Here is a 72,089-nt window from a genome sequence, read left to right on the forward strand (position 1 = left end):
CATATTTATTTCGACGACTCCCTGATGCTGCATTTAGATCCAGAGTCTCTGAGTCGCAGCACCAGGTCAGTCTTGACTACCCTTCTTCGCCCGGGCTTTATCCCTTCTCGAGAGAAATCCGAGGTTTTCCCCTCACAGGACTTTGTGTTCCTGGGAAACCGTTTCCTTACGGATCTCGGCCTCGTTGTTCCACCTCAGTCCAAGTTCATGAAAGCCAAGGAATTGGTTCTTCTGCTCAACAGTTTGGACTCTATTCAGGTCAGGTGGTTTCTGAGGCTTCTCGGATTTCTCAACTCCCTTCCGGATGTTGTCCCTCTGGGTCTGCTCCATATTCGACCTCTTCAGATGTACCTACTGTCCAAATGGAAACCGGCCTCTCATCAGTGGGGGGTTCATATTTCCTTGGACAATTCAGTGAAGGCGTCGGCTATGTGGTGGGCATTGGAGAGCATTGTCCTGGAGGGCGTCTCTCTTCGGAGATCATCCCCTACAGCTACCCTGTATACGGACGCATCTATGACGGGTTGGGGGGCCTACCTCGACGGTCATTGTCGTTCGGGTGTCTGGCAGGGAGATCAACTCCAGGAGCATATCAATGTGCTGGTGATGAGGGCAGTTCTGCTGGCTATTCAGTCTCTGCGTCTATTGCTTCAGGATCAATCCATCTGCCTGGCTACAGACAATGCCACAGTAGTAGCTTATCTGGAGAATCAGGGAGGGACAAGGTCTCACAAACTTTGTGCTCTCGCTTGTCAGGTCCTGCTCCTGTGTCGTTCCGTGGGGCTTTCCCTAACAGTGAGACATCTTCCAGGTCATCTCAATGTGTTAGCAGACACCCTCTCCAGGTCTCGGAGTCCAATTATCACAGAATGGACTTTGGACAGGTCAGTTTTCAGAGCCATCTGTATGGTGTGGGAGACTGCCCTAGTGGATCTGTTTGCCACAGCTCTGAATTTTCAAATTCAGACGTTTGTGCCGCCTGTCCCAGATCCTATGGCATGGGCAGTAGATGCTCTGTCCCTAAGCTGGGACGGTCTCATGGCCTATGCTTTTCCTCCCTTCAATCTGTTGGGCAGAGTGCTGCAGAAGGTCAGGGAGCACGACTGCTCAGTTCTTCTGATAGCACCTCTGTGGCCCAGACAGCCCTGGTTTCCTGCTCTTCTGGACTTATTGATAGACCTTTCATTGGCTATCCCTCCCAAATGGAATCTTCTCAGTCAACCCAAATCCAGACAGTTCCATCGGAACCCAGAGCGCCTCCACCTTCACGCGTGGAGGCTATCTCGGTCTCCCTCCTCCAGGCAGGCTTTTTTGAAGAGGTTACAGATTGCATCACCAGATCAATACGATCTTCCTCATCTGCCGTCTACCAATCAAGATGGTCAGCCTTCTGTGATTGGTGTCACAGCAGGAAGATTGATCCACTCTGTTCCTCTATTCAATCGATAGCTGAGTTTTTCCTTTATCTTTTTAAGGTTAAGAAATTAACTCCAGGCACTATACGTGGCTATCGTTCTGCCATTGCCGATGTTTTTTCCTACCGTGGGCGTTCAGATATCGGAATATCGGGGGCTGGCGGGGTCTAAATCCCGTCTCTGCTCAGACTATTTCCAGGTGGATTTGTGACACCATCAGGACTGCTTATGAGGGGTCTAGTGCTGACACTTCTGACAGGGTTAGAGTGAGGGCACATGAGGTTAGAGCTCTTTCAGCATCTTGGGCCCTTTTCAATGGTGCCTCATTCGAGGATATCATGGCGTCAGCCTTCTGGCGAGGCCGTAACACCTTTGCGGATTTTTACTTTCGGTCGCTTTCCTCCATTGCAGATGGGTTGTACTCTCTGGGTCCTCTTGTCACTGCTCAGACAGTCACATGTCCCCCAGTCAATTCTTAGGAAGGCTACCTTGCGGCTCAGAAGGATTTTTAGAGTTTTAATTGTTAATATCCTTTACCCTTATGGGTTTTTAATGCTGTTTTTTGCTACGATTAGTGATTGTCTGCGAAGACTCCTCTACGGTAAGACAAATTCGCTATTGTCTATATGGTGGTGAGGTATTATTGAAATAAACTTGAGGTTTTTGTAGTAAAACCAATGTTTATGATATGCTACTCACCACCATATATTGGAGGTCCCTCCCTCCTCCCCTTGTCTTCTCATCCAATTTGTTTGGGTGCGGAAGTGAGATTTTGGGTCATGCGCGGTGCGTTCGTACCAAGCATTAAGGGTCCTCTCACGGGATATTTATTTTCTTTGTTATGTAAATTATGGGCTGCCGGTGGGAATACGCTATTGTCTATATGGTGGTGAGTATTATATCATAAACATTGGTTTTACTACAAAAACCTCAAGTCGATTGATTGTGTAAGCAGAACAACCCATTCTCCTGGCAACTTCCCTCTGAGAAAGCCCTCCTACCAGCATACCCCGAGCTTCGTGTCTTTCATTGTCTGTCAGTCGAGGCATTTGTAGCAAATAATGATGACAATTTAAAAAATTGATGACGGGAAAATGTCTGCCTGTAACTACAGTGTTCACTAGTAGTGACTGAGCAAGGATATAACGCACTTTAGAGCGCCGACGTGCAAACTCATGCTTTTACGACAATGCCCTGTGGTACGACAAGGAGTTGATATTACTCGACCATTATTTCGTTAGTTTTATAGTGCATTGTGTTGTGGCTAAATACAGCAGAATAAGAACCTAATCCTTGTTGTGAAGAATATATAATGTCCAAAATTTTAGTGTTGCGTTTTCATTGGCGCCGATTATAGCTTAAATTTATTTAGTTCATTATTGAGAACAAAACCGTTACATGAAAGCGCATATTTACATATCAGGTATTAGCTTTTCATTAGCTCGATACATCTTGTTTAATCACTTTTCATCACTGTAGGAATCGTAAAATCGGCCAAAATTGCAAACGTATACGTCACCGGAATCGTGGTATTAACGGACCTCAAATCGTAAGAGGTTCGGGGTGCCATGTTACTATGTACAGAATATGATATTTCCATGAGATAGCACTATACTAATGTCCGTCAGTTGGTGAACAACCTGCACACTCCTATTGAAATGACCCGGCTTAGCGAAGACGTAATTCACAACCAATACAAAGGCATATACTGCGGTTGATATTTCCGTTTATATAATTTCAGACAACATGAAGTTGATTGCTGCAATAATACCCATCGTCTTGTGTGTGATGATATTGACTGAAGCAGGATCGGCAGATCTGGAACGTAACGACCAACTACAGAATGGCAGACCAGAATGCACTGGTGGAAAACTGTGTGGCAAAAAAGCCAGTTGGAAGATCAGAGCTGCCAAAATGATAGACATGTTCCAGTCTCCAAGATTGATCATTTCAGACCTTCGACATCACCTGTATGACAGTAAATGAATAAAACAAAAAGATAACTAAAATGCTTTGTCATTGTCAATAAATGGTATTTATCATGTGTGTAAAAAGAAATGATCTTGACCAATATTCAAGGTCACATAGGTCAATGTGTAAAAATATATCAAGGACTTCTTCTAAAATACCGGAAGGCCTATAATTATCATATATGGCTGGAAGTTTCCTTTGATGAAGCCCAACAAAGTTTGTAAAAAGAAATGACCTTGACCCATATTCAAGGTGACAGAGGTCAAATGTGTTAAAACCTTTAAACGACTTTTTCCAAAATACTGGAAGGCTTAGAATCATTATATTTGGCCGGAAGGTTCCTTTGATAAAGCCCAACAAATTTTGCGAAACGAAATGACTTGCCCCATATTCCAGGTCACAGAGGTCAAATATGGTAAAATATTTAAATGACTTCTTCCAAAATACCGAAAAGCCTAAAATCATTATGTTTGGTCAGTATGTTCCTTTTATCAAGCCCAAGAAAGTTTGCAAGAAATCACCTTGACCCATATTCAAGGTCATAGATGTCAAATGTGTTAAAACCTTTAAATTATTTTTTCTGACTAACCAAATATCTAGGATAGTGATATTATGCCAAATTAGGTTCTCAATGATGCCCGATAATATTTGAGAAAAGAAATGACCTTGACCCATATTCAAAGTCACAAAGGTCTAATGCATTAAACCTTTGAACAATTTCTGCATAACCAAAAGGCCTAAAATCATAATATTTGGCCAAACGGTTCCCTTTAGTGCCCACATAGTGTGTGAAATAATAGCTTGACCCATAAAAATATTTAAGGTCACTGGGGTTAAATTTGGTAAAATCATTGACAACTTCTGATTGACCAAAGACTATTATATTTGGCCAGTAAAGGTTTCACAAAGGCTTATATACAAATATGTAGAACCTTCCAATTACTTATCAAAGGAATATATTTGGCTGGGAATTTTGTTGGCATAATTTGGGATAAATTATAAAGACCTTTCACAGTGATGTCACACTGTTCCAAAAAATAGATTAGGCCAAGCCCCCTGGAGGTCTGAGAGGCTTGAGCTAAGTAATGTGAAAAACTACATGTTAGCCAATTACTTATGTTCTATTCACAGCATTAAAATACAAAAAACATGATCTGGAAGAGAATTGCAAGAGCTTCATTTTTATTTAAGATTCTTTATAATTATACCATAGATAAATCAAAAATTCTAAGTTGGTCCCATTTGCTATGCAGTGTTAATAGACCTACAGTAAACTGTTATCAGTATATCTCCAGTAATCGGGACTTAACTGACCATGGTGACATCACTAACGATATGCAGGAAACGTTTCATTTTTGGTTTTGAGTTAGAATTATGGATTATAATTACATGTACCTTAATTTTCCCTGTCTTCATATTTAATTGTTGCTATATATTATTGACTTGTGCAAGTCTCAAATATGTTGTATCTGTGTTTGTAAACAACGATCTAAAGGGCAAGTAAGCTTCTGCTGTCCTGGGTCATCCGTCCAGCTATAACTAAGGATTTTTCTGCTATATTGTTTGACCATCTTCTTTTCTTGATTTAAAAGAAAGCTATCAATTATATTTAACTGGAAACATCATAAGAAAGTCTCAATTCAACATTGCACAGATGAGGGGGCTGACTACTAAGGGACATAACCAATATGGAGTAATTTGTCATATTGCTTTAAGCATCTACTGTTGAACATATGCACAGATATTGTACAGTTGGTCATAAAGATTCAGGTGAGCGATACAGGCCCTCTGGGCCTTTTGTTAAAGCTATCGCGTGACGTTATCAGTGCTAAGTTTGAGAGAGGTTTCCCGAACCAAAGAACTGGAAATGTATAAAACATGCACTATCAGTAATGAAATGAATGATTTTACCGTGATGTACAATTAATACTCGGTGGGTATATTTCACTTTGCTTTTTAGTGTATTCTGTGTATCTCTCTAGATTTCCAATCATCCTATTCTCTGGTCCGCTCAGCCACAAGATATTTGAAATTTGATTTCACTCTCAGTGTTTCGTGATTTTCTTCTGACAACAGTTTCTCAAAAAACCAATGTTGACGTACATATTATATTTTTTTGGTACGAATTTACAAGGATGCAAAGAAACTCCTGGTTCTCCGTTTGATGCCTTGATAACCAATAGGTTTTAAATAACTATAGTTTGTTCAGTGTAACCGAAGCCTCTTGGTAGGGTGTAACTATTTTAACCGCTTATCTCATTACACGATTTGTAAGAATTTTTTATAATATGGTAATTTTGCTATTCTTTCTAATTGATCATTTTTCTGTTTCCATGACACCGTTCCATTTTGAAACAGTATTATAAAAAAAAATCACCACAAATTGAAAACAAAGCTGATCGAAAAATGAAACTAAATAACTGAAAGTCCATTGGTTACCTCCATAGCGGTATGAAGATTCATTGGTTACGTGGGATTCATGATATAGGAACATAACGTTAAAACAGACTTTCAACCCAAGAGTGGGTATGAATTCTTCATTCAATTCCGAATGTTTGTTAACGAATACTTTGAAGTCCTTCTAAACCCTATCAGTAATTTGTACCCTAATCTAAACTAAAACAGCGCCTTCGTTCTCTTTATAACGAGAGCTTTCGTTTTAAAGGTAAACAGCTGTACAAGTGCATTTCGTGACCAAGAGGCCCAAGGAGCCTTAACGGTCACCTGAGGAATATATGCCATTAATCTGGAAATTTTAAAATGTTGCAAAAATGTAACAACGCTTGTGCAGGACTGTGTGTAAAACATCTGTACCAAGTTTGAACATGATCCACCCAGTGGTTCTTGAGAGGAAGTCCAAAATGTCTTAGCCAAACAGAGGCCAGGGTTGCACATTTATATAAAGCAAATCATGTTTTCATTTACAAGTTGAAATAAAGCTTAGTAGATACATGTACAGCTAAAGTATACAAAAAATCAGATCAATTTCAAGTCTATCCACAATCTTTTTTCCTTGCCTAATACAATAAGATATCCAACTAAAAAAACCTCACATAAAACAATGTGAAAAAATCTTGTGGTACTTCTGAGACAGGAAAATATGTGTATCAAGGCTGCGAAATGTAGTGTTACCACAGGTATTGAACCATATTATACATGTAGCTCAGAACATAGAAGGTTCAGCGAGTAATAAGATCCGGGTTTGATGAAAGATCTGGCTACACATTTTTTCTTGCCTATATAGTTGTCATAAACACAAAACATGTCTTTATTAAAGATTAATATGTAACAAATATCAGAAGGGCTAAATTTGGACTAGTTATTTTTATTCTCACAAACTTTGCAGTCCTTTCCCTAAAGATCATCTATATGAAGTTACACTTTTGGCTCAGGACAACAAGATTTGCTAAGATTTCACAAATTCTACTCCTTTCTGCCCCTTTGTTCTCATTTGAAAATGTGACATCACTCACTGAGAATGACCAAGATTTATATGGCGGATGTCCTTGATGAAGCAGAAGACGCTTATTCTTCAAGAACTCCTAGTCTTATTCTCCTTGTACTTTTTAGGAGATACAGTAAATCTTTTGAAGGTCCATATTTTGCCCAAGTTTCATTGGATTTGAGTTTTGATTATATTTATTCACCCGTTTGTATTTTTTTTGTCTCTACACCTGATTAGCTTTAAATTTTTTTTTCTTTACACCAAAAGTAAATACAAGTTATAATTATTATTTTCTGTAGAATTATCGGAAATTGTATCTAATTGCAGGCATTAATTTGTGGCAATTTATTCCTAGATTAGATATGTCTCAGGTTTGCCTGCAGATTTTTTCCTTCCCACTGGAATCAGGTAAGGCTCTCCAATATTGGTCTTACCATATTTTTGTGAAAATATTAATGAAAATTATTGAAGTTAAATGGCCACAACTCTAGAAAAAATGTATTTACCATACTCTCATTATACATCTTCATAAAAATAATACAGTCCCCTATCTGTATAGTTAACAAGTAAATGAACTGAAACAGACCACGAAACGGTATGGGCATAATGTTCTATATTACAGGTACTTTATAGCACAGCACAAAAAGTGGAAATATTTTATCTGTTGGATCACAAAGGTTGTCATATGAGATGATTGTACTGTGAGAATAGGGTAGTTACTCATTGGATACTTAATGAAACTAGTTCCTGGTATTTCTGGGTGATTTCAATCCTTTCCTATCCATGTCAATTTGACAGTAAGGTAAAATATGGTCATAACTACTGTAGCAGTAACCATCCAAGACACATACAGCTTGAATTACATTGGTGACGGTGAGGTTTCAAAATTTACAAAAAATGATGAAAATTATATCAATATGTTTCAAATAATAGTTCACGGAATAATAAATTTGTGAAATGAGTATTTCCTAACTCAACTTCAAGCTTTATATGTATGTGTAAGTCATTCTAAATAGCACATTGTCACACATGTACATCCATTGATAAGTGAGGAGTGAAGCAAATATAATAACACGTGAAAAATTACTGCCTTGTTTCTGGAAACTGTTGGATATAAACTTTACAAAAACTCAAGCTCACTGACATGATTCGGATTTATTGTTTTCATCTTAGTTTTCAAACAATTAATGAATATATGACTGGAATTTCATGAAACCTATAACACTCGTACACGTTTAAACTTTTATGTAACAATAAAGTCCTGAAGTAGGTTTGATTTGTAGGAAAAATACATTATACATGACCAAGAACATATAATGGTTTTGGTGGTTTTGTGATAAAGAGTTATCATACATTTAATATTTTAAAGGAAACCAGGAAAATATTTAATAAAATAAACATTTCTATTTCACTGTTTTAATTTTATTTCCAAGAAAAGAACTATCAGGAAAAATGAATTGGTTTCCATATAAACTAATTTAGAACTATATTTTTGAAGTAAGATATTTTTGCACATTTTCAATTCACCATGAAAATTTTAAGTAAATACACAATATTAATTGTTCAACAAATTAAGCAAAGTTGTAAACATCTGATATCATGAACGATTGGCATAAACCAGTTATATCACATAAATCAAAATTTAACATATTATTCATAAAGTCAGAAATTCACAAATATTTCAAACTGGATATATGTAACCCATTAAAAATTCATGACATAATTCAGAAAGTATAGTAAAAATAGATGATTTGCTGAGGGAAGAACACATATTCTTCTTTTAACCATTACACTGTGATCCATGTACTCTTCAACATTGTTTTGTTGATATCTTTTAGTGATATAGTCCAGGTTAAAAATCTGGAGACTTAACAAAACATTTGATATTTTGTATTCAAGGACTGAAAATCTTGCATTTTTTCAGGTCCATTTCAGTATTTTTGTTTTGGTTTTGTGCTAAAATATGGTTGTAAAAATCATATGGTTTGTAGTATGATTAGCTCATTTTGGAAATAAACACATTTAAATGTTATTATAACAAAATTCAGGATGAACAGGAGAATTCAGAAAAATGTTTTTTTTTTATTTACATTTTTGTATATAAAAAAGTAAGAGTATAGATACTTCATACTTAATGTTTGTTTTTAATTTTGCTACATTTGCAGTAAATAATGATAGCGTGAAATCAAATACACAGCAACCTGAAGAAAATTCAAATTTAATACCTTTGAAGCAGCTTTAATCAGGAACCCCCAAAATTAGACAAGTATACTGTACAAAGGAATTGCTAATAATGTTCTTCAGTATAGTTCATTCATGGCATAATATTTACATTTATTTCCAGAGTCCCCTTAAATCCAAGTCAATTTTGGTTGTATTCAAATAACTTGGACATATTCAATATAACAATAATATGATGTCTCCACTTCATATGTAGACATAGATAATGTTTACTATCATAAAATAATTGATCTTTGTGGGGGGTTTATGTTCAATGTTTTAGTGGATACTTTTAATCAAGGATTCATATGTCTATAAAATGTTGAAATTAGTATTTATTAAGTAGCTTTAATGAGCTATATTTATTCATGAAACCAAGTGTCAAAGAAATAAATATTTTTGTGAAAAGCACAAAAAATGAGTCCCTTGAAAATATATGAGTTTACAGTATATAGATCTGAAGGAATCTGTCACCAGTACATGATTCAGACAGGTCTTGGCATAAACAAAACAGTAAATAAACAGATAAGAATCCATTTAACATATTAATCTTGATGAAATTGAGATATCTCTAAACAACAAACTCTGAAATGTAAATAAAGCAGGTGAAATTTTTATCAGATGAATTCATCATGATGTTAGAGAATTGGGTAAAATTATCATCTAGTTGATGTTGAGACGACAAATAGAATGACAATAAATACAATCTGATGAATATTTATATTGAATATGAAAACAACTTAAAAATACCAAAAATAATCCATAATTATTTCTGACATAATCATTTATTTCACAATTGTTCACCAGATCAATTAAGAACACGATTATTTATTATTCAATACATGTAAATGTACTATGATGAAACATCCCGATTCCAATTATTTTCCTAACTAGCTGAAGTGAGTGGATTCTGTTACGGTCTTTGCTACCGTATCTATATCAAATTAATGGAAGAAAGACCTACCCACCAAGTTTTCTATTACATACATAACAACATTGGATCCAAAATGAGGTCACAAGTTCTGGCATCAGTTTGTTCAAAGGCTGGTTAGAGATAATCTATTTAGTGAAAACTTTAAACAAAATACATGAAACAAAACTAGGGACATTCTTTATCATTTCAAAGCTGTAGATTTTTTTTTTGCAACAGATTTTTGTGAAAAACACAAAAATTGAGTCCCATGGAAATATTATATATTTCAAGTGTTTCTTTTGCCTTTCAAATCTGTTGCCTTTTTAATGGAAACAATATGAAGTTGTCAAAAACTGTTGGTTAACTCTAACGAAACTTTGAGCAACAGTGGCCTAGTATCGTAAAAATATGTTACCAGGAAGAATGAAATCCTGAAGCCCTGTACAAGTACAATGAAAACGTTCACAAATACACTGTACATATACGGAAAAGACCGAATGTATGTAAATGACGACCTCACCTTTATCTATAAAGATACAAAAATATTGTTGGCATATGCTGAAATAGCAGGTGACATTGACTAATATGCAGCTACAGATGAAAGCCTACAATTATGATGAATTTTGCCAGTGTGCTGGATTCAAGCATCTGCCAATCACATGACAACAAGCAACCGACTTTACACAACAAGTAGACTATCACCAAACCAATCCCTTTGTGAAAATCAGTGCTTAAGACAGAATTTTATAATTCTATTAAGACCATGGTATATTTAGAAATGTAAACCAAAAAATCTAGAGATCATCTGATCAACTTAGAATTAAGGAAGATTCCAAAATATATAGATACTTTATACAAGCATGAGAAATATTCAGTATTATTCACAGCACTCTTTTGAGGTTGTTTGTCAACAAAATCATGTCTGAAAAAGACAATGACTACAAGTCAATGATACTCCTACTCTTGATGATACTTGTAAACATAAGCAGCCAATGTACCTTTTACAAACATGTAACTGATGGATTTGATATTGAACATCAGAAAACAAAGGACAAATTTTTATCAGCCACAAAAATTGGTCCATGTAGATTTAATATTCATAACTGATAATGGAATATAATTTGATGGCCATTAATCTTAATGTTGAACCCGACTCCAATACTTTATTATAGAAAACCATCCCATGGTCACACAGAGTAACATTGCTGACCAGTTTGTTATTTCAAAGTTATATCAAAGCCAATACTAAACTCTGAAAACTTAAAGCGAAAGTTTCAAAGACGCTTGAAACTTTTGTAAACACAATTAGATAAGGGCATTTTGCAACAATCAAACTTAAGAAAGTAAGATTTGGTTATGGTCATCCCAGAGGGCACTTACTTCAGAAGTAAGATTTGGTTATGGTCATCCCAGAGGGCACTTACTTCAGAAGTAAGATTTGGTTATGGTCATCCCAGAGGGCACTTACTTCAGAAGTAAGATTTGGTTATGGTCATCCCAGAGGGCACTTACTTCAGATGTAAGATTTGGTTATGGTCATCCCAGAGGGCACTTACTTCAGAAGTAAGATTTGGTTATGGTCATCCCAGAAGGCACGTACTTCAGAAGTAAGATTTGGTTATGGTCATCCCAGAGAGCACTTACTTCAGAAGTAAGATTTATTTGTGACCAGCCTAGAGGGCACCAACTTCAGAAAATGGTCAATACTGGAATGTTTTTTAATTTCAGAAAGTAATACATTGTAAATGCTTTTTTCAGATTCTGTAAGCGTGGAAATTTAGGTGTGTGGAAACTTTAAACCTCATACGCAGAAATAATTCAACCCAATAAATGTTATATGACATTTTATATGCAAAGGCTCACTGATGTCAACAATAACCCCGTGCATACAGTTTGCCTATTGAAATTGGGAGATTAACACAGTATTGGACTGGGCATGAAGATTTTGTAAAGTCTATAGAGGGGATATAGGCTGGGGAAATGTCAGTACTGGACTGGGCCTAGACTTTTTATGAAGATTATGTTGATGGTATAAGATGGCATATTCTAAGTATTGGAGTTGAGTTCAAGATATTCTTCAATTGAAATAAGACCGTCATGTTTCATATTCACTCTCCTCACACTCTCAGCATTAACATGTACACACAAGCATTTATCTCATAAAGCACATATTCTTACACACATTTCATATGTCCTCATTGCTGTTACTTCTCCAAATATTATAACTCATCCTTAATTTTTGACCCTGTAAAGAAAAGTATAAAACAAATTTTAATAAAACATTTCATACTTAAATTTCAATAGGGGAATTAAAATGTTTTCTCAATAACTTCAACAAAGTGTCAAATTTCATAAAAAAATAGTATCTGAAAATTCTGCTGAGTGATTAGACAGGATGTAAGCAAATTATGAGTTCAGATATGACAAGATATCAGACTACTAAGGTCAAATCAAACAGGTTGTTTCAATACTCATGTCAGATTAAACAGATTTTACTGTCAAACACAGCTTGGCACATTGATAAATAATCAAATTACCAACAAGAAACAATTGATTTGTATACCAATGTTACCCAGTACATATACGTACCTATTGATGCTGTTTCTATATCTGGAGGGTCATATTCTATCTGAGATCTTGTATTAGTATTGTAAACTTTGTCCCATAATATTTTTATTTCATAGTCATAATTCTTCCATTCTGGTACAATACGGAGTGCTGCCTTTAACTTTGGTTCCTTGGTCTGGGGATTATTGCACTGAAAAAAAGAACACTTCACATGATACTGTTTTCATACACCGAAGTTATCATAAAATTGGAGATAACTCACTAAATGAATTAGAGTTCACTGACGGGGAGACAACTAATCAAAAATTAATAAGAACCCGGAAAATAGACTGACAAGGGAGATGACTCATTCAATGTTCACAGGCAGGATGGAGAACACAGAAATATAGACTGACTTGGGTGATAACTTGATAAATGTTGGCTACTAGGGAATGAATTGAGAAATTAGATATCCCATCCAGCAATGATGATTTTTCTTTGTAAAAATTTCTTATGATCTCAAACATGAGGCATGCCTGATGTTTGGCAACTTAGAATCCTCCCCAAGGCTAAAAACCTGAAAGATTGTTCTCAAAGTAAAGACGAGATCCATCAGAAAATTGTAACCCCAGGTAAAGCAGTTTCATAAACACGGTTTTCTAAAAAGAAGTAAACAAAATGTCAGATTGTATAGAAACAGACAGGGGAGACAACTCACCAAATCTATAGTTTTGGCTTTAGCCTTGGACTCGTTGCTGCACCAGGTTTCGCACCAGAGCCACTCCTGAGGCAGAGATTTTATGGCCACCTGGTGGATCATGTTGTTTGGGAGATCCTGATCAAGGTTAGATAAACTGTTAGGGTCTTGACTCAGCCCCTGGTACTGGCCGCGCAGACGGTCGCCTGCAGCAATACGCCTGAACTTTTTCAAATCTACCACGTATAAGGCACTGAAACATCAAAAGGACAGAATACTGAAAAGTTTGCCGATCACTGAAAATAATCTTGAAAGGGAATTCTGCAAATGTCAAAAGCACAGAAAATTACTTGCAAGATATTGGAAGGTATGGTCTATTGAAAAATCAAATATAATTTTCTAAGAAAAAGTCCCACACACAATGAAGCAGTTTTAATGGCAGTCTTTTATAACTTAGAAAACATTTCTTACTCTAAAACTTCTGAATTAAAGTTGGTTAATGATTAATCAGACCTCATCTCATTACAGAATCTGTTGCTATCAGATAAGGAATCATATGTTAAATTTGGCAATCAATGAAATGACAAGATACAGCACAGACGTATAAATCTATCATATTATGGTTAAAACAAAGGGACATAACTCAATGAACAAGACCAGTGAAGCTGTCATCACACTTACAAAATTGAAGCTGTCTATAACTGAAATTCTACTACAGTTTAAAGTATAAAGCTGTTGTATCTTACCTAATGTGATATTTTCTACCAGCTAAATGGCTGGCCCAATAACCAGACTTCCAAAATCTGAAAAATACAAGAGACAACAAAATGAATCTAGATTTAACCATGTGTATTTTATGGCCTGGTCCTTCACGATAGTTCCTGATAGAAAGTTGCATAACGTATAGTGATAAACAAATAAAAAATGAATATTTCACTGTTACTAATCAAGAGTGAAAATTAAACCAAATTACAAACTTTCATTGTTAAATAATTTCTAAATCTGTCTACGTCACCTTCAAGTTAATATAAGATTTTCTTCTGACTACTGTGACATGATATAAGGTAATTATAAATGTACCTAAATCCATCCATTTCAGTACGACTGCTGCAAAAAGGTGTGTAACCATACGGAGCACCTCCTAAGTCAAGGTCATTCAGCTCCTGTAGATCTGTTCGTACAATCTACAATAAAGGACAAATTTTCAGACACAGTCACACAAGGTTTGTACTTGAAACCACAACAGGTTTTTTTTTTTTTTTTTTTTAAAGAGATCCACACATTACTGTAAAGGCTATAATTTTTGAGGGTTTTAATTTTCACTATATGCAAGGATAATATAAATATATTCTTTATTATTCATGCTTTTGGTAAAACCAGAAAAATATAAACCAACAGAAATATTATTTTGTAAATATCACTTATGTGAGATTCACACATGTAAATAAAAAGGAAATCTGATTACAAAATTCCACAGAATGATTTGGATCTTTGGATTTCTGAATTTATTTTTCTTCAGTGAAATAAAAAAAATAATAATAAAATTCTGTAATACGTATAGAATATTCATCATGTGAAGATGACGTATGACAAAATGAGAACTGAAACATTAGATCACATACAGAATGGAAGAGGGAAACATTATCTACCTGGCCTTCAAATATATTGTCAATTTTACCATTTGCATCTTATGCTTTATGTTCTTGTAATAAGCAGATGATGATGATGACGATGATGTGTGCATGTGTTAATGTCCTGTGCAATGCATATGTACCTAAAGATCTTGAGAAATGGAAAGTTACCCCTCTCCCCCCAAAAAATAACCCCTCTCCCCTCAAAAAACAAACCCTCTCCCCCCAAAAAACATTTTTGTAAGTAAAATAAAAATAGAATACAAATGAATAGAAATAAGCAAAAAAATGATAAAAATATCTCGTACATACCTGGTCAGCATCAACAAAAATAATTTTCTTTACGTCCAATGGAAACAGTACATCCAAAAATAAAATTTTATACCTGAAAAAAGAAAAAAAAAAAATAATAATAAAAACAAAGATTCTAAGATTTTTCTGAAATGTATACCTCTTGTTTTAAAGCAGTAATTGATGAAATTATAGTGAAAATATTATACACATTCCTAAAACATTTCTTTAACTTCCTAAAACTTAAAACTTTCACACAAAGTTTTTCAAATGTTTAGCATAAAATCAAAGTTTTTCTTTTCAATTCCAGAATCGATGAAAAAAATGTTGTGATTTTCAGAAAATAATATTGAAATAGAATTAGTGCCTACCCCCACATAATTCTTTGCTTTTCTTTTTGTTGGTTTAACCATCGTGGCCATTTGTACTGTACTAATTCAAATTCAAAATTATACTCCTGTGCCATCTTTGGTATAAAATCCTAAAATGAAAAGAAACACATGTATGTATAACATTAGAAAATAAAACCTAAACACATACGACTTAACAAAGTCAGGTATTTGTTTTAAAATTTGAACATTTTACATTCGATCATTAATATTTTGAAAGACATTATGAAAAAAACTGAAAAACAGTTCTAATAAAACATGACCTTAACTAGAATATGACTGCAAGACATTAAAGCATGATAGGATGAGTAATATTATATACTCTATTATATGACCATGGACCCAAAACATTGAACATCTCTTATGTACACCAAATACCGACCAGATTTTAAGTAAAGTGATTGGGGCTATACCAGTAAAACACCTATCAATTAATTTCTATGGAAGATAGCCTCAAACAATATAAAGAAAACCTTGAGTCCTGAGGTGAGATAGATGTTTTACTGGAATAGACCTAAACAAAACCTCCTGGGGAGCGATGGATGTTTTACTGAATAGACCTAAACAAAACCTCCTGGGGAGTGATGGATGTTTTACTGGAATAGACCTAAACAAAACCTCCTGGGGAGCGATGGATGTTTTACTGGAATAGTCCTAAACAAAACCTCCTGGGGAGTGATGGATGTTTTACTGGAATAGTCCTAAACAAAACCTCCTGGGGAGCGATGGATGTTTTACAGGAACAGACCTAAACAAAACCTCCTGGGGAGCAATGGATTTACTGGAATAGACCTAAACAAAACCTCCTGGGGAGCAATGGATTTACTGGAATAGACCTAAACAAAACCTCCTGGGGAGCAAAGGATTTACTGGAATAGAACTAAACAAAACCTCCTGGGGAGTGATGGATGTTTTACTGGAATAGACCTAAACAAAACCTCCTGGGGAGTGATGGATGTTTTACTGGAATAGACCTAAACAAAACCTCCTGGGGAGTGATGGATGTTTTACTGGAATAGACCTAAACAAAACCTCCTGGGGAGTGACAGATGTTTTACTGGAATAGAACTAAACAAAACCTCCTGGGGAGTGATGGATGTTTTACTGGAACAGACCTAAACAAAACCTCCTGGGGAGCGACAGATGTTTTACTGGAATAGACCTAAACAAAACCTCCTGGGGAGTGATGGATGTTTTACTGGAACAGACCTAAACAAAACCTCCTGGGGAGCGACAGATGTTTTACTGGAATAGACCTAAACAAAACCTCCTGGGGAGTGATGGATGTTTTACTGGAATAGACCTAAACAAAACCTCCTGGGGAGCAAAGGATTTACTGGAAAAAACTAAACAAAACCTCATGGGGAGTGATGGATGTTTAACTGGAATAGACCTAAACAAAACCTCCTGGGGAGCAAAGAATTTACTGGAATAGAACTAAACAAAACCTCCTGGGGAGTGATGGATGTTTCACAGGAATAGACCTAAACAAAACCTCCTGGGGAGCGATGGATGTTTTACTGGAACAGACCTAAACAAAACCTCCTGGGGAGTGACAGATGTTTTACTGGAACAGACTAAACAAAACCTCCTGGGGAGCGATGGATGTTTTACTGGAACAGACCTAAACAAAACCTCCTGGGGAGTGACAGATGTTTTACTGGAACAGACCTAAACAAAACCTCCTGGGGAGTGATGGATGTTTTACTGGAATAGTCCTAAACAAAACCTCCTGGGGAGTGACAGATGTTTTACTGGAATAGACCTAAACAAAACCTCCTGGGGAGCGATGGATGTTTTACTGGAACAGACCTAAACAAAACCTCCTGGGGAGTGACAGATGTTTTACTGGAACAGACCTAAACAAAACCTCCTGGGGAGTGATGGATGTTTTACTGGAATAGACCTAAACAAAACCTCCTGGGGAGCAATGGATTTACTGGAATAGAACTAAACGAAACCTCCTGGGGAGCGATGGATGTTTTACTGGAATAGAACTAAACAAAACCTCCTAGGGAGCAATGGATTTACTGGAATAGAACTAAACAAAACCTCCTGGGGAGTGATGGATGTTTTACTGGAACAGACCTAAACAAAACCTCCTGGGGAGCGACAGATGTTTTACTGGAACAGACCTAAACAAAACCTCCTGGGGAGTGATGGATGTTTTACTGGAATAAACCAAAACAAAACCTCCTGGGGAGTGATGGATGTTTTACTGGAATAGACCTAAACAAAACCTCCTGGGGAGTGATGGATGTTTTACTGGAATAAACCAAAACAAAACCTCCTGGGGAGTGATGGATGTTTTACTGGAATAAACCTAAACAAAACCTCCTGGGGAGTGATGGATGTTTTACTGGAATAGAACTAAACAAAACCTCCTGGGGAGTGATGGATGTTTAACTGGAATAGACCTAAACAAAACCTCCTGGGGAGCAAAGAATTTACTGGAATAGAACTAAACAAAACCTCCTGGGGAGCAATGGATTTACTGGAATAGAACTAAACAAAACCTCCTGGGGAGTGATGGATGTTTTACTGGAATAGACCTTAACAAAACCTCCTGGGGAGTGATGGATGTTTTACTGGAATAGACCTAAACAAAACCTCCTGGGGAGCAAAGGATTTACTGGAATAGACCTAAACAAAACCTCCTGGGGAGCGATGGATGTTTTACTGGAATAGACCTAAACAAAACCTCCTGGGGAGCGATGGATGTTTTACTGGAATAGACCTAAACAAAACCTCCTGGGGAGTGATGGATGTTTTACTGGAATAAACCTAAACAAAACCTCCTGGGGAGTGATGGATGTTTTACTGGAATAGACCTAAACAAAACCTCCTGGGGAGCAAAGGATTTACTGGAATAGAACTAAACAAAACCTCCTGGGGAGTGATGGATGTTTTACTGGAATAGACCTAAACAAAACCTCCTGGGGAGCGATGGATGTTTTAATGGAATAGACCTAAACAAAACCTCCTGGGGAGCGATGGATGTTTTACTGGAATAGACCTAAACAAAACCTCCTGGGGAGTGATGGATGTTTTACTGGAATAGACCTAAACAAAACCTCCTGGGGAGCGATGGATGTTTTACTGGAATAGACCTAAACAAAACCTCCTGGGGAGCAAAGGATTTACTGGAATAGACCTAAACAAAACCTCGTGGGGAGCGATGGATGTTTTACTGGAATAGACCTAAACAAAACCTCCTGGGGAGCGATGGATGTTTTACTGGAATAGACCTAAACAAAACCTCCTGGGGAGTGATGGATGTTTTACTGGAATAAACCTAAACAAAACCTCCTGGGGAGCAAAGGATTTACTGGAATAGAACTAAACAAAACCTCCTGGGGAGTGATGGATGTTTTACAGGAACAGACCTAAACAAAACCTCCTAGGGAGCAATGGATTTACTGGAATAGACCTAAACAAAACCTCCTGGGGAGCAATGGATGTTTTACTGGAATAGACCTAAACAAAACCTCCTGGGGAGCGATGGATGTTTTACTGGAATAGACCTAAACAAAACCTCCTGGGGAGTGATGGATGTTTTACTGGAATAGAACTAAACAAAACCTCCTGGGGAGTGATGGATGTTTTACAGGAACAGACCTAAACAAAACCTCCTGAGGAGTGATGGATGTTTTACTGGAATAGACCTAAACAAAACCTCCTGGGGAGTGATGGATGTTATACTGGAATAAACCTAAACAAAACCTCCTGGGGAGTGATGGATGTTATACTGGAATAAATCTAAACAAAACCTCCTGGGGAGTGATGGATGTTTTACTGGAATAGACCTAAACAAAACCTCCTGGGGAGTGATGGATGTTATACTGGAATAGACCTAAACAAAACCTCCTGGGGAGCGATGGATGTTTTACTGGAATAAACTAAAACAAAACTTCCTGGGGAGTGATGGATGTTTTACTGGAATAGACCTAAACAAAACCTCCTGGGGAGTGATGGATGTTTTACTGGAATAAACCAAAACAAAACCTCCTGGGGTGTGATGGATGTTTTACTGGAATAGACCTAAACAAAACCTCCTGGGGAGCGATGGATGTTTTACTGGAATAAACTAAAACAAAACCTCCTGGGGAATGATGGATGTTTTACTGGAATAGACCTAAACAAAACCTCCTGGGGAGCGAAGGATTTACTGGAATAGAACTAAACAAAACCTCCTGGGGAGCGAAGGATTTACTGGAACAGACCTAAACAAAACCTCCTGGGGAGTGATGGATGTTTTACTGGAATAAACCTAAACAAAACCTCCTGGGGAGCAATGGATGTTTTACTGGAATAGACCTAAACAAAACCTCCTGGGGAGCGATGGATGTTTTACTGGAATAGACCTAAACAAAACCTCCTGGGGAGTGATGGATGTTTTACTGGAATAAACCAAAACAAAACCTCCTGGGGTGTGATGGATGTTTTACTGGAATAAACCAAAACAAAACCTCCTGGGGAGTGATGGATGTTTTACTGGAATAAACCAAAACAAAACCTCCTGGGGAGCGATGGATGTTTTACTGGAATAAACCAAAACAAAACCTCCTGGGGAGTGATGGATGTTTTACTGGAATAGACCTAAACAAAACCTCCTGGGGAGTGATGGATGTTTTACTGGAATAAACCAAAACAAAACCTCCTGGGGAGTGATGGATGTTTTACTGGAATAAACCTAAACAAAACCTCCTGGGGAGCGAAGGATTTACTGGAATAGAACTAAACAAAACCTCCTGGGGAGCGATGGATGTTTTACTGGAATAGACCTAAACAAAACCTCCTGGGGTGTGATGGATGTTTTACTGGAATAGACCTAAACAAAACCTCCTGGGGAGTGATGGATGTTTTACTGGAATAGACCGAAACAAAACCTCCTGGGGAGTGATGGATGTTTTACTGGAATAGACCTAAACAAAACCTCCTGGGGAGCGATGGATGTTTTACTGGAATAAACCAAAACAAAACCTCCTGGGGAGTGATGGATGTTTTACTGGAATAGACCGAAACAAAACCTCCTGGGGAGCGATGGATGTTTTACTGGAATAAACCAAAACAAAACCTCCTGGGGTGTGATGGATGTTTTACTGGAATAAACCAAAACAAAACCTCCTGGGGAGTGATGGATGTTTTACTGGAATAGACCGAAACAAAACCTCCTGGGGAGCGATGGATGTTTTACTGGAATAGACCTAAACAAAACCTCCTGGGGTGTGATGGATGTTTTACTGGAATAGACCTAAACAAAACCTCCTGGGGAGCGATGGATGTTTTACTGGAATAAACCTAAACAAAACCTCCTGGGGAGCGATGGATGTTTTACTGGAATAGACCTAAACAAAACCTCCTGGGGTGTGATGGATGTTTTACTGGAATAAACCTAAACAAAACCTCCTGGGGAGCGATGGATGTTTTACTGGAATAGACCTAAACAAAACCTCCTGGGGAGCGATGGATGTTTTACTGGAATAGACCTAAACAAAACCTCCTGGGGTGTGATGGATGTTTTACTGGAATAGAACTAAACAAAACCTCCTGGGGAGCGATGGATGTTTTACTGGAATAAACCTAAACAAAACCTCCTGGGGAGTGATGGATGTTTTACTGGAATAGACCTAAACAAAACCTCCTGGGGAGTGATGGATGTTTAACTGGAATAGACCGCAACAAAACCTCCTGGGGAGTGATGGATGTTTTACAGGAATAGACCTAAACAAAACCTCCTGGGGAGCGATGGATGTTTTACTGGAATAGAAATAAACAAAACCTCCTGGGGAGTGATGGATGTTTTACTGGAATAGACCTAAGCAAAATCTGTTGGGGAGCGATGGATTTACTGGAATAGACCAAAACAAAACCTCCTGGGGAGCGACAGTGTTATCAGTGTATACAATACATAAGCTGTAGAATGTTTACATTCTACCAGATGATATTTCACAGAAGTCAATTCCTGTTAATATGGTCTATTAATTATGATTTTGTACAAAGGAATATAAAACAATACAGTTCAGTGTGTTTACTTACCTTAAATGATGGTGATAAATAATTTTTCAAAAACCAAAATTTCACTTTCGACTTTGTATTTTTCAATACACTCATCATCATGATCCTGAAAAGTAAGTTATCATTGTCAGAACTATCAGTCATAATCATTTAAACACTTTCATTATTTCTATCTAGCTAAACTTTATAATCAGATGCTCGGGAGTATGGATATTATCTTTCATTTAAAAAATTTATGAAACTGTTTCCATTATGCAAATCTGTGGCCAAAAATGATGTATGATTTATACTCATTAAACATCAAAGATAAAATTGCAAATTGAAATAAGTATCTCATGAATATTCATATAAACACAAATGGACAATTACAAGCCTTTGTAAACGTATTACATTAAGGGAACACATACATGTAATTACAAAATTTGATTGTAACTCATTGATTGGTCTATGTATTGGTTTTGGTCTCTATACCCACCTCATCAGCCTCTCATACATATGTCCCGAGGCCAGTGAAAATATATTGAGTGTCTTGTCATCGTCTTCCTCTGCTTTGTCCCCCGTCAGTGTGCTAGAGACAGGAAAAATACATAATTGTACATGAACTGATAGAAAATAACAGTAGTAGTTCTTATACAATTATGAAATAGAGAAAATCATTATCACTTGTATGTGTGCAGGATTGATTTATTTGTCACAAACTATTAACACCTGACTGACATAAGCTTATCTTGAAGACATATCTTCACTAAAAACAAGTACATTACCTTGAAATTGACTCCCATATTCCTCGCTCCTGATCATCTACCAATAACTGTTCTTCACTTTTCTCTGGCTTTTTAGCAACCTGGAATTACAGACATAGGTATTTCAATATACCTAATTCTAAAATTCAAAGGAAAACTCGGTGTAAAAAAACTAAATGAAGAGAGGTATCTATAATGAGTAAAAATATAGACATATACACAACACTGTGATTTGCTGTATGTAATAATAATATGAAACTCTGTACATTTCTTGTAAACTTTGTACCAACGATCTCTGTATATTTCCTTCTTTCTCTTTTTGTGACCATTAATCTGAAAACTTAAAAAATTTGGAGAATTTCCAAAAAAAACATCTATATAATTTTATCTAATTAATTTTGTGTCACTTAAGTAAAGCCTGGCTATTTACTGTAGCAGATTTCATGCTAATGAATTCTGTATATATTCAAAATAACTTTGAACTCTAATTTTTAAACTAATCAAGTTTGGGGTATTTCCATAACATTATATATATGTACATCTTTTTCTCTGAATGACTTACTTTAATTCTGATAATTTTACTCTTGAAGCTGTTCATCACTACAACAACATCATCAGATCCAGCAGGTGTGTCTGTGAACTCATGGCTTTATAAAATAAAGAAAAAATAGACTGAATATAAAAACAGCATATGACTCACCATAGCAAATGTCAAGGGGCTAACACTAACATTAACACATCCCCCTCCGATCAGGAAGTGGCTTGTGTGATTTTCATGACATTTCTCATGTCATATTTTTTTTTACAAAAGCAGTCAGGTGTGACCTTCGATCAATTATACTGCCACTCAAACAGATGTACAGTAGCAATTGATGATATAATGGTTTATGTTGAAAGTGTATCTGTTGAGGAGTTCATGAGATATGCCAAGCTCTCTCTTTTCTTTAAAGACCCACAAGTCACAAGGAGGTGTCAAGTTTCATCAGGGACTGCTGAGAAAAAGTGTTCTGTGAACAAGGTAATTCTGACCTAATACTTAACATGTTTATTTCTTAAGACTTCTACAACAGGGAAACTGTTCCGTGAGCATCTGTTGGAACAAACATTTTAACATGTATATTTCTAAAATTCAGCAAATCTAATTCAAGGCCTTCAAGCTAAAATGTTGAAAAACTACAACATCATAATATCATCAGATAATGTTTGACAATACCTTGCAATATCGTAGAGTTCCAATGACCGTCCCTCTCGGAGTTTCAGGAACCAGGTACCAGGGTTAGCCTTTAGCTGGAAGTAGCCCTAGAAACAGAACAAGAAATATTAAAACCCTTTCTATAATGCCATTTAATAAACCGGATTCTCTTTACGCTTTACCAAGAAAAAGATTTGAAATTTAGCAATAATGACCGTATATGCTATATAAGTGTCCGATAATAAGTCCATTTCTGCCCCTTGAGTGAGAGGTTAGTGTTGGCCCCACAGCATTAAATCAGGATAGATCTAACATGTTAACTATTGTCATAGATGAAAGGTTTGGTCACATCAAAATATACCACATAATAGTAAATACCAGATTTGCCATGACGATGGTGTCTACAGCAGCCTCTGTCTGGTTACGGCCCAGTGTAAACTGAAGTCCTCTAGGAGGTTGTCCTGTCGTACTGTCAGAACAATGACCTGTACAGAGTATACAAGACAGAATTAAAAAGCTATACTATTGGCACCTCTCCACTCCTAAATCCTTAAATCAATGTTTGGAGGATTTTTGTGTATAAAACTAAAAAAAAACAATCTATATTTCTTGAACAAGTCATCCTCTCTTTCACATTTAGGTCAAGTGATAACAACAGCAGTAATTGAAAATTGATCTTCACAAACCAAAGGGCAGAATGATTAAAATTGTAATATATTATATAACAACGATATGAAATTGGATGTTATGTTACAGTAGCTTTTGCACTTTAAAGACATTTCCAGATTTTGCCAACTGTTGTCTACAATGTCACATGAACTTACCTTCCAACAGTATGTACTCCAAGTCAAAGTCAGCGTGTATTCCAGACTTGGTCTAAAGAAATAAGGCAGAGGGAGTACAGATTAGGATACGATAGATTAAAACATTCACTCTGACAACTCCCTGCTAAAAAAAAAATCACATGTATTTTCTTTTTCAAGGTGTTTTCTTAAATGTCTTTACTGGCATTATTCACAGTTTGCGCTTTTAAAGGGAACCAGGCAGATTTCAATATTTAAAGAACAAAAGCTTTCTGATCATGAAAAAAGTCCAGAGAATGAAAAAAATTGAAAAGGATATACATTTCCATTTGTGAAATCTTTCATTTAAGCAGCATTGGATACAGATAACAATAAGTCACTGGACAGAAAAATATTACAGCGAAATTTTTAGAATGATTTGAGCTTGGTTTGTTATGAAATTACACTTTGCAGGTGGTTGACTTGAAGTCATAGTTAGCATTGTAGTGAGTGTAATTTTATAGGCTGTCATGTGTATTGGGTGTTGTTTGTAATGAGTGTAACCTTGTATTGGCTGTCACATGCATTGACAGTTACGTTTGTAGTAAGTGTAACCTTGTATTGGCTGTCATGGGCTTTGACAGTTACGTTTGTAGTAAGTGTAACCTTGTATTGGCTGTCACGGGCTTTGACAGTTATGTTTGTAGTGAGTGTAACCTTATATTGGCTGTCACGGGCTTTGACAGTTACGTTTGTAGTAAGTGTAACCTTGTATTGGCTGTCACATGTTTTGACAGTTACATTTGTAGTGGGTGTAACCTTGTATTGGCTGTCACATGCTTTGACAGTTACATTTGTAGTGGGTGTAACCTTGTATTGGCTGTCACATGCATTGACAGTTACGTTTGTAGTAAGTGTAACCTTGTATTGGCTGTCATGGGCTTTGACAGTTACGTTTGTAGTAAGTGTAACCTTGTATTGGCTGTCACGGGCTTTGACAGTTATGTTTGTAGTGAGTGTAACCTTATATTGGCTGTCACGGGCTTTGACAGTTACGTTTGTAGTAAGTGTAATCTTGTATTGGCTGTCACATGCGACAGCAGATACCAATTTTTTTCACCTACCTCCTCTAACAAGATGTTGTCAAGATCATAAGGGGCCGTAACTGCCTCGACTAACCAGCTTTCAGAGGGGTTCATTCCCAGTGTAAGCAGGGACTTGGTAGGCATGTCCGTGAATTTGGCCATGGGGCCTTCCGAATATGACCCGTCTACTTTAAATGTTATGGATGGCTCCAACACATATCGGTAAAACCTTGATAATAAAATAAAGAACACAATTTTAAATCTGGCCTTTTTTCTTTAAACATTTTCTCTTGCTTAAATTTGTTATAAATTTGGTAAATATTTACTGGTGTAACCTCTGGACCTTATCGCTGATACAGATAATGATAACTATTGTCTTAATACTGCATAAGTATCTACCTTAGAACTCCAATTAGTACCACCAAATTCATTTTTTGATGCTCCTAACTAAGTATTAAATATAACTTTTCCCTTTTTGCCCTTTTTTCCACCCCTTCCCCCACCCCATCCTCTGGTAATAGCCCTTTGAGAATCAACATAAAAATCTTCACCCAAAGCCAAGGGATGGTTTGTTTATAGCAGGACATGGAAATTGATTCTTCTGGGCTTCAAATGATAGGGACTTATCAACAGGCATGAGTTAAATACAAGTTATTTACTGCATTATTGAAATTGCTAACTCCTATATGATTGAAGAAAATACTTGGTAAATGAATTAAGAAATATCTATAATTTCATTCTTAATGTAAAACCTAAGTTTTACTTACGTTATCACAGGTAACTCAGACAGTTTATCTTTACAATTCATATATATCCTCAGGTCCACATTCGCGACTTCTTTCAGAATCTGCAGCAAGAACATCAAAAAATGGTATCATTTCAAAATATCCTGTTTAGCAGTAAGATGAATGTCCTCCATGTGAGAAGGGAAGAGAAAGCATCATAATGACATCAGACCATTCCTTTCTTGTAAAATGGGGAGAGAGAGAGAGAGAGAGAGAGAGAGAGAGAGAGAGAGAGAGAGACAGAGACAGAGAGAGAGAGAGACAGAGAGAGACAGAGAGAGAGAGAGAGAGAGACAGAGAGAGAGAGAGAGAGAGAGAGAGAGAGAGAGAGAGAGAGAGAGAGAGAGAGAGAGAGAGACAGAGACAGAGACAGAGACAGAGAGACAGAGACAGAGACAGACAGACAGACAGACAGAGAAAGAAAGAGGGAGAGTAAGAGAGAGAAATGGGGGGGGGGAGGTGTAGAGAGAATTTTAATATTGTAAGATGTTCAGAAAAGCTGCATTAACTTTCTACAAATGACAAATTCAATTTCAAAATTTGATCAAGTCAAAACAAAACTGATATGATTGAATTTCTCAATCCATTTTTACTTGCATGAACTGCTGGTTTCTAGGTAAGAAATGTTATGTTAAGTAAGGATAGTTTGAGTAGGTTTATTATAAATATTCACCATGAGGATGGCAGACATTTTCTGGGCTTCTCTTGATGCTGGATCAATGATAACATCTAATTGGTAAGCAGGTGCACCAGGATTGCCTGGCAGTTTTATCACACTGTGGAGAGAAACAGTTCATTATTATTGACCAAAGAGAACTTCTTCACAAATTCATTTTATCATGAACTATATATATATAGTAAATTCTTCATGAGTTAATAAATAAGTGTTGTAAATTGCAACTTGAATATAAGGAGCCATTTCAGAAAATACATCACTGCAATCATGAAGTAAGTAGCAGTGAGTAAATAAGTAAAAGCTATCCACTAAGATTGCCAGTTTAAGTTTCCATCCCACATATTAAATTTGATTTTCACAAAATTCCAAAGTGGCATTGTGTGTATTTGATTCCGAACAGAACCGAATAAAATCTGCCCATGCAGTCAAGGGGAGACAACTCTTTCAATGACTTGCCTGTGTTGATCACCAGCATATTGGACCTCCTTTCTCTCTTTAGTGGACCCAGACTGACTCAGGAGGGAGGACACCTTCATCACTAAGTCACTGCCCCTGTAGCAAAGATTATATTGTATGTTTCAATTTTTTTGAAAATCAAAACCAAACTTTGACACATACATTACTTGGCAACAGTTCAAACCAGACAGCAAACTGCAAACACATTTTAGTAATATCCAGTGTTACCTAAAACACCATTAAAAACTTAGGAAATGACAATCATAGTGTTGTGAATTACATTGCCATATGATTTATATAATTGTCATAGAAATGTAAGAATATATTAAGTTCAGTCATAATTGATTTTATGGATTGAGGTCACAAGTCACAGGACCATTCTATATATAAAAGGGGATGGAAGATGGAGACACTATTCAGCCACTTAAAATCACATATAATCATTTTCTCTGTGGTCCTCACTCTGCTAACAATGAAGACATCCACTAATCATGATTTACCATTACTAGTACCTTTCTCACTGGTTCTCATACATACTTCTTCATTAGCAACAATCAGACAATATATACAAATAATTCTAATTTTTCATTTCATAAAAGAAAAATTGAAGGAAAAAACTTATTTTTTCTAAAGTATTTCAAGTCATTTATATGAAAAAATCTCAAAATAACCCCGCATCCAGTAATATGTTACATCTCATCATAATAAAGAAGATGTTATGTGTTATGTGTGTACACAGGTAGAATGATTATGAGTGGTACCTCAATTCTTCTTCAGTGAGGCTATTAAAAAGAGACACCACCACACAACAACCCTGTCTGTTTATGACACCATAACATTCCCACCTCCTCTCCAAAAAAAAATAAATAAATAAATAAAGATGTGTTTATGAAACACTTTGCCTTCAGTCAAAACAAAATTAAAATCACATGGTCACAAATTTTGGTACTACCTGGCACAAGGAACACACATACCAAATATGAAAGCCCTACCTCTCACAGTGCAATAGTTATTGGCAAGGCTAAAGTTGACAACAGACAAGCAAACAGACAACACAAAAATAATATACCCCCGATCTTTTGATCCAAGGGCATAACAAATCTGTAATATCTTGAAAAAGATTATGGGTAGATGAAGAAGCATTGAATTTTAAAATGGTGGTATAACATCATCAATTTGTACAACAAAATCTTGTTAATGTTTTATACTTGGGAGCTTTGTGGCTGATGAGCTGCCTGTTTTTGTACAAACAACACATAACGGATATCGCGACAACTGATATCCAACCTTAAACAGAGACACTGAATCCAGCAAGGTTCTTACTTATCATCCTTATGGCCTAACGTATACAGGAGACCCTTGATTTTCTTGGCAGAATTCTGGAAGATGTATTTCTGGAACAGGTCCACATCCTCCTGTAGGAATCGTTCACCCTTGTCCAGGGGCCCCAGCACCTTCAAGACAAATTTATTTTATACTTTAACAAAATTCTTCCAGTGATAAGGCAATAGTGACAGAGGCTTTGGAAAATTGACTGACATGTCTTGTTAGTCAAAACCACGAGAAGTTTTCTTATAAAGTAATTACATTAGATATTTGTCACAAATCCTTTAAATATATAGATTGTCAATATACATTTCAGTAGGCAGTTTTGAAGGTTTAAACAATAAGCTTTCTAAACGACACATTCACTGCTGAATTCATCCTCTTTTTCTCACACAAATTCATCAAATTGAAAGCTTTCTCAAGTTTATATGTGCCATAATGCACATTTCAATGGCTAATTTGTTTTCAATCAAACCATTTTTAACTTCTATTAAGTTCAAATATGTTTACCATATTTTTCCATAATACAGAATTCTCCCCATAACAAACAAAAGTACACTTCACAGTGGTCTATTTGTAAATCAAAAAAATTACAAACGCAACTTGTACATAATGTTTCAACTCACTTGACCATTAGCCAGCACTCCTCTAGCCGACTGTTCCCAGCCTAAGACTTTCTCAACAAACGCTCTATGAACCTTGAGGAAATCAGTGTTTTGTACTTCAACAGCCAACATATAGGACATTGTGTCCATACCCTGTAAATATAAAGGTATTTCACACATAACAAATACATTCTGTATAAAGAAATTTCCTGTTTATATTCTGTTTAATTTCTGAATGCCAACAAAATCAACTTGGTAATAATACAGCAAACAAGTCTTAAAGTTTAAACTCAAAAGTCAAATTTAAACATATCGTTCAATATGCGAAAGAATCCTGAATTATCCAACAACTGTAATTACCAGATATTTTTACACAAAAAATTTCCTTAAAAAAATATATATTTGTATTTTCTATCAAAGTAAAGAGTACAGGTTAATTTAATTCTCCTGACAAGTGTGAATTCCTTTAGCTTAGGTAGTAAGCTTTAGTTACTCTATCCTCCTGAAGGAAGATATATCACAAATTTGTGTTGCACTGACACATGACATTTTCATATACCTTTTATTCCAATATACTTGTATACAATCCCGATTTCTCCAGCTATGTTTTTATCTAGAACAGCAACCCCCTAGGAAATTTTTGACTTTCAGTTTTGATATCAAAATTTTCCACTAATACAACATACTTACATTGACCTCCAAATCGCTGAGCTGTTTGTTTCCAGCCAGAAGATCCTTCACATTTTCTTCCTTCATTAGTTTGGTGATGAAGGACTTTGCTAGACCTGGCTCAAGGGTGGTAAGTGCAGTGTATACAGCTTTCGAGATTGTGTAGTATTGATCCTCCTTCCACCGCGGACTGTTAAAAATCACGCCTAGTCTCAGGTCATGTGTGTGTTTCTGTTCAATCACAGAAAGAAAAACAATATGACAAAGTTATAATATAAAACAGTATTTTTGATTTATGCTTGTGGACCAACATCCAGAAGAAACTGGGTCAATCTCTATCAACAAAGAAATATTGAAGACATTTTGTCTTTGACGATACGGAAAATTGCTATAATGAATATGTTACTTATGCTGACATTTTCTACACATATCAACCTGTTATCTAATGAGTGAAAATAACAACAGCATTTTTCTACAATAAATTATTTAAAAAAACTAATGGCAATTCTTTTCTATATTGAATGAGTTTTGAACTGTAAAATGTTTCATTGACATGAATGCCCTAGCTTCCATGCCAACAAGAACTTGATCTGCTATACATCTTGATGCCATGATACTATGGGTAAATATAAAAATCTTGTTAAGCTTCTAATGATACGACATTGACAGAGAACACAATAAGATGGTCAGACATTGGAGAACTGTGTAAGCCCTTCCATAAAGAGATAAAGAATTGTTATCATACACATACAAACCCATTATAGCACTACTTTTCTATAATAAATGGTTTCTTTTTTTCAAGAAACTATCATTATAGGAGGTAGATTTTTATGAGAATAATTTATGGCAGAAGTTGAATATTTCCTTTTTCTTATTCTTTTTTCAGTCACTAAATGATATTTATAATCTAACCTACCAGTTGTTTAAGAGCAGAGTACAACAGATCACGACCTTCTGGGGTCTCAAGGTCACACACCACCCACATGGTCACTGGGCGGAGCATGTTCTCCTCTGTAAATTTAAAATCAAAACTGTTTTAAAAGTTCATAACTGATGGAGAAGGACTGATGAAATATAATGGCAGACATACAAACAGAACAGCTTGTGCTGAATTGACTTTGATAGTCACTGAGAAATCTTTAAGATGTAATGTATTAAAATAATACATCATTATATAGAATCTGAAAATTAATCTTTAGGCTGAATTCATCTTTATTGTGATCTGGATATGATTGGTTTTATTCTTACTTTGACAAGGAGGCTTAGGGATGACTGATACTGTGATGTGGACGTCTTTTATAAATGATTCCCACACAAAATCAAGATACCCAAGGATTGATGACACAATTAAATCATACACAAAAATACACATTCTTTCCTTCATCTGAAAATGTGAATTATTTCCTAAACAATTTAATTAATGCTTCTTGATAAGAGGCAAAACAGTTTCCCTGAAATCAAAATACTGAATGTTAAACAGTTTTGATTAAGCTGGTGCATGTGTTGCCAACTTACCTGATTTTGTCAGGTCAATCTGATATATTATGACTTTCTTACATTGTGAAAATTGCTAGACTAATATGATATTTCTTTACTTTTGATCAGTATCTGAAAGTTTCATATTCAATTTTACCTGATGACTCTTGAACACTCCCTGTCATCCTAGATTATGACGGCCCTGACCAGATATAATGTATTATCTAACACCAGGTTAACAACACTGATAAGTCTGAAGTTTTTCTATGGCTAAAAATCTCACCTTTCCTTGTCAGATATTTCATATTTTGGGTCATGACAGAGGTCATTGCTTTGGTGTTTAGTACCTCAAATTTATGAACATCATTGTACACATCAGCATCTGTAATAAGTAAAACATCATACATGAATATATTACAACTTAAAATTCAAGGTAAAAACTCACTAATCAAATATATACCAAAGGCACACATGAACTGATATCCTAATATATGTTGTTTTTTGGGAATTTTTTTTGTTATGGAAATTAAAGATAAGACAAATACAATCAATCTGAAACAGATTTGAGGTCAATGTTTAAATTTTCAGTAGTGAATAATTTCAACAGACATATTTTCAGCATAAAATTAAATGTGATATTGTAATTTATTAAAAAAAACCCTGTCCAAACAAAATATGAGATCTCAACAACAGTACCTACCTAGTCTGACAGTGAAGTCGAGAGATTTCTTGGCTGGGGTAAGGACTCTGGAGTTCAGGCGAGGGAGAACATTGTCACGCTCCATTAACCATTCCTGCATGTTGACAAAATCATGAAGAGTGCCCTGGTACACTGCCTTTTGTATGGCTGGAGTTTGAGCAAGGATGGTGGAGACCACGCCCTCCTCAAATGTTTCCTCTGTTAGATGTTTTTTGTCCATGGGAACACCATTCATCAACACCTGAGGGAAATCTTTCAAACCTGACTTGGACACAAAGTCATTGGAGGCCTGCACAAACAAACAAAGCACACAAACAATGATACATACCGTATTTGACCTGAAAAACTCAGTAAGTGATTACAAAATGAACTAGAACTGTCACCTAGATGGCTGACCAATACCCCCCGCACACTGCAATGAGTCAATGGATAAGTTAAAGTGTTATTCTGAGAGTAATTGACATATTCTGCATGTGCCTGCATTTCTGGAAATCAGAAGGGGTGGAATACATGTTGTTCATGATCAAGAGAATCTTGCAATACTTACATCTTTACTGAAGTAATATTTTCCACTGAAGGGCCACAGAGACAAAAAAATGTCTGCCGTTATGTTCTTGATCTACACTAAACACTCATGTTTGTCATGGCAACGAAACCTATTTTATAATGTTTGGCATCCCCTAATAACCCTATATACCAAATTTGGTCAAAATTGGACAATATCTAAATTTTGACCAATCAGAGGCCAGGATTGTGTTTCCGCGGTAACAGTTTGGGAAACGTCTAATATGTCCAATTATTGGCCTTTAATGAATTACATCTTTTTACTAAGTTTGAATACAATCAGTCAAATAACTGAGGAGTTATGGACATTTATTAGAAAACTTGTTTATAGTGACCAGTTACCATGGCAACCAAAATTTTCAAAAAAGAAAGGGGCATGCACATCTACACATGTTTGTCATGGCAACGAAACCTATTTTATAATGTTTGGCATCCTCTAATAACCCTATATACCAAATTTGGTCAAAAGTGGACAATATCTAAATTTTGACCAATCAGAGGCCAGGATTGTGTTTCCGCGGTAACAGTTTGGGAAACGTCTAATATGTCCAATTATTGGCCTCACTGAATTACATCTTTTTACTAAGTTTGAATACAATCGGTCAAATAACTGAGGAGTTATGGACATTTATTAGAAAACTTGTTTATAGTGACCAGTTACCATGGCAACAAAAAATTTCAAAAAAAGAAAGGGGCATGCATATGATCCTTAATATTCCTGTAAAGTTTCATCAAAATCGGTTCACAGGTTTAGGAGGAGTTAGCCGGACAAAATGTGTCTACAGACAGATGGACGGACAGACGCTTAGACAGACGGACAACCTGATTCCAGTATACCCCCCTAACTTCGTTGCGGGGGGTATAATAAGGATCGCCTTAATCAAATCATTTATAGGGAGGATTTTCCATTTAAAGGGAGTTATGAATTGAAAATTTAGTCATATTGCTGGCTGAGAATAAGGGAGCTGAAAGATTGTATTTTTTTGTTTTTTTTCCAGAAAAAAAATGTGATTATGAAAAGTGTGGGTTGGTGGATGGGTGGGGGTTTGGGTGATAGTAATGGTAGGAGGGACTCACATAGATATACTTCCCACTCCTTGGCCCCAGTTTCATGAATCTTCCTAAACTTAAGGACTTTTCTTAACTTAAAACCACCCAGAGGAAAGCATTACATAAGTTAAAGAAATTTCCTTAAATGTAAGTTTTTCCGTTACTAATGTAATGCTGTTCTATGGCAGTTATTTCTATAAATAAAGGAAAATTCATGAAACTGGGGCCTAATCTTCCCAATTTTAGCTTATGTCTATTCATTAATTGTCTTGCACGTAAGCGCTTTATTATAAAAGTGATCAAGGGTGATTTGGACCTTGGCTGATGACTACTGAAATCTAATCAGGTTTGGAACTTCTATTCATATGAAGATTTTGCTGGTGTAATGCTATGGTGTGAATTTTAACTAAATCTGCTGTAGGTCTCAGGAGATACCTTATACACATTCAAGTTGTTCAGGGTGACCTTTGATGATTTTAAACGCGACTAATTACTACAAAAATAACTAAGGTGCAGATCTTGTTGGTGTGATGATATGACATAAATATAAACTAAACATTTCTAGGGGTTAATTTTTGCCCACACAATGGGACACGTCGACACATTGAGTACTATATACCCACGTCTCTTTATCCCTGGTCACAAATCATCAAGGTTAAGCCAATTTCTTGTCAAAAAACAAACAAACGTTTCACTACAGCTTAATGCTGACATAATATCCGAAAAAAACATACCTTTCTAAGAATATTGTAGTCGTCGTCCTCCCCAAATACTGTTCCTTCATCTGCGTCGGAGTAAGAACGCTGGAATTCTTTGATTACCAAATCTGCCGTTAGATCCTTTGACTGGGCTTTCTCATATACCTGGATAAAGCAGAGACAAGTTATCCGAATCTTCAACCCAAAAAAGGTTAATGATTTCACTTCAGTAAGTTTTTTATCCAACTCATGTTGCCTAGGAAGTCAAAACCTAACGTGGAAATTTACATGAGGGGGAAATTAACGCTAATTACGCGAAGGTTGTCAGATCACAAAAATTTCCCACGCACATTATATGTTTTTTGGTGTGCTTAAGATGAAATAAAATGAAAATGGTTTGCAAAAATAACTTCTACGCATATACTTCACCCATAAAAATTGCAAAATTAACCAACCGCAAAAATTTCCACAATTACAGTATGTAACTGCAAAACATTTTTTGTGCTTTTCTGAGAGGGAGGGGTAACTTTTCAAACTTTCCACTGGATCAAGAAAGAAAGGAGATTTATATAACCATCTGTTAAGTAGGTGTAATATTGAACTCTTGAGCAACACAAGACACAGAAAATTAACAATGAAATGCAATACATTAGAGATAAATCAAAAGGTTACAAGATTTATTGATTGATGTATTGATTGATGTATTGAAATCAATCACAGAAATATTTTGACACTGATCCTTTAACTTAAACACCAAACCATAAAATTTGCTAAAGTAGATTAACCAGAACACTAATTGCCTGTATTTTACATCCAGAATTAAAACTTACGTCAGTGATAAAGGCGATGGCTCGATCTGCACTCTCTTCCCTTATAAGGTAATCAAACGCACGAGAGATTGCCACTCCTGGGTCGTCATACCCTGTCACCTCTCTGTCAGAGTCCACGACAAGCACCACACCAATACGTACTGGAGCACTATGTACTAAAAACGCCTCGGCCATTTTAAGCAATTCTCTACTATTCTTTTCCAAAGGATCCACTACAAAAACCTAAAATAGACAAGAATTTTGTTTTTCCAATGACCGATGAAAAATGGTTTAAATCATGCAAAACAATACAATGTGCATGGTATATTATAAACTAAGATTAAATATCACAATAAGTATTGTATTTCAAACATTTTAAGATAGTATCTCCCAATAATTGTTTATTTTGACATGAAACCTCCTTATACGTTAGAAGCTGGTGGCGACCTCAGAGAACAACATCTGGGTGGTTACTATATACCATCCAGCAGATGTTGTGGTAAAGTGCCTTGCCTAAGGACACCACCAAGACAGTACAGAACAGCCAGTTATCTCAGCTTCCTGAGAAACACAAATTGCTTCAGGTATGGAGAGTCAAACAACACAGATCTTAGAATGAGGTTGTAATGTCAGATACTCTAACAACTGAGCTATGACATCACAATCTCAAAAACAAACAGCAAACATTCTGTTGATGTTTATTGTAATTTATGATGTTTTCAGCGTAAAACAACAGTTATGAAATTTATTGGTGTCTGGAGTCCTTGTATAGAAATAAATACAAGAAAAATGTCATGAAAAAGTGTCACCAAGGCTGAAAAAGTGTCACCAAGGCTTAAGAAGAGCAGTCGCAGGAGTGTGGAACCACTTCCCCATCATCCATTTTTATTTCTTGATATTAGTTATAAACTCTAACGATCAAGAAAAAAATAGAAGAAATATTCATATCCAGGATAATTAGCTTGATTCAAATTCAACATGACCTAGCTTATTTCAAAACGTTCACTAAAATTGGCTGAAAACAGCCCATTACTCTCGGACAGTTCCAATGATTTCCCTGCATCCAATAGTTCTGACTCAAAAGAAATATATAGTGCATCGAAAACTAATCCAAAGCTTTAAAGGTGAATATAAACAGTTCTGAAGGTAAACCTATGAGGTCAAAATGTTGTCTTTGTCTAAACTTTGAGGATAAAGACGCACCATGTGGAAGAAGTTCTTGGCGACATGTCTCAGCATACCCGGAAAGGTCGGCCGCAGGATATCCTGTACGCTGCTCGGCCAATTCTTGTATTTACGATCATTTTCCAGGTCATTCAGGTACTAGGAGAATAAAAACAATATCAATGTTGTACATCATTGCATATAAAGTAAAACCTGGCTCATCTGATGACTTGTTAAATCCACCACACAGGTCTCACTTATACAGGATGTTGAGAAACTGAACAGTCAGATTGAACAGATTTTACTAAATATCATTAGGATTAAGAAAACTGCAGGTAAACATCAATCTTAAGATATTCCATGGAAGAATTATGAAGGATTTCCACTAAAAGAGATTGTTAATGGCTGTTATTTTATATATAAGATTAAGAAGCATATTCTATAGCACAAGTATTAACATAGATATGACAGATGTTTCAGTAATTTCGGTAGCACAATTGGTGTCCTTTCATCACATGAAAAAGTTTTTAAGGAATTTCCTTTCAGTAACAAAAACTAAAAACCTTCATATATGCAATAATTTGATTTTAAGGATAATTGCAATAAGATTATTTCTAAACTTTAAGTTTTTTCATTGTTTACATCTGATTGTGGAGATTTTTCGCTGTGGACAATAACTTACGGAAACAGCAACGTGTCTGATGTCCAAAGCAAAGTCTTCAGAGTCACCACTTAGGTCCAGCCTCAGTATCTGGTTAACCTCTGGACCCTGAGGTTAGATAATAGAAATAAACTGTTAAACAATTCACATACAGAATGGATATCGTGGGATGTTGAATACTTACAGAAACATGAAACATGACATTAAATGTTTACAATCCAATAAGAAAGGTTTTAAATATTCTGTGTTATTCAGTGTTTATGTCATCGTTGTAATATAACCTGGGGTATATTTATAACTGTGTCAATCAGAAATTGATTATGATGTCGTACTATAGAAAAATGACATAACATCATGAATTGAAAACGGCCCAAAGTCATTATCTCTTTTTTATTTTAAAACATGACAAAATTTTTTCTGAGTTATGTGAAAAAAAATATCTTAAATTGTCTTCTTTCCACGTGAGATTTTATGAACCATATCACCTCCATCAGACTTCAATCTATTGGGTGAATTATAAGAACTTCTATGTTAACAGATTATAACACACGTCTTACCTTGAAGCTGAGTGAGTAAAGTCCCTCCATTAGGTTTGTCTCTGACCTCATCAGCTCCAGGAGGCTGTAGATATCATATACTTCAATATCCACAGGCAAACCATTCAGAAACAGGGCTGACTCCCCCGCAGACAGACCATGATTTGTCTCAAAATACTGCAAACAAAAATGAACTCAATGAAAACGCTCAGGCACCAGCATTGTTCTTCAGAGTACTTCATAGAAACAAAAGGTCGAGATATTTACAGACAACCTTTTCTTTTCCAGAAATTTCATTGGGTACTAATGAATGTATCCAATGTAAAACATCGCTTTCATTAAACTGACCTTTCTTATCTAACATACCAAAGATTAATGACATATTTGTCAGATTAATCTGATCTGACACATATAGAATATAAAACATTGGTCAGACTGACCTGTCTAATCCGACACCATGTGGTACACAACATATTGGTCACACTAACCTGTCTAATCTGACAGCCTGTGGTACACAACATATTGGTCAGACTAACCTGTCTAATCTGACAGCCTGTGGCACACAACATATTGGTCAGACTAACCTGTCTAATCTGACAGCCTGTGGTACATAACATATTGGTCAGACTAACCTGTCTAATCTGACAGCCTGTGGTAAATAACATATTGGTCAGACTAACCTGTCTAATCTGACAGCCTGTGGTACATAACATATTGGTCACACTAACCTGTCTAATCTGACAGCCTGTGGTACATAACATATTGGTCAGACTAACCTGTCTAATCTGACAGCCTGTGGTACACAACATATTGGTCAGACTAACCTGTCTAATCTGACAGCCTGTGGTACACAACATATTGGTCAGACTAACCTGTCTAATCTGACAGCCTGTGGTACATAACATATTGGTCCAATTAACCTGTCTAATCTGACAGCCTGTGGTGACAACATATTGGTCAGACTTACCTGTTTAATCTGACAACAACATTCTTGTTTTATAGAGGACACATCTGTTTGAATATACCGTTCATTGGAACACACTAGTTTTAAATATGTGAATTATTTTCATTTCTGTTAGAAAAAGAATTACAGATCTTGAGATATTATAGCCAAATTACTTTGAGGCTTAGAGACGAAATGTTAGAAGGCTGTATGTTGTACTGATAGACCAGTGAAGTAAACATCCTTATCACAGGCTTTCATTAAAGGAACATCTACACTCTTTTCTCAAGACAAAAAGTTGGGGATGACTTTATAGGGGCAGGTGTGTTAATTATGTTGATATGATAAATAAAAAATAACTAGATGATAATGAAAATGTTCCAAGACAGTATTAATGGTACTGTGATATATTATATGTTTGGAAGTTTAGGAATCAATCGCAACAAGCCGGGGATACACTGTTTCTTCTTGTTTATCGGTCATTATGTAAACATACAGTTCATTGAATAGAGATATGTATATAGTGAAACAACAAGACAGTGAAGTCATGTGATAGTATTGTTAAAGTCACATGACAACACTGTATAATGTCGCTATCAGCGATGAAAAGGTGGCCAGAATTTTAAGTTGAACATTTCTCTACTATTCCTGCTATTTCCTACTACAGTCGAACTTCGTTAACTCGAACTCGGAAAACTCGAAGACCCCGTTTAACTCGAAGCACTTTGTCGGTCCCGGCAAAATCTTCTCTTTATTCTAGTAATCAAAACTCGGAAAACTCGAAAAACTCTGTTAATTCGAAGTAAAAATTTGGTCCCAACAACAAAACATATACTGAATATGATCGGAAAACTCGAAGTATAAATTTTGTGCCGGTCAATTACATTGCTGATGCGCTACGCCGTTTTGCAATTTTACCGACAATAGGCTTTACAAGTGAATATTAATGAACAATACTGTAATTAACAATATTCATGTTTTAGAAAAGTGTTTATTGTTATTTAATTGAATGATAAAAGGTAACCGTTAGATCTTATAATTGATAGATATCGGCGATAAAAAGTGAAGTTCTACTGCGTAATTTCCGTGTCTGTCAGCCATAACAAACACCGACCTGTGTATACACTCAGTGAAGCGGAACTAAGCTATAGAAAACAATCACAACACTGGCCCAGTACTAGGCTTAATGTTTTTACAGGAGTACGCATGAAACGGTCACCTGTGCTCAATTAAACCGACAAATGAGTGAAACAATTATTTAATTAGCGTCGAAGTACTTAGGGCAGAATTAGTGAGGAGATGTCATGAGTGTCACATAGGGATAAAAGCAGGGGTAATTAAAAAGGACTGACAGAACGAAATTGATGGTTTCTAAATAATAAGCAAACTAATTTAATTATCAATTCTGGTTTTTCAACGATCAAGAACAAAATATGTTTGCTTATTACCGGAATCTACATCAAGCTCGTATATAGCCAAAAAGTGACAAAAAGTACAAGGAACGTCAGGAACATTAAAAATCTTTGCACCAAAACTCATGAACTCGGCTATCTCGAAGACTCGGATAACTCGAAGTATTTTCGTGGTCCCATCGACTTCGAGTTAACGAGGTTTGACTGTATTTATGTTTGGGAGTTGATACATCATGCATTACACCTGTATGATATATACAATCAATTGTTCTACCTGTTGGTTCTTCTTCAGTTCTTTCTTGAATTCCTCTGTAAGGACAGTCTTCACCAGGGTTCTATAACAAACAGAACAATATCATTATACACATATCTTGTGATAAAAGTAAGAGAACTTGCCATGTATAACCTAATATTTCAAAATATAATTATCTGAGCTATCTGATAGTATTAATAGCAGAGCCCTCAAGATCACCTGAAAGTCGATTAGACGTCAGCTGGAGATCTCCTGGGGGTCTTGTAGGGTTTCCTAAATGTCTATATTGATGCATCTGGTTGCATTGTATCCTTGCTATATCATATTATATTACATACAGTTCTAATCAGTATTCTCTTATCTCGCACAGTACTTTAAAAACACTCTTCAGTACTTCATTCTTGACAAGAGGATATAGTTTACAGACAAGCTTACCTTGCTCGCTGTGGAAAGTTCTGACTGATGTCGGTGAGAACGGACAAAACCTCTGATGAATGAGTGGTCATCAAATTTTGTGCTGCTTGAAGACTCAAGTCTGTGGAGAAATGAAATAACTATTATATATTGTATATTTAAATCTGGGGAGAAATCATTGATCAAATTGTAGGACACAATACTGGGGAGAAATCATTGATCAAATTGTAGGACACAATACTGGGGAGAAATCATTGATCAAATTGTAGGACACAATACTGGGGAGAAATCACTTTTCATAATTGTAGGACACAATACTGGGGAGAAATCATTTATCACATTGTAGGACACAATACTGGGGAGAAATCATTTATCACATTGTAGGACACAATACTGGGGAGAAATCATTTATCACATTGTAGGACACAATATTGGGGAGAAATCATTTATCACATTGTAGGACACAATATTGGGGAGAAATCATTTATCACATTGTAGGACACAATACTGGGGAGAAATCATTTATCACATTGTAGGACACAATACTGGGGAGAAATCATTTTTCATAATTGTAGAAGTAAGACTGGAGTGAAAGCTGCATTATGTCAAACTCAGGAAGGGGGACTTTAAGGAATTGTCATCGCATTCAATCCATTCTAAAATCTGTATCAGTACAATTTCATATACTAAAGTCTGCACAGATTTTACTATTTACAACATAGATTCAAGTTTCTTTCAAACTATTCTGTTATATCAAAACTGCACATCACTCTATTTAAAGTAACACATTTCATAAAACGAAACATTGTTTTGGTACAATAAAATATTTGAACGATATCAGTTTGAATAAAACAGCCCAATGATGAATTCGCACATTTGCAATTGATATACATGTATTAGTGACATACCACAACTGGAATTAGCATAGTCATGTTTTCGTGCAATATTTCTTCAATGCGAAATGTGCTAAAAGAAGATTCTCATTAAAAACGAAATTTTCAGTACTATAAAAGCAAATATTTTTGTGGGGCTTAAATTTTGTAGGGTTTCAACCAAAATACATTTGACACTTGCTTTTGCTCATAAATTCTACTAATAATATCAAAAGTTCCTGTGAATTTTCAATTATTCATCATTTTGTGGACAAATAAAATTGTTGATCAGTTATACCCTTAAAATCAAAGAAAATTAAAATCACGCAAAAGTTAATGTAATACAGTAGAAACACCAACAAAATTTTATACAGAGCTCTATCAGTAAAGGATTTCTAACACTTGTGATATATATATAACTAACATATATTTGAAATCCTGAATTTTCCTTCCTTAAATAAACCTCACCTTGTAATTGCCAGACTTTAAGAGCTGCTAGCTCTGTTGATGAGGCCACCAGGTGATTTTGAAATGCTTTCAAATCATCTTTGCTATCAGGGTGCAACTCTCTGTAATTCATTTAAAAGATTCAGTTAAGGTTGTATGCTAAATTTCTGTGAAAAAACACTCATCTCTTTTTCAGAAGAGTTATCGACTGATAAACATTTAAAAAATCTAACGATAATGTCAGTTCACTGATCATGGTCTGTTCAAAAGAGTCATCAATATTTTTTTTACATAAGGTCAGAAAATCTATCGCTACAAGAATCTGATATCCCTGTTGTACCTGAGTTTTGAAAAGATGAATCCTTGCACCTCGTCCACCTCATCTTCCTCTGCATCAGCAGAACTCCCACCTGAAAATCAAATTTGACATATTAAATGTTAAATTTATTTTCAATTTGTTTATAAATCAAAATGAATAAAAAACACATATGTAGAAATAAAACCATATGTTGGTAAATACAATAGTAGAAAAAGAATGATAGAAGAATCAAGATATGAGAGTGTCAGGAATCAACAGGCCTTACAAATATGTGTGGAAGACGGCAGAAGACTGCAAAGAAATTGATAGCTACACTACACTGTATACACAACATGTTACAGGTTGATTCAAAGTTCCTTCTCACCCTATCCTTATACCAAGTACATACTTTCTACTTTTGTGTCATCCTTGGCTTTATACTCGGTGCTTTTGATGGCAAGTTCCACCCCGTAGCCAGACAATCGTGTTTTCTCCTTTGCTGGATTCTGGAAAACAATTATAGTATGGTCATTCAATGTAATAATTTTCTTTTTTAATACAAAATCTTGTCCACTTTTGTGTTTACTTGCTCTTAACTTCTTCTTAAAAAAACTCTATTTTTCAAATCATTGTGAAAGAAGTTACCATTAACTCATATACTTTTGTGGGACTCAATTTTTGTGGTTTTTAAAAACCAATGTTACTTGGTGGGCACTTCATTTGGTGGATGAATACAGCAAAATCAATCTACTTATACATGGCTCAAAACATTGTGGACACATGGTTTCATGAATTAAGAGTACAAATAAAATCAACGAAAATCACGAAAACAGATTATTTTACTGTGTAGATTTAATATATTAATCATCCTTGTTTGTCAGAATTTGAAAACGCAGGGGTTTTATTGTGGGAGGAAACAGGACTGATGGAAATGCCATGTAACTGGACAAGTGACCTTGTATCTTTTCATGTCCGATGAGAGAATACCAAACACTAGCTGGTAGACTTGGGTGATACAATCATCAACTTCTACTGAACAGTCGACTGAATACTGATATACGAATATATAATGTCTCTGTTTCTCATAAATATGACTTTGTGTTGGATAGTAATATTTATGAGGTTTTCTGTCTATATTGAACTGATTCAAACAATATATATGATAAATACTAAATTTAGCTGTAGGATGAACCATCCGAAAATATACATTATATACCATATATACCACAGTATCACAGGTTGTGCCAAAAGCATGATATCATCTTTGATGATCAATTAAAAAAAATTGCAAATGCTTCACAAATTTTTTATCTGCCCCCTTGTCACCTCGCATTTTTCCATCATTCCCAAAGTTTTAATCTTGATTGACTAATTACGGTTATAGATGACGTAAAATCAATGAAGTCCTAAGAATTTCTGGGTTTGAGAAACACTATGCTCTCAAAAGAAACCAATTCAATGAGGCTGGACATTCAACTGAAAGGCATTTTTGCAATCTATATCATAGTACCAGTGTACTGCACACAACAAATGTGGTATCAAGTGAAAGGTCACTAGGTACGTATGTGTTCAATAAGAAAGCATTTCCGAAAAGGGTATGAGATACTGATTGGTAAGAAAATCAAATCACAACTAAAGCATATACCAAAGGCTAAATAACAAAGTGAGGACTCATTGTTTTTATCCTGTTCCTTAATATTCTTTTTATTAATTATGTCCTGTAGCTCTGGCAAAATATTGGCAAATAATGACAGATCTCATTAATATAAAATAATACATCAAATCTGGTTTATATCCGAAAAATATTATAGATATTTGATGGAAATGAAGATTGTCTACTGTAATGATTTCATTTAGTCCCATAACTTTGACAAATGTTGCCAAGTTTGACCAATATCAACGATTGTACAAAAGACACACAAGTAAATAGCACCTTTATGTACAAATTCAAATAAGATACAGTAGAATCAAACAATTAATTAACCTGCATCATACAGTTGTGATCATTGTTCTAGAATTTATCAGTGGTTTTAAAGGCCTAAATTTTAAACTTTAGGGGTGACTGAGTAATATCCAAAGTGATCAAAAGAAATGATCATATCTACATGGGAAGGTGCACTAGCTTCATATTTCAGAGATTTATCAGAGGTTGCTATTCTACTGAGGCAGACACAGTAGTTTACTTACTCTGACAAAATGTCGCAGTACATATGTTATCTCCTTCTTATCTGCCAGGTCACGAAGTGTCTTATGAAATTCTGGAAATCCTTCTTTTCCCACTTCTGCGTAGAGCACCACAACCACATTATTATCCGCAGACCCAGGAAAAATGTGATCAAACTTGAAAATTGATGGCTTTGGCCTGCAAATTATAATGTCATTGATTGAGGATTTTCAAATCAGGTTCATTAGACAAAAACTGACAATGTAATATCAGTTTTTTCTGTTCATGTCTAAAGAAGTTTTTTCCAACATACTCAATGATAAGAATCATTTACCATTAATACATCTCAATCAAAAATGCACATCACTTACTGCAAAATCACCGATTTTAGAGGGGGATTTATTTTTGGTGATTTTGTGGATGTTCTCTGTCCTGGAATTAATATGTCCACAAACTACAAACTTTTGACATTAATTGAAGTAGTATATCTATTCATAAAATCAAGTTTCCACAAGATAGTTTCTCTACCCCACCCCCACAAAAAAGGAAAAACATGAAAATTAAGCCCCACAAAAATACTAATCTTACAGTATTCATAACAGAACACTAGATGTTATCCATTGTTCCTTATTTTGAAATATCTTAATAATAACCCTAAAGAATCTGTTACTCACAGTAGGAGGGAGGGTTTTAGTAAAAGTTAGTGATAAAACAAAGTATGTGTTGGCATTTCTACTGAAGAAGTGGGCTTATCTTTTGTCATGAGCTGATCATCTGTCATGAGCTTATCATTTGTCATGTGCTTATCATCTGTCATGAGCTTATCATCTGTCATGGGCTTATCACTGGATACTTTTGCTTAAAATCTGTGAGTTCTAAGTGATCAAGTTAAAGGGATGACACTTACAAATCTGCTGCTTTTTCTACCAATGACTTCACTTCTTCTGGATCACAAGTGGTCTGTCCATGAATGTTTACAAATGCCACACAGTCATCTGACCCACCCTCAGCCAGCTGGAAATAACATGTTCAAATCAACAATTACGAAGATGTTACTATCTTGATGTGTGACTCAAAAGGTCCTGAGCATGTAAAGAGATTTCAATCCAACTAGTAAGCAGAAAAGTCTATCTAAAGGACTTCAAAACAAAAATTAGCTAAGACTAAAATTTTGGGGTGGCAAAGCCCGGTCTTATCTGACACCATTTGGTCAGCAAAATATATGAATACAAAGGTTTGTTTCATGTATGGTATATGTGAGGTCACATTATGCTGAAAAAAAAATTGAGATTTATTTACTCATTGGCAGAATAAGACAATAGATTTCTCCCTCCTCTGGTAAATCATTTTTCCTTGATTTTGATTCCTTTGAGCCATACAAAATATCTTACTTTCATTTTGAAAATTCACTTATGCTATAATCATTCTCTTACTATACAAAACCAACATGACCTCAACACCTCATGTGATAATGCATGTCAGGAAAAAAAAATTTCCTTGACCCCTTATATGATTAAAATCATTCTTGACCTCTCTAACGACGTGATCCATCCATTTTTTCATTCAAATGATCCTGGATCAACACATACATGTCTTCAATGACCTTGACCTGTATATGTAGTCATATTACTGACCTTGACGCATTATCGGTGACTACTAAGTAATTGACCTGACCAACCTGTTGAAATGTTTCCACAGCTGGAGAGTAAATCCTGAGGGACAGAGAAAGTTGTAACAGCTTCAGTTGCAATGGGGAGATAACTTTTCCAGCAAACTTTAGGATCATATGGTAATTTCCTTGATCACTTTCTGAAAATTAGAGAAAATTTTATAATTTTCATGCTATTAGAATTAGAAGCTATGAAATCGAAAGGATATGAATCCTGTTGTGTATAACGGTAAAGATTTCATCACCGGCAACAGAACAGCTATCGTTAGACTAGTAATGGAACATCATGGATATTCTTAATTATCAGCTATAATCTGACAGGTCTTTGTTGTAGTAGTCCACAATATGACTGTGTGTTCTGATTTCACACCTTTGAATTCATGTATATTCTCTATTGCATTTATATCTCTTTTTTGAAATTTCAAATCATTTGCCAAAAATCTGCATCCCATAATTTTTCACATGACTAGCTTGACCTCTGATAGTGTTACAATTGTTGGCCTTATCGCCTTGTCAACACCCTGGGGATTATCCATGTAGGCGTTTTCAAACATGAAATTTACATTTGTTCCAAGCAGCAGAACAATGGAATACAGTAAAGCTTTGACAGAAAATTTACATGGGGATAGTTTCAGAATTTCATATTGATTTCAAATACTGGTGATGACAGAATATGGACAGAAAAACCATGAAATTAACCTTTGCTTCCTGTTTGAAACCTGAATGTTGAAATCTGTGTATTTTATGCAGAAAAATGCGATTAACATGAAAATAAAAGACTTCAACTATAACAATGTCTTATAGATTTTCCAGCTTATTATTAATCATGTTTGTTGGCCGGGATGGAAGTGTACGAGGGGTCATTCTGTGGGTAGGCAGGTGACCCCATATCATGTCATATCCATTCCAGGAATCAAACCCTAGACGTTTTGTTGAAAAGCGAGTGTGTGTTACTTATGCGACACCCAACCATCCAACCATGTCTTATCTCAGTTTAGCTATGATAATTTTCAATACTATGACTCAGAACAGTTTTCACTTACCCAAGGCATTTGCTTTAGGGTCCAGCTTTGCTATTTCTCCTACATATCTCCAAAAGGATTCAGGGCTCTCCTTTGCTATGAATTCACTGTAAATGAACAAGAAATCTTCTCTGTTCAAACAAAACTATTTCATCAAGATTCTTACCTATGTCATATTTATAAGTCTGAAATAACACATTGTGCTTATTGTGACCTTTCTTTCTTTTTCAACTCAACATTAAAGTCATTGGCATCAAAACTTCAAAATTTTCTTTTTCACTCACTACCAAACTTATGGATTTTAAAAGGCACCACCAGAAATGTGCTTCTTTCCTAGTTGTACAGTACCTTATTCTAGAAACTTGAATCTCAAACTTTTTCTCGTCAAATATAACAGAACATTTATAAAACAAATTAATGTATTTGTACATATGATGTTAAGATCAAAGCTAACATAGTGCTAATTTCAGCTGTTTACTCTTTTTTTCAACTTAGTTAAAACAAAGAAGCAAAATGAAACTGAGAAAATTTAAGTTGACTAATTCATATATATTTATATATTTAATAGCACTTAAATTTGCTATTATAGTCTTTTAGCCTTTCAGCAGACAAGTTGACCGATCACACTGACCAGTAATATTTAAAATTAGAATTCTTTATTTCATTACCTTGCTTCGAGCAGCAAAGGTGTTGAGTTCCATTTAGCATTGAGTGTAACAGTGATAGGCTTAGATTTGCCATCTACTACAGATAACAGGCAAAATACTACCAAACCAGTAAACAGCAACATCTGCAATAAGGAAAATATAATGTTAAAGTTACTCATATGACAAAAGAACTACATCTGAATTCAGTTTAAAAGACATTGAGACAATTTTCATTTAAGTAATTGTCATTTTACATGATGTCACAGACATGGTGTCATAGACAGGTGTAAATAGACAGGAACCATATACAGGTGTCATAGACAGGGCGTTACAGACAGATGTCATAGACAGGGTGTTGTAGACATGTGTCATAGACAGGCATCACAGACAGTATATCAGAGACAAGATTTCAGGGACAGGGTGTCATAGACAGGTGTCTGAGAAAGGATGTCATAGATAGGGTTTCATTGATAAATGTCATTTAGAGTGTGTCATAGACCAAGTTTCATAGATAAGATGTCATAAATAGGATGTCTTTTTCAGGGTGTCTTAGACTGGTGTCATAGACAGGCATCATATACAGGATAATATAGAGAGGATATCATAGACAGAGTGTCATAGACAGATGTCCTAAATATTATGTCACAAACAGGATGTCATAGACAGAGTGTCAGAGACAGATGTCCTAAACATGATGTCACAGACAGGGTGTCCTAGACAGGTATCATAGACAAACTTATTTTGTTGCATAACCATACCCTTTGTTTTTCTTTGATAAAGAAACTTAATGGAAAAATGTTCAAACTTTAATAGTTAGTGTTTTTATGGTATTGTGTGTGAATTCAAAGTGGTTGGAAAAAGAGCTTAACAAAACCCCAAAAACTGTATATGTGATCAGCCATTCAAACATTTACATAGAAAGAAAAGCAAATATACAAAAAGGTTAAAATAATCAAACCAATTTCAAAAATATCCATAAAAAATTAAAACTTGCAACCTTCCAGTGCAAACATTTGGTTTGAGCAAGTAGGTTTTAGCCAATTGGGACATTTGATTTCCTTGATACATAATTTCCAGTTTCCATCTGTGTTGGAGTTATCCAGCCTGCTATATGTTTATACCAGTTTTCTCAAAAAGTACATAACAAATGTTTCCAAAATAAAGAATAGTAGAAAACTTAATAATTTTCAACTTGGCCGTACTAGATTTTGGGAACGAAATTATTTTTATTGACTTTTGATATTTTTGGAAATATAACAAATGATGAAGCTGCTTAAAACTGAAATACCACCCCATATTATTTACCACTATCAGCCAGAAATGTGATGAAAATCAGTTTTGAAATCAATCAAAATCAGAAGCTGAGTAATTTTCTCTTGGACTCATGCAAATTTTATGATGTGCAATTTTTATCTTATATTTCTGTTACAAAAATGATATTCACTTCTCGGTGAACTACGGTAGAGAAGTGAATGGAACATAGGTAGATAAGATTTGATAACAACTGAGAGGGGGCTTTGATGACTTCAATGTTAAGTGAACAAATTCACAAAAACTATTACCAGAGAAGTCTTCACTTTACCCTGTTTCCTATCCCTCTGTATTATACAAATGTATATCTCTGTTAATACAAAGTTTGTCTTTTTGTCTAGCTAAGAGATGTATCAATATATATCTCCAGTTTGAGAAAATGTAGTACCATGATCATGGTTTTTAAATAGCCCCCTTTCCTGCTCTTTTTCACTTTTCTGATGACCAAGCCAAATTTGCATCTTGTAGTATAGAACAGTGCACTCGTTCTTAGGTACCCCTTTTACATTCAACTTCCTCATCTGAATTCCAGTGAGGATATTCTCTCCAACACGTATATTGTAGGGAAGAGTCACGCGAATTTCAAATGTCTTCAGTAACGTACAACTGTTGGATACATACTTGATATCGATTTTATCAGTAAATCTACAAGTACAACACTAATCTTGAGGGGAAAAAGATCGATATTAGAAGCAAAGCCAATTTTAGAAACATATTCCATTGAAGATTTGCTTTGTCATTGTATCAAATTTATTTTAGATTACAGCGAAGCCATAACAGCAAGCCAAGAGCAAATAAAAAAATGTGTGTTTGCTGACTAAAAGCCATAATACTAAATACTGTGATCGACGCGTGGCAAAACTGAAAATGAACAGCTGATGACGTCGGTGAAAGGTAAACATCGGTTAATATAGCATTTAAACCTTAAATACGACAAGTCCTATTGTGAATTTCCATCTTCGCTTTCGTTTTTTCCAACATGTAAAAACATTTCAACTGATCGGAAACTTAAACCTCAGTGATAATATTTGTTTGCGATAAAGAAAGTGAATAGCCGGTTTTACCTTAATGGAAGTCGCCATCTTGTAGGTCCGGGCGTGATGTGGTGACTTATGATTGGTGGAAATTAATATAATGATTTATGCTTTCTTCAAACACTTAACGATTTGTATGTTTTTGTCTTATTGAGATCTGGCAAACAATCACTGAAGTGCTTATGCTTATGAATAGAACGGCAGCAAAATTAGTGGTTTATCACAATAACTTCAAACTTGGTATGCGCGCCAAATTCAAACATCTTGATGTAGTTTCGATTTGTTGGGTTACCTGTATATATTTTTTACTGTATCCAGTTTACGCCCGTAATGAGACCCCTCGCGGGCTTACATCAAATCGAATGATAAATGTCAATTGAGATAGATAAAGTTTATATATTTATGACTTTGATTTGTGCTATGAGAAATCATATGCAGCTTATGCACGGCAACCATGTCTGAGACTGGAAGCTAGTGTAATGAAACTCATATGGATTATGCTCTGTGAATCAATATGTATTTTCTCCAATTATTCTAGGCCTATCCTTACACAAATTATGTAGGATCTCCCCTTATCACGGCCAGTTTTCAGCAACATATGTTGCAAATCATTAACGTATAATACGGAGCCTAAGTCGTTTGAAGATTTAAAGCCCCAATATACGTAACATTCACCAAAACTTTAGTGTAGAATTACACATAATTATTAAAATATTCTCTAAGATGTAGTTAAAATTAAGTTATTCAAACAATAGTTACCATGACTTTGTGCATAAAGTATTGATATATGAGCAGTTGAAACTCGCTATTTGTAAACACACCTCCATTTTAAACACACCGCCATCGAAATTACGATTGTTGTCGAACACGTCGGAAAGTTCATGACCTGATCTCGCGAGAGTTGAGGTTTCTACTTATAGAGAAAGCACATGCAGATATGTCTACGGTAAGATTTTGTTTACAAACATTGTTTGCGAAGTCTTGTCGTAGACTTGAGATATTCCTGTGATAAACATTCAGTTTTTTTTGGGAAATTATTAGAAATAATAATTAGTTTAGAAACGATACGACGCACAATTATAACGTAAGAATTCAGAATTGGCCTGATGTATGATTGGAAAGAAAGGTAGCGACTGGTGGACGTCTGTACTGTGTCTGCCATGTTTACACGCGGAATATGAGCATGCGCAATGTCATCGCTACGAGCGGTAATGTATGAATTATTGTGGGTCCCACATTGTTTATTTTCCGATTTTTTCAATTTTATTTAAATTGAAAACAGTCAGTTTTATTTTGTTTAATTAAAGGAAAGTATTTGTTTTGTTACATATATTACGGGGAAAATAAGATAAAGTTTGTTTATTATAGTGATTTTTACGTATATTGGGGCTTTAAACACATTTGACATTGAAAGTGGATAAAGTTCAATTATTTGAACAAGGTTAATAGTCCTTTATTCCATCACGCTATATAACATATATCAATAAGTTGGGCCTTTTGGTTATTGAGAAGAAGTCATGTGAAGATATTTGAACCCTGACCCTTAATAGCAGGTCAATTTCACTGTTTGGAGAAAATTGGGAGCCCTTCGGGCAGATGAGCCAAATTATACTAAAAATTGTTGTGATTCGTGATCCAGCCAACAACCGGAAATTTTGTTTTGTGCAATACAATGGTTTATATGTAACGGAAATTGGGAAATTAAGAATGAACTAAGATGATATCATTATCGTCAACAGAGCCTTCATTTGTGCCCATAAATACTTCATCTTGACTTCTCTGTTCCCACGGCTTGTTTCAGTTCATATTCATGGAAGAAGTACCATGTTCCGGGACCGAAGATTTGTCTGGCGATCTATGAATCGATTGAGATTGAATTTGCAATATTCGTATTTGCTTTTGATCTGACTGTGAAACAATCCACTACTAACAATATATGGCAATGAAAGTTGGAAATATTTCAGGGAAGGACACACTTCGAGAACAGATCCGCAATCTTCCAGTGTAAGACTCACGCCACATATATCTATTGATTCCAAATTCAACTCAGCAGTTATCTCAAGAATCGCAGAAGCGCTGATGTTATTAAATGCAGCATACAAAAAAGCTTTCTGCAATGTTTGATAGTCAAAAACACTTTGTCTGTTATATTGTAACAGTCGGACAAATATTTGTATATTGGGAGTATGGAACAAGAACTCCATACTTAATATACGACACTTATTAAGTTCTAGACAGGCAAGTTCCGTTGCTCATCCTAATCCTGTTTTGAAAATGTCATTTACAACTGGGGTAGAACATCGAACATTAGCAAATAGTATGCTGAATTTATTGAATCTAAATGCACTGAAAATGTACTGAAGATCATTCTGATCTGCATTGATAGGTGTATCAAACTCAAAATGTCTCCAGAGCACAGAATTAATTTTTATGAAATGTGTAGACGTTTGCAAGCTTGACTAACACAATGAAAAAGATGAGGAAGGTCTAAATATTTGAGAATTTCAATCAGTACAAGCGATGGCAAATACACTAGAGATGGTGAAGGTGAACTGAAATAAAACAATATATTTGTTATCCACGTTTTAAAACACTTTTGGATGTATTTGACTTAATTATTGACTTCAAGCCTATGTATGTATCAATATCGGACAAGGTTATACTGCTCTAAATGTAAACATAATGTACTCCATGAAAAAAGAAAATATTTCAGAGCCAAAATGTTCTAATTCCTAAACAAAACAGTTCTTATTTCTGTGTAAAAGCAGTGACTACCTTCTAAATTATATCGAATATTATGGACAGATATTTACCATATGGTTAAAACAAAAAATACGATTCTTAAATGAAACAAACTAGTGATATTTGGGATACAAATGCACCTACTTTCTCAGCATAGTTTCCTCTGTATCCATTGCACCATGATGTACCATGTGACTCATATGGCCAATACCGATTGGTGGATGGATTTAGAACGTTTTTACTATGAAGCGCTTGAATGGATATAGAACAAAATTGCATTTCAAATATCTTAGAAATCAACGACAGTTGGTAAACACGAATGATATAGGGAGATAGAACATAAAATTCCGAATCCAATGATACCCATAAGTCATTCTTTTCAAAAAGTGGACTTCGAAAGTTTTGATTCTAGGGCGACGATATATAACTCGATAAATCTACTTATATTTACTTAAGATATTCCTTGATATATGATTTTATGTAATAAGAGTACCCACCACAACAAACAGAAAACAAATCAATGAATAAAAGATAAACTTTCCAGAAAATGATTAATTTATCAGTACCTATTCATGTGATTCATTTATTGTTGTAAAATATTTCAAATATTTAATATTCATTTAATTTGATTTTATTGATTCAAACACATCCATTCTTATCCTAATAACAAGGGGAAAGACACAAGTGATTACAACTTAATTTTCACCTTCTCATAAACTACATTTACATGGAAAATAATATCTATGAATGAAACATGCATGAATTCACGACTGCCATTAACTACTAGTTTCTAGAATTAATGAAGGACTACACATATCTGTTTATGTTTGAATTAAGGTCTACGGTGAGATGAGGATTTCCGAATCAAATTGTTTTCAAACCGCACGCAACATTCAAAGCGATGAAAGCTTGGATCAAAATATTCCTTTCAAAGATGACACTGAAACAATATATTAAACGATCTCACATGGATTACCTCTGGTATACGAAGTATTCTTTTCCATGTTTGCACCAAACGTATCATGATTAAGTGAACTACATTAATGTCAAAGTTGTAATTGTAAAATATTCAACTTGCTATTGCTCTAAAATACACGGGCAGGAGAGAAAGTACTTCTGACTTCAAAGAGAATTGAAATAAACCTAACGAAGGTAGAGAACGAAGTGCATCAGTTACGGTATTCCCACTGTGAAGGTAGTGAACGAACTGGATCAGTTACGGTATTCCCACTGTGAAGGTAGTGAACGAACTGGATCAGTTACGGTATTCCCACTGTGAAGGTAGTTAACGAACTGCATCAGTTACGGTATTCAGTTACGGTATTCCCACTGTGAAGGTAGAGAACGAGCTGTATCATTTACAGTATTCCCACTGTGAAGGTAGTGAAGGTGAAGGTTACGGGGTGTAGATTGAGGAATCCTGATGGTGTTATTTAAAGTAAAAGTAAAGTAAAACAATTATTTTCACCAATTAAAAGCGGTTATGAAATATTTTAGAAGTCATGAGTTTTATTTGTCATGGAACTTGTTCAATAGTTGAAGGTTTCCTCGTTTTCTGTAGTTAGAAGTTATCATGATACAACTCATCAATACGGACATATGGTTAAAGATCCGTAAATATATGGATAACTTGACTTTGAGCCTTTTCAGATTCCAGTGTAAAACACCTGTCCCATAACTCACAATCACATGCGAGGACAGATAAAATGACCATTTCATAAATTCTCAAATGTGCCTGTCCTTAAAACACTTATTTTCTTATGATAGAAGTATATGCTTTGTTGATATGATTCCTAAACTTTACATTTGCATTAAATGATACTCTTAAATGTTTGTGGTGATCAGTAAAATTGACCCTACCTCTATTCAAAATGTCTTCAGTTTCTAGATAAGACGACAATGATTTACATACTGAAAAGAATACCACACGATTTTAATATAACCAATAGATCCCGATGCGAAAACTTTATCAAAAGCCTGAAAGACGTTGCGAAAAAAGAAGTTCACACTACACGTGTGTTTTTCTCTTCGAGTGCGCTGCATATATGAAGATGTTTATATATAGGTTGACGAGCTATGTCTTCCTCGTTTAAAATAATGGCATGGCATTGACTAGTTTCCATGTATTATCACGAACACCTGTTTGTAATGACATAGAGTGTGTTCTAGTTTGGATATTAAATCCTTGTTTTAAGAGGGATACCGAGTGTGGTGTATGTCTTAGTATATAAAGACTGATACCATCCCCGCGCGACGCCTTGCTGAGCTTTAGTGTAAGTAATATATTTCGCATTAATCTATTCGTAAAAACTGATTTGCTTATCGCATTTTAGCTCAACAAAAGAAAAAATGTGTGCTCAGTATGTGGCTTCCAGTCAATAGACCTGTATAGTCGCCTTCGTGAATCGTAGAATCCGAGAGATTCGGATGTTGAGCATGGTCTGGCTCAGATGTTGAGTCACCAGGACATCAACCGTGCTATGCTAAAACTGTTGGACTCAGATGTACTGAACAGTGTTCTGGCTCTGAGCAATAGGCAATGGACTGGCCTATTTGAGGCATGAGGTTATGGATCGTTATCTGGTTCTAATGTTGAACCACAAGGCTATAAAATCTTCCACCCTACCTGTTGAACTCTAAACTAATGAGCCTTGTTCTAGCCCACATGTTGCGCCCCGAGGTACTGAAATGTGTTCTATCTCAGATGTTGAAACCCGGGGCAATGAACATGCTCTAGTTCGGATATTGAATCCCTTAGCAATGAACCGTGGTCTGGGTTGGATGTGGAACACTGGGGCAATGGACCATTTACTTTTGGCTCAGACTTTGAACCCTGAGCCTATGAACCGTGATCCTCCACAGTTGCTTATCCACTGGGATTTCGCAAAAACACATTTAAGCACGTATTATTGGGTCACGTGAACTACCATTCAATCCTTATATTTCAATTCACGCTTCTTTTTTCTATAGCATGGGAACTGACGCAATTTATCTTCTACTTTCATTTTCGTTTCTTGTCATCATATCGTCTGACGTCATACAAGCAAATAGTCCGTCATTTGAAGACAGATTATTGTGAAAGGTTGAAATACATTTGAGCGTGGTTACTTAATATTCAATGAAATTTAAATAAGAACAAATTTTAATATAGCGACAACTTTAATGAAAATAAAAAAAAAAAAAAAATGCATGAAATGTATTCATACGCAATGACAATGTTAATCTGGCCAAATTCATTGGTAAATGAAAGAGATCACATTTAGTAGTTTCATTGAGTCTGATTTGGGTAGAAATTGAAATATTTTTTATTGATAATAGTGAAGAGAGGCTATACCTTGGAAAAGTACATTGGTTAAATCATATTGACCGTTCCATCTTACTTCAATATTGTTTTGTTTATATTTCTACATGCAGCTGTAGTTACTGTTTTAATAATAGCATGGCTAAGACAGTCTGAGTGAGAGTACTCTGCCCTGAATATTCCCAAACATTGTTTAAAGATTACCATGTGAAATGATAATTTTTCGCTACATTCATTTACATCATCAATTCAATTGTTAGTCCAATGACAGCAACTAAACACAGAATCCACCTCATTTTCAACCCAGGACCTGAAAGTAAATACATGTGCCGTATAAGAAAACCTCACGCGAAAATTACTATGGCAACTCAATAGAAACTAGACAAAGGCCTGAATTAAATAATAAAAAAAAAACCCATCAGAATTCCCTCGTGTAATTATTGAACCTCGTGTGGCATCAACTATGTTTCATTCATATGGAGAACTAGTTCTTCTTTTTAGTGCGTTCTGACCTATGTCCTTTTTAACGCTACATTAACAATAATATACATATTCATGTGTTACACGGTTAAATATTTTCGAGTAATTGTTTCACTGCACTTAGGAAATTACTAGTTTTAAAAATATAGATATGTTCTCATGAATTTGATTTAAATCACCATTTGCTCACTTGAATCAACTACATAATCAATAATAATTTGTTAATGATTCAGATGATGAGAAAGCTACTGTGTAAAGACGAAAATGTCTTAAGAGTAAAAGTATATATATATATATACGTACCAGCGGCTAATAACGGTTGGGTATCCGTTCTGAAGGTTCCACAGGTCGGAAATCCCTTTGGTATGTCGGGATACATCTTAGGCGATTCTAGGATAACCATCCCCATCCCGTTCGTGTTGTGGAGGTCGATGTGACAGTGGAAGAACCAGGCACCTGGGTTATCTGCCTTGAATCTGATGACGACGTAGCCATCGGTAGGAACTATAATGGTGTCTTTCTGTGCGGGTTTGTCGAGAACTAATCCCGGTACGTTTCCTCCTCTCCATGTCTCGTTAGCCCACACAGGATTGTTACAGAAGCCTTTAGATCCAATATCACAGGATATATCAGGTGTCGAACCGACCAGAACACCTGTTGAGTTATACTTTCCGAAACCAATCTTCATGACATAAAACGAATGACCGTGTAAATGTACCGGATGTGACCACCCTTTGCCGTTCCCGAGGTTGGTTAGTGTGAACTGGTATACTCTCCCATTTTGAATTTCCTGTGTGTATGTGCATGCACAAAGGTTATTATCAGCACAGTTAGGAGAACAAGCAGTAGTAAGATCATTCGGCTGCGAGTACAATGGCGCAATTGGCGGTACGAACTGACGGCCATTGACAGACGCAGGAGTATCACCCACCTCTCCTGGAAAAGCAAAGTTGAAGAAGTGTTCCTCATCGATGTTGGTAACGTCTTCTGGCTTAGAGTTAAAATCGTCGGTTCTTGCGTCGTTAAACGTCTTACAACTTTCACCACCGCTGATAGGACTTAAGTATGGACAATTGAAAATGATACATTTTGTACCCATAGAACAGCTCAGGGCCGCCGGTCGACCAGGATTCAATTCAACAGGAGCATTCCTATAGTGGATGATAGCTTCTGCGATATGGAATTGTTTGTTTTCCAAAGTCTGCGCTACAAGCATGTAATTTCCATCTGTCGAATTTGTAAATATTTTGAAATCAAATCTCTCCCCAGGATTAATGACGAAAGCATCAACAACCATCTCCTGAAGAGCAAACCCGTCCGATGCGATAAGTGTTAGCTTTGGATGACCAGTTACATAAACAAGAAACGGATAAAGGGTGGCTGCGCTGATGACTCTAAAGGTATACCACTTGTTTCTAATCACGTCAAACCTAGTCAGAGGAGCTTGGTTGTGTGTGTTGCCGTAGATGTAATATCGCCCCTTTCCATTCACAAGACCAGAATGAAATAGAAACCTACTATACATTCCACCATCTTTCGAAGCAGTTGGTTGATATCGAGATCGGCTCGATTGGTAGAACACACCATACAGCATGCGTTGATACAAACTAGCCGCGTCGTCGTCATGATTCCAGTCCTGAATAATGGCCACGTGTTCTGCTTTGGTTGTGGAAGGAAGTTCTTGTTTGGGATATACGATAAGAGCTCCATACAATCCCATGGTCCTCTGATCGCCAATATGGGCATGGTAAAAGCTGGTGCCGTGTGGCTTGGCTTTAAATTTGTAAGTGAACTCCTGGCCGTGTCCCAGCGGACACTGGGAAACGAAAGCAACACCGTCGGAGTATGTGGTCCCATTCTGGTGCATGCCATGCCAATGTATAGTAGTACTGTCGGTGAGCATTAGATTGCGAACATGGATGATCAGTGTCTGGTCCTCGTACGCAGTAATCTGTGGTCCTGGAAAGCGCCGATTTATAGCGATAACAAGTCTGGAATTGTTTCCGTCCGCCGTCAAGATGAATGGCAATTCCTGTATGTTATCTATTGGGGAACGAAGGTTATCATACTCATATAGTTGTCCTCCTGATGGAACAACCAGTTTTTGTGATTCTTCATACATCATTGTTAAACGATGTTCAATTGTGAGATAGCACTCACAAACAGTGTCATCCCGACCACATGTGGCTGTGAGGCATTCAGGGATTTTTCCGGTTCTAGTATCTTCCCAGTAGTTCGCAGCATCCGCAAACATGACCAGCATTACAAGCGCGAAAGTCCCAGCCAGATGAAAATTCTTTGAATTAATCTGAAAAATACCAGTAGCATTCAAAGAAATTATTATCTTTGAATATTATGACATCTATTCTTATATTGTAGCATAAAAATACAAACGAGGCATTTCAAAGGAAAATAAAAACAAAGGTTCAATTCAATGTTAAACGAGAAAATGCATTAAAATAGGCATCCATGTTCATGTTGCCCCATGGAAATCATTAACGTATTCATAATGTAACGTATACACTATGACAAATGCCTGAATCGATGACGTTACGATGTTTACGACGTGGTGTTCATGAACGGGTTACCGAAAGTCTCATAAGCAAATCTCAAATATTATTTTTTTGTTATTCTGGTATGAAACAACGTGTAAATTTGTACAATACCTTCGCATTAATATATCAACATTTAATGCATCTAACTTTTAGCAGCTCCAACGCCATACGTAATTAGATATCCTTGTCGGTAGCCCCGTGACTCGTCTCTTTGGATGCAGTTACTGTTGTATAACTTCGAACGATATCTAATTCTATTTCAAATTTGGGTGCCCATCGATGTAGATGCAGTTACAGTTTGATTTTGGAAGTGAATTACTGAAAACAAATTCTAACGCGTTTCAATAATTTGGAGTAACAGTAACATCAATGTCGATTTTTCAAAAGTGCAATCGTGTAGCTTTTAATGAAGGATGCAATGGTGTTATTGATACAAAGAATAAATCCAGGTTATATGAATTCCATTGTCCAGCTTAATTTCAACTAAAAATCTTCCAAATTCTTCATGTTCCACGCATATATTGTCGTAACTTCGTCTCATAGCTTGGTTTAATCGTTCTTCTCAAATCAAAGCATGACAGATATTCAGAACCTTTCTATTAACATGAATTTGGTATCATTGAGAGACAGCACTTTGTGAAATTTAATGTTGACATTAATGTTCATCTACACTCCTGTCACGTGACTTCACGAATATGAGGCCAAAGCGTCATCATTATGTCAGAGGCAATACAGATATATCACCTATATTTGTGTATAAGACATGTACTGGATAAGGAATGATGAAAATAAGCAATGAAAGGAAATATACTGGGTAGGAAATGATGAAATTAAGAAATGAAAGGAAATGTACTGAGTAAGAAATGATGAAATTAAGAAATGAAAGGAAATGTACTGGGTAAGAAATGATGAAATTAAGAAATGAAAGGAAATGTACTGGGTAAGAAATGATGAAATTCAGAAATGAAAGGAAATGTACTGAGTAAGAAATGATGAAATTAAGCAATGAAAGGAAATGTACTGAGTACGAAATGATGAAATTAAGAATTGAAAGGAAATGTACTGGGTAGGAAATGATGAAATACAGAAATGAAAGGAAATGTACAGGGTAAGAAATGATGAAATTAAGAAATGAAAGGAAATGTACAGGATAGGAAATGATGAAATTAAAAAATGAAAGGAAATGTACAGGGTAAGAAATGATGAAATTAAGAAATGAAAGGAAATGTATGGGTAAGAAATGGTAAAATTAAGAAATGAAAGGAAATGTACAGGATAGGAAATGATGAAATTAAAAAATGAAAGGAAATGTACTGGGTAAGAAATGGTGAAATTAAGAAATGAAAGGAAATGTATGGGTAAGAAATGGTAAAATTAAGAAATGTAAGGAAATGTATGGGTAAGAAATGGTAAAATTAAGAAATGTAAGGAAATGTATAGGGTAAGAAGTGATGAAATTAAGAAATGTAAGGGAATGTACAGGGTAAGAAATGATGAAATTAAGAAATGAAAGGAAATGTACTGGGTAAGAAATTATGGAATTAAGAAATGAAAGGAAGTGTACTGGGTAAGAAATGATAAAATGAAAGGAAATGTATAGGGTAAGAAGTGATTAGATTAAGAAATGAAAGGAAATATGCTGGGTACGAAATGATGAAATTAAGAAATGAAAGGAAATGTACTGAGTACGAAATGATGAAATTAAGAAATGAAAGGAATTGTACAGGGTAAGAAATGGTGAAATTAAGAAATGAAAGGAAATGTATGGGTAAGAAATGATGAAATTAAGAAATGAAAGAAAATGTATGGGTAAGAAATGGTGAAATTAAGAAATGAAAGGAAATGTATGGGTAAGAAATGATGAAATATAAAATGAAAGAAAATGTATGGGTAAGAAATGATGAAATTAAGAAATGTAAGGGAATGTACAGGGTAAGAAATGATGAAATTGAGAAATGAAAGGAAATGTACTGGGTAAGAAATGATAAAATTAAGAAATGAAAGGAAATGTACCGGGTAAGATATGATGAAATTAAGAAATGAAAGGAAATGTACAGGATAGGAAATGATGAAATTAAAAAATGAAAGGAAATGTACAGGGTAAGAAATGGTGAAATTAAGAAATGAAAGGAAATGTATGGGTAAGAAATGGTAAAATTAAGAAATGTAAGGAAATGTATAGGGTAAGAAGTGATGAAATTAAGAAATGAAAGGAAATGTAAAGGGTAAGAAATGATGAAATTAAGAAACGAAAGGAAATCTGCTGGGTAAGAAATGATGAAATTAAGAAACGAAAGGAAATATGTTGAGTAAGAAATGATGAAATTAAGAAATGAAAGGAAATGTACTGGGTACGAAATGATGAAATTAAGAAATGAAAGGAAATGTATGGGTAAGAAATGGTGAAATTAAGAAATGAAAGGAAATGTATGGGTAAGAAATGGTAAAATTAAGAAATGAAAGAAAATGAAGGGTAATAAATGATGAAATTAGGAAATGAAAGGACCAATGGCTTATTTTTAAATTGAAACTGAAATACTGAAAAGAAGCATTAAAATGCATATAAACACATGAAATATTAACACGGAAAACATTAGATATTAAATTCCCATGTTACAACCCATCAAAGGCGAAAAATGACTCTATTTATCAAAGTTCTAGCAGCAAATATCACATGAACCAGACCTGGTCAGGATTGTTTCTATTTACCTATAATCTTTATCAATTTGTATCTCCCGAAACATTGCTATCCTACTTATATGGAAAAGTTGGTACCCGGAAAAGTTCATAGCTTATCTGTTTATGTACTACATATAAATATTTACGATTCGGATGGTAGCAATAGTGCTATTATTGAAATGAGAAAATTCATACTGTAAAATCACGTGAAAGATGCTTTGTAAGTAATCACCACTGTAATTAAGTGGTAAAAACATCATGCTTTTGTCCTTAATGTTGGGGTTTGGATAAGGACAAGGTAAACGTTGTTCTCGTTATTTTAATGCTTTGAAAATATTTCTGAGAGTGCTTTTGAAGTGACTTGGTAACACCTTTTTGACAACACCTTTCCAACTGGTTCTTATCGATACATTCATCCGTAGTGTTGATCAAGGCGTCTTGATAATCCCTTTATAATGGGGAAAAAAACCAGCCTAAGTAGTTGTATGGAAGACGGTGATTAAACTATTTGTTTGTTTGTTAAAATCTCAGTATGATTTTGCACTGTAGAGACAAAGCGTATTTGTGATCGCAACAAAACCAATTGCATGTCACAATCCTAGAAAAGTAGTCCACCGGTACATCTCGGTCACACTTTAAACAAATAATTGTTTGATTTCGTTAAAAAGTTTACTGAATGTGTGTGTAGTTACAAAAACAAGTATTTTGATAAAAGCAACCAGTTAAATGTACAAAAATATATAAAAGAGCCTTCAGCGTCCACCGGCCGAAGGGATTATCGAGACACATATATTTACACTACTTTACTTTATAACTTTGTATTTGCTTTATGTTCCATTCATGTGATGTAATTTATGTAATATTGAGTTGTTAAAAACGGGCAGAATGCCTAAAAAAATCGACAACTCTCTTGAACGTACTGTCGTTATAATTTTATTGATCTTATATCTATTCCAGTAATAGGCATCCGATGAACATTTCTACTCCAGTACTAATTTTGGACCATATAGTCGATATTACTTACTAGATTCTACACACATATATATATATCTTTGATCCTGTTCCTTGAAATAGAGTATCATGCTGAACACACAAAATCCGGTCAGTCACGTTTAATGTATTTGTACTCTGTTGACAATGCACTCAACTGGTTTTTATACCAACCTTGGGTAAGTTGATACCTGATAATTAATAAGATAACTGCACAACACATATTGCTTTTGGATTAAGTGTTATATACAATGAGTGACTGATAAACATGACTACGAGATGGGAATCGTACAGAATATTCAATCAAACATGAACAAATGAGATAATGAGATTCTACATCAGTCCTTCGTAAATCATTGATAAGACATTGTAACTGACAGCCATGCTGTAGTTTGTGATCTCTGGTTTCCAGATACAGACCCAACAGTAGTAATCGGACTTAAACGGACACAAGACTCACTGTTACATGTACATATCAACGATTTATCTATGTGCAGTTGTCACACTTATTTTTTTTTATCTTATCTTATCAGCGAAAACATCTTCTATATGAACGTTTGACTTTTCAACTCAGTACACCTCTATACCCCATTCTAAACTAAAAGAAAACCTTCGTTCTAATGTTATCAGCGCTTACATCGCAATAAAACATCATAAACATGACCGAGTTTCTGAATGATAATATCTTCGCCGAGTTTGTTGATAAGATCTTACAACAGACTATTGACATACCTATGGGTAAAATCATGCCCCTCTGTTGGCTGACTTGTTTTTTTTATATGAGGCTGATTTCATCTATGAGCTTATTCTAACAGGTCAGAAACATCATGCAAAGTCGTTTAATTCCAATTTTAAATATATTAGATAATAAAAGGCTTCATGAGCACCTCCATCTTATATACCTACTAGAAAAGGAGATCAGTGACTCGACAGACTCTTTTACATCAGCCGCTTATCTCGATCTTTTCCTACAACGAGACCAAAATGGTCAGCTTGCCTCAAAGCTGTATGATAAACATGATGATTTTAATTTCCCTATTGTGAATATTCCATTTCTGGAAAACAACATCCTGAGGGACATAGCGTTTCAAAAGACGCGATATGCAGTTTGATGTGTTTGATACTTTATCTATTAGTTCTGTTTTTTGTACACATAGTTCTCGGTTGAGAACGTGGCAAAATTTGCTATGATTGAGCACGTGTTTTACACGATCGGTGACGCCTACTCTTTGTATCTTTTCAGGGGTCTCCGTGTAAATCGTGTTCTTATTGTGACTAGTTTTATTGAATTTAGTTTTAATTTGAATTATGTTGACATGTTGGTATTTGTTTGACAAGTAGGGCCTAACCGAGTCTCACTTCCAAAAGTAGGACTCTACGCAAGACCTTACACCACAAATAGGACCAACTTTCACTAGCAGGACAAGCTCGTCTGACCTACATCAATAGTGTTAACTGAAGTCTCACTTCCATAAATAGGTTCAAATCCAGTCACATCTCTGAACATAATTACCTTCTAATCTGATTTTCCATTACATCAGATAATGAGCGTTCCTTGGTAAATCATTGATAAAATAGTAATAAAATTGTAACTTACAGCCATGATGTAGTTTCTAGTCTATTGTTTCCAGAGTCCACAGCTGTACAGCAACCACAGCAGTAATCAGACTTAGACAGAATCACCGCTAGATGTCAAAGAGTTATCGGTGTAAAGTTGTCTAACTTATCTGTAAACGTTTTTGCTAACACTGTAGGGGATTTTTACATACCAAAGTCCAACATTTACAGTGATACATTGATATTTTTATTGACGTTAATCAGGAAGCTTTGATTTTGTCGTTTCATTGGTATAAGCAGGTGTACATACAAAATAAGTCAAAGAATATTGCATAATTTGGCAATGCTGGGACTGGGTTTTAACCTACTAATGGAAATGAACACATTCTTTCGCTTCTTAGGGAGTTTTCTTTTCTAAGAAATGTGAACGGTGAAAAAAAAAAAAAAAAATATGCGAACTTCGTACACCACTATACCGCACTCTAATCTGAATGTACGCCTTCGTTCCCTTCGTTCTTTCTTTGTGGCAGCTTTCTTTCCGACGAAAGTTAAACGGCGGTACAAATATGCGAGGGTATGAACTATACTGAAGACAACTTTTCTTCCTCATCAAAGTATTAACACACGAAGAACAACATGAAAAAATGACCAATAGACTATTGGCATACATATCAGTATAAACTGCCTCTTTGTCGGTTGACATGATTTTTGTTTTGTTACCGAAGAGCATGTCAAAACAGGTCAGAGACCCATTAAAAAGTCGTTTAATTCAACTTAAAGATTCTTTTCTATTTCTGACCATGCGTTCGGGTATAAACAGTCGGTACTTGAACTTGAGATCTCTAATCCGTTGAGTACGGTTTGTAAGTCTGAAACCTCATTTTACTTTCGAGGAGTAAAATTTTGAAAAAAATGAATAAGGAAATATTTTCGATGATGGACGTGAATATAAAAAATATTTCCAAACTTTATTGTGTTAAGAATTACTGAAGTAGGAACCTAATGATATGTATATAACAGAAGTGTACTCATTCACTGTTGTTGCCATGGTTACCATTTCGTTTTTCAAATACAACATGTTATCAATTTTAGAAAATGATATTTCTGTCTGCCCAAATTTCATAACATTACTCAAAATTAGACACAACAATGTTCAAAATGTGCTTATTATAGTATATTATCAAAGTTGACACATATATCTGTACATTTCTTTCAAAACATTTCATCTTTCGGAGTAATTATACTATTACTAAAATCATTATGTCTCAAAATTAGTTAAAACACATACTTTAGATTAATCATTTTAATCTTGCATAATCCTCCACACAAACTAAATGATGAGGGGAAAGAAAAGTGAAGAATTGGCTGGCTCTGATGGCACTTGGTTGACTTGGATGTTCCAGTATCATCACACATTGCCCATGCTACAGCAGTCCAGTGTTGATACCTGAGGTTAGAAATTAGAAAAAAATGAATATAAACATCCTTTTGTACACTTATGAACATTTCAATTCTTACTTCAACACAAATAGTTGACGGTTTGAATAGAATAGAAATGCAATGTTCATGTTACAAGCTGTACCACATCAGTAATACACGTACTAACAAACTTTATTGACAGAATTTATTTAGGAATATTGATATCAAAATCAATAAATGTATTATTAGTCAGTTCCTATATGGATAGCAATTCAAATCTTACATGTATACATTATACAAATCAATAGTTTACAGAAGTTCAGCAAGTAAGGGTTGAGAGTATCACTATTATTGTAATGCTACATTGATCAAACTGCTTTCCTGATGATAGAGGTTTCCAAATTATAGGGACTGGTGGATCTTAAAATCCAAAATATACTCAATGGTCAAAGAAACGCATGATGACCTTATTTACATTACATTGTTTATCTTGCGAACGCGGTCTTCAAAAACAATGAAAATCGGTCAAGCAACTTTCTAGGTTCCGGTGCACGTTGTCCTGTATCGAATGTTGCATTATTGTATTGCGTGACGATGTCTTCCGGAGAAAGTACGAAACGGGGAAAATCTCGTGCACAGTAGTGTTGTGACATTGAGTTACACTGCTCATCATACTATTAGGAAGTCAAAGAGATACATCATTTATCGATATTTTGATTAATTTCTGATAACATCAAACAATGGCACCGCTGATGGAAGTTCTGAGGGGTCAGGCTATTACGATGATTATGCAAGGTAAAAGGCAAATACAGGTTGCCAGACATTACGGTGTTCATATTTGCACAATAGAACGTGAAACTGGGCGGGTTGCTGACAGACCTAGGTCTGACGCTTGACGTCGCAACGTCAGGACAGGTTTATTCTTCTCGCGCATTTGCGCAATCGGCACCTTACTGCCACTGAATCTGCCCTACATACCAAAGGTACTCATAACCGTTCTATCCTTGCAAAAACTGTAAGAAAACGATTGCGGCCACAACACATGTTTGTGGATATGCCTATTACCGCTGCTCTTCGCTAGCCTCGTATGGCATTGGTGGCGGCACATGCCCCCAGAATATTTCCATTGAGGAAGTGGAGGCGGGTCTTATTTACGGATGAGTCTCGGTTCGCCCTGATTCGAGCAAACGTTCGACGTCGTGTATACCGACGTCATGGAGAACGGTTTGCCGACTGCTGCGTAGTAGAGGCGGAAAGGTTTGGGGTGGATTGATTATGGTGTTGGAAGGAATCTGACATAGAGTTCAATCACTACTGGTTGTGGTAACGGGTAATTTAACTGCCGCTAGGTATAGAGATGAGATCCTCCGACCCCATGTTGTCCCGTTACTGCAGCACATGTAGCAAGGATCTTCCATGACTTTCTCACTAACAACAATATCCACCCACTGGACTGGCCACCATACAGCCCCGACCTATCCCTTATTAGGCACTTGTGGGACCAGCTACATAGACAGGGTTGACGACGTCTGTCTTCCCCTGTTTCTCTGGTCCTACTGAGAGCAGCCCTCATGGAAGAATGGGCCAATATCCCAATGAGGAGAATAAACTCACTCATGAACTCCATGCCAGGGAAAACCAGGGCTGTGGAGAGTGAATTGGGAACATACCCGGTATCGACTAGCCAGCTCCCACAATCAGTCCATTTCGATTTCAGAATACATAGTTCTCCTTCAATTAACTTTGATTACTCCTTAATCACTTACCAGATACACTTGGAGTTTGTTCTGTATGGATTAATTAATCTTTATTCTTACTTAAAATATTATACATTATACTCGACGTCTTGCCTAGAATCATCTCCAAAGATACCCTGGGTTTCTTTATCCCTTGAGTATACAATGTATAAGGGTCACGGACTCAAACCTCAAACACTGACAAAAAATTACAGTATAACAATTACTTTTCAATACATGTTACTTCAAAGATATGTTTTTCTTATTGTTATTTATCTTTCCCTTCAAAATTGTTGCAAAATCTGCTTAGGATGTGCACTGTACAATGCGATATTTGTGGTCTTGTGAATATCTTTCGGCCATCTAAGGCTGATATTTAAAATCACAGCTTCATTACTTATATAGCTCCTCATAATCAAATACAACTTGACAAGAGTATTTTATCACTGACTGTTTTGACTACTTCAGCTATCATTTTCTAAATAAATCGGCAACTTAAACAAACAAGTTGTTGATTAGTTTGGCCAGGATTTACAACAAGGACCAATCATCAAGTATGGTATTACCAGGGATCTGAATAAGACAGGGCCGACTTTATTCAGGTTATATTATACATCTCTAATCACCTGGCATTATCTCTTACAATAGTTTATACATTATTTCGAATAGACTGAATAACTAATAAAAAAGTAAAACAAAATGAAAAAAAGAGGTTAAGTCATAGGAAAAAAATCCAGAACTTGTGTTTTGTTAGGGAAAATACAGTATCCTTAGACAATTGATATGTAATAATCAATAATCACAATCAGGTAGAAAACTGCAGTATATTAGAAAGTGGAAAATACAGAAGGAAACACGTACATGTATTTCGTCAGGGATGTATCATACAGATTCCCCATCCATGTAATACATGTCCAACATGTAGTGTTAGGGATCTATGATACATGTCTTTGCATTCAAACAACATAGATGCATAGAGCTACATGTACCAACACCAGGCTTGAAGCAATCTATATATCACAAACAAATAAATTTGATTAAATGGCGTAGTTTTGCATGTCATGTTGCGTTTTATTAGACATTATTTGCTGTAAGTGGAAAACTGAACTTTTAGCCTGCATTGTTGGTAAGGATGGTAAATAAATACCAAATTATATTTTACAGATTTCGAATTGTTTGAGACACTTTTATAACTAAGAATAAAGTTTAATTCATGTAGAATGAAACAAATACATATACACTATTTGGATTCATCTTTGTATTCTAAACATTGTACTGTGTCTTGCTCAAATATTTTGAAATATAGATGAAATGAAGTTATTCTGTGTAGCATATTTAATCATATAAACATTATGCCTACTAAAATTACTTACCTATGCTATGATTTGGTGGCAAGATGAACGCCATGGTAATTTCTCTGCGGCGGACAGGCTTACCTCATCATTCCATCATTTGCAAATACTGACTGGTCGACGATTTTACTTTTAGTTCGTCTCTAGACTCAACACGAATGAATTCTATCGCCTTGATTGTGACATGTCATTATTTTGCACCCATTTGGTATCTTATCTTACTCTAGTGACAAATAAGGTCTCATAAGACATGTGCTCGCTCCTCTAAATCGAAAGTAATCACTTTGGAAATACCCAAAGACTATAAATAGCCTTTGCCGTTGATGATTAGGTTTCTTTCATCTGCTTTTATTTCAGTTATTTCAAGATCTCCTTTATTACCGTTATCTATCCCATTCGAATAAAATGATGAATTTCTGATAAAACGACCGTTTACATAGCATGTTATAAAACGACTGAAAGTTGCACTATTATGATCCTAATCGTACAGGTGCTTATTCCGTCACACAACGTCAACTTACTGTGGTGTTTGTTTACGTACAATGATTGTTTTAGAAAGCTCGAGAAACCTTTCTTGTGGTATTTTCTGAATGTAAATAGATGAATTTTGATTAATTTCAAATGACAATAAAATTCAGTAGAAAATTTTATGCAATATCATTGGAATCGATCAAAGGTGTGTACAGGCTGACACGAGGCTGTTTGGATAGTATCGGATGCGTTTTATTTGTCAAATCAAAATATTTGCATCGAATTATGTGAACGTGATGGAACATACATAATATTTTGGATATCTGGTATCTATGTATTGAAATTCGAGTGAAATGTGGATTACAAACCAGACCCGCGAATAGACATTTACGTACACCGTACACACGACGTCATTACTCCCAAATGTTCGGAAATGCCTTGTATTCTCAACTCGCAAAAAAGGCAACACATCTTTTTTTCAAAACAAAATTTGTACAGCATTTTCGCAACTTTCAGGAAATATAATCAGTAGATCAATAACTCAAGAAATTAGGGAGATAGGACTGTTTTCGCATCACTGACGTCACAATGCTTAGAAATGCGTAGTTGGGAGTGAAATTTGAACCTTACACCCGATGTGATATAACATAATATCTTTCAAATCCTGCACGTCTTCCTTTTCCTTATATATTTCCTATTGTTGTCTACTTATTTACCGTAAACAAATAAGTGAAACTACATAAACGTGAATCGTTCCTCTATTTTGCGCTGTACATGGAAGACAGTCGGTAAATTAAATGTTCTTAAAACTGCTCAATCAATATTCTAACAAGATTGCTAAATGATAGATTTAAGTTGGTTTACACATAAAACCACCTAATATGCAATCCAATATGGCTTCTTCGTCCTAAAATCTGATTGGCCATGTCACTATTAGTATACATAGTATAGAAATGTAGTTCTAATTGTCTTAATCGATCATACATAATGCCTTGAAGATGACGGTTTGTAGCCAAATCTACATTTCTTGATGTTTGTCTTAAACGTTTTGCCTTTTCAATGCAAAGGCTTCGCAACGGTTTCAAAATGCATTTAGTATCATAGATAGCGCAAGATATTTGTTACGTGAACACATATAGCCATGGTTCTCCGTCCTTTACGGGATTAATGACGACGGAGCTGTCATGCTGGATCCAAAGATTGTACTTAACACTAATATATCGATAGATCAAGATCTCGTAGTCATCACTTGTGTGTAACGGGGGTGTTTCGTCATCAAATAAAAGATGACACTCGTGCGTTATTTCCCACATTTGTTACGTACGACCAACAAAATAAAACCCTGCAAAATAGATAAATAACAGACATGTAAAACAATTCAATAAACAATCGTACCTACATGCACTACGTTCATTTACATCTATAGAGATATTCCTATTTCCAAGAGAGTCAAATTGACTCTCGTCAAAGGGAGATAACCCGTAAGGTTAATTTTACTATTTATAAATCGAATATATACACGTATATCTATAATACCTACGAATACAATGATATTCGTATATTCTATAAATATACTGATTACACCTTTCATTTACGTCTTACCTGTTTAGATACATTTTACTTCCGACATAAATTAATAAATAAAATATACGAGATACTTGGGTGAATACACAGGAATCTCATGTATATTTATACCCCACAAACTACACTAAAACCTATAGTATTGCCACACCTACGAAAATAATAGTGACATTTGTAGAACACTCACCCTACATATCATGCAGGGGTTTGACCGGAGTCCTGACCAGCTTACTGGCAGTTCACACCTCACACCGGCTACAAATATAAATTCAGCGAACTATAACACATAGCTCTACTATGTCACCGGTATATAAAGGAATTGACTGCAATTTCAGTATTAATTGACCAAAGTCCAATTAACACAAATAGAACTTAACACAGCAGTATTTCACAGCTATAAAACCTTGTAACTATATGAATATAACCAATATAGAATTCCTTTATATATGTATATTTATAAAAAAACAACACAATTTCCAATAGGACACTTGAACGGCTGGCAGCTGGTGCTAGGACTGACAAAATTTGCAGCATGTGCAAATCTCACTTGGCTAAATGGAAAGCATCTGATTGGCCAAAACGGGTTGTTATGCCCAATCAGAGACTGTCCAGTAACTATAATGTCTAAACTAGTGAAAGCCAATCATGTGATAGTCCTAGCTTATCGGAGTGTAAGGTTGTGAGGTTAACATGTCATAGTGTAGGCATGTCAAAGGTCCTGTCTTAAATACTTGACCCTACAGCATTATTGCCTGGTAATAGTATTTATACATGCATTTGATATAATGAAATACTGTGGACAATATGTTATTTTGCAAAACCCATATAGTATATATATAATCCACACAAATGATATGTTGTTTTTAAGACACTTATACCATATTACATAACCAATACTAATAAACACACACATATATAGCACAGTCAATATAAAGATCACACTGCCACATGTGTAGTCAACTGCCAATGATATTTGGCAAAGGATACTGTCCGAAGGCATTCCATGTCTGACTAGAAAGTCACAATTATCCGCAGTAGCATCTAGAGTCACAAATAGTGACTTGTACCTTCTAGTAAGATCTGGCCCACGCTGAGTTCAGTTGTTGTGAACTTTAAGGTGCCCTTTCATTTGGCAGCCAGTACCCTATATTTTGCGTCTCGCTCGCTCTTGTGAGCACACACTTATGAGTCTTCGAATTCCATTGAGACAGGCTATTATATTCTAA

General features: G+C 35.5%; 2 protein-coding genes across 2 annotated transcripts; both read right to left on the reverse strand.

Moving 5' to 3' along the window:
* Nucleotides 1–9,729: 9,729 nt before the first annotated feature.
* On the reverse strand, nt 9,730–49,912 carry LOC132565332 (UDP-glucose:glycoprotein glucosyltransferase 1-like). The gene is made up of 40 exons (XM_060229977.1): nt 49,890–49,912; nt 47,677–47,798; nt 47,030–47,115; nt 45,996–46,126; nt 45,225–45,331; nt 44,341–44,515; nt 42,563–42,659; nt 42,196–42,265; nt 41,877–41,977; nt 40,558–40,657; nt 40,144–40,204; nt 37,536–37,691; nt 37,000–37,086; nt 36,357–36,476; nt 35,175–35,396; nt 34,381–34,509; nt 32,033–32,321; nt 31,616–31,714; nt 30,773–30,867; nt 29,878–30,087; nt 29,209–29,340; nt 28,580–28,710; nt 27,257–27,352; nt 26,798–26,900; nt 26,107–26,186; nt 25,379–25,568; nt 24,297–24,348; nt 23,851–23,957; nt 23,494–23,579; nt 22,843–22,927; nt 22,302–22,381; nt 22,013–22,105; nt 21,559–21,643; nt 15,502–15,611; nt 15,152–15,224; nt 14,289–14,392; nt 13,955–14,011; nt 13,230–13,461; nt 12,554–12,722; nt 9,730–12,209 (listed from the first exon to the last, which is right to left on the reverse strand). The coding sequence occupies exons 2-40, from the start codon at nt 47,796–47,798 to the stop codon at nt 12,184–12,186; spliced, it is 4,548 nt and encodes a 1,515-aa protein (XP_060085960.1). The 5' UTR covers nt 49,890–49,912; the 3' UTR covers nt 9,730–12,183.
* A 6,840-nt stretch (nt 49,913–56,752) lies between these two features.
* Nucleotides 56,753–58,786, reverse strand: LOC132565610 (uncharacterized). The gene has a single exon (XM_060230259.1). It carries the CDS (start codon nt 58,784–58,786, stop codon nt 56,753–56,755), a length of 2,034 nt encoding a protein of 677 aa, XP_060086242.1.
* Nucleotides 58,787–72,089: the final 13,303 nt, after the last annotated feature.

Source organism: Ylistrum balloti, unplaced genomic scaffold, assembly GCF_031769215.1.
Source record: "Ylistrum balloti isolate Yb309-2 unplaced genomic scaffold, AGI_CSIRO_Ybal_v1 Utg369576, whole genome shotgun sequence".
In the NCBI taxonomy this organism is placed as follows: domain Eukaryota; kingdom Metazoa; phylum Mollusca; class Bivalvia; order Pectinida; family Pectinidae; genus Ylistrum; species Ylistrum balloti.

Excerpts from the sequence above, each read along its gene's own strand:
- LOC132565332 (XM_060229977.1), bottom strand. The coding sequence starts at position 47,798 with ATGTTGCTGTTTACTGGTTTGGTAGTATTTTGCCTGTTATCTGTAGTA. Across the intron at positions 42,266-42,562 it reads GGATGACACAAAAGTAGAAA|GTGGGAGTTCTGCTGATGCA; the intron begins GTATGTACTTGG and ends TTTGATTTTCAG. Across the intron at positions 34,510-35,174 it reads CCATCGCCTTTATCACTGAC|GTATATGAGAAAGCCCAGTC; the intron begins GTAAGTTTTAAT and ends TGCTTTATCCAG.
- LOC132565610 (XM_060230259.1), bottom strand. The coding sequence starts at position 58,786 with ATGCTGGTCATGTTTGCGGATGCTGCGAACTACTGGGAAGATACTAGA.